The 62,011-nt window shown below is 44.6% G+C and overlaps 3 protein-coding genes across 3 annotated transcripts; 1 reads left to right on the top strand and 2 right to left on the bottom strand.

Moving 5' to 3' along the window:
• The first annotated feature begins 27,623 nt into the window (after positions 1-27,623).
• On the top strand, positions 27,624-41,155 carry LOC138371840 (uncharacterized). The gene is made up of 3 exons (XM_069336866.1): positions 27,624-27,633; positions 35,023-35,213; positions 40,799-41,155. The coding sequence occupies exons 1-3, from the start codon at positions 27,624-27,626 to the stop codon at positions 41,153-41,155; spliced, it is 558 nt and encodes a 185-aa protein (XP_069192967.1).
• Positions 41,156-42,012: 857 nt separating this feature from the next.
• LOC138371839 (chondroitin proteoglycan 1-like) lies at positions 42,013-42,570 on the bottom strand. The gene has a single exon (XM_069336865.1). It carries the CDS (start codon positions 42,568-42,570, stop codon positions 42,013-42,015), a length of 558 nt encoding a protein of 185 aa, XP_069192966.1.
• Positions 42,571-57,961: 15,391 nt separating this feature from the next.
• On the bottom strand, positions 57,962-61,133 carry LOC138371838 (mucin-19-like). The gene is made up of 2 exons (XM_069336864.1): positions 61,128-61,133; positions 57,962-58,390 (listed from the first exon to the last, which is right to left on the bottom strand). The coding sequence occupies exons 1-2, from the start codon at positions 61,131-61,133 to the stop codon at positions 57,962-57,964; spliced, it is 435 nt and encodes a 144-aa protein (XP_069192965.1).
• Between the last annotated feature and the right edge of the window lie 878 nt (positions 61,134-62,011).

Genomic DNA, 62,011 nt, shown 5'->3' with positions numbered 1-62,011 from the left:
TTGGCCCATACGAGGCATCTCCTATCTAAACACAAAGATTAATCCAGTGTAATTGGCCTGTTATGTTGGACATTGTCTTCTGTGTTGGCATCGATATGTTCTTGTCTTGTCCTTACTCTCATGGTGGGTAGAGTAAATAGTTCCGTGATTTGGGTGTTCATGGTAGGTCGCTCTATCCTTATGTGAATTGCCTCAAGAATTTGTAATCTTCTTGAATCTTGGGTTTTGTCTATTATGCAAGTATTCTTGTTTAACATTTCTCTTGTTAGAGTAATGTCATGGGCTTGTCTCATGTGATTCCTAGGGGCACCAGATTGAAGATGGCATGTCAAACGCCTCGTCAGCTTGGTCGACGTCATACCTATGTACTTACATTGAAGGTTACATCCTTCGTGGGGGCAAGTGTACATGTATACAACGCTTGACTGCTGTAGAGGGTTCTCCGTCGGCTTCGGGCTGTTTTTGATAAGGAGTTCGGAAGTCTTCTTGGTTTTGTAGAATATTATCAGGTTTATGTTTTGGTTAGGAGTAGTGCTTTTTACTCCTTTACGGATTATTTCTTTCATTATTCTTTCCTCTTTTATATGTTCACTGTGCATGGTTGATTTGTAATATAATTTTATTGGGGGTGTTGTGGTTTCTGTTCTAGGTTCTGAATTATACCAACGGTCCAAGTGTCTTCTTATAGCAGCGTTTATTTCCGCGTTGCTATATCCGTTGTTCACCAATACCTGAGTTACTCTTTCAAACTCTCTACTCACGTTGCTCCATTCAGAGCAGTGGGTAAGCGCTCGACGATACAAAGCGATTCAAAGATACAAAGCCAGTGTTCTCAATGCTTATATTCGTCGAGCGCTTACCCACTGCTCTGAATGGAGCAACGTGAGTAGAGAGTTTGAAAGAGTAACTCAGGTATTGGTGAACAACGGATATAGCAACGCGGAAATAAACGCTGCTATAAGAAGACACTTGGACCGTTGGTATAATTCAGAACCTAGAACAGAAACCACAACACCCCCAATAAAATTATATTACAAATCAACCATGCACAGTGAACATATAAAAGAGGAAAGAATAATGAAAGAAATAATCCGTAAAGGAGTAAAAAGCACTACTCCTAACCAAAACATAAACCTGATAATATTCTACAAAACCAAGAAGACTTCCGAACTCCTTATCAAAAACAGCCCGAAGCCGACGGAGAACCCTCTACAGCAGTCAAGCGTTGTATACATGTACACTTGCCCCCACGAAGGATGTAACCTTCAATGTAAGTACATAGGTATGACGTCGACCAAGCTGACGAGGCGTTTGACATGCCATCTTCAATCTGGTGCCCCTAGGAATCACATGAGACAAGCCCATGACATTACTCTAACAAGAGAAATGTTAAACAAGAATACTTGCATAATAGACAAAACCCAAGATTCAAGAAGATTACAAATTCTTGAGGCAATTCACATAAGAATAGAGCGACCTACCATGAACACCCAAATCACGGAACTATTTACTCTACCCACCATGAGAGTAAGGACAAGACAAGAACATATCGATGCCAACACAGAAGACAATGTCCAACATAACAGGCCAATTACACTGGATTAATCTTTGTGTTTAGATAGGAGATGCCTCGTATGGGCCAATAAGCCTTCTGCAGCCCCTATGTTTATCCCTTATGTATCCCCCCATGTTCTTCACCTTCATTGTATTATCACCTGACCTAATGCGGGTATAAAATCAACTAGTATTGTAAGATCTGTTCACTTGAGAATGAACCATGGAGGTTCGAAACGTCGTGCAAATTATACAAATAAGTGTAATACACTCTATAGTAAATTACTTCTTTTCTTCACCTTAAAAGTACGAAAATGAGTTTTGGAGAACTCCTATTCCAATTAAGCCCTGATGCTAAGAAAATAGTTAGAGGGATAGAAGCCCTAAACCAGAAAATAATAAACACAGAATATGCGGTCATATTCAATGAAACATGTTTGAAAGAAAACCTGCTGCCAGTATACACCAATATATATATATATATATATATATATATATATATATATATATATATATATATATATATATATATATATATATATATATATATATATATATATATATATATATATATATATATATTTATATACATATCGTCAGTAACAGATTGACAATGGTGCGTTTTGGCCGCTCCCTGGGCAAAGATCAGCATGCTGACGTTGTCTAGCTGAGCATAGTTCAGTATGCTGACTCGTGGCATCCTGGGGAAGAAGATCTATAGCCGCGTCTCCTCTAAATCTCTTTAAGACTTACAGTTTAAAAAGAGAGAGAGAGAGAGAGAGACAAGCTTTATTTGCTGAGAAGTCTAAAGCCATTTTTCTTACATATTCTCTCCGATATGAAGACGACGCCAAGGTTGATGGAGTTGTAGGTTATTTTATCAATAAAGAACTCAAGCTTGCAGAGATGAATCACATCGCCCAGCAGTTATATGTCGAATGGTCTTTATTTAATTAATGGCAACATCAAGGTTTGCTTTAATGTCGAGCTCTGAGCTCACTGGAATGGATACATTAAGAAGTCATTTTTTTTTGTAAACAAAGATTTTAATGATTTGTCAAATTATTAGCAAGAGTTGCAGAATATGGAACAAGACGGTAAAGTCCTTCACGAAATCAAAATCAAATCAAATAAACTTCATTCATAAATGTTATATAGTACGTTTATAACTGAGTCAGTCACATGTGGGAATACAAAATAGAACAAGAGGGCATAGATGGAAGCTTGAGACGAAGATAAGATATTAAAAAGTTTTCTTTTTCTTGAGTATGTTGTAGAAGCAAATGCTATTCATCATTTTTTAAAAAGTAGATATGACAGTGATATAGGTCAGGAGTCACTTCATTAGACTACTGGCATCAAGAAAGTCACGGTCCAAGAGCTAATGCTCGATCCTGCAGGCTTAAATAGACGTGTACAACTAGGTAAGTACATACACACAGTAGGGAGCCGGTGGCCGAGCGGACATCACGCTGCACACGTGATCCTGTGGTCTCTAGTTCGATTCCGGGCGCCGGCGAGAAACGATGGGCAGAGTTTCTTTCACCCCATGCCCCTGTTACCTAGCAGTAAATAGGTACCTGGGAGTTAGTCAGCTATCAAGGACTGTTTCCTGGGGTGTGTGTGTGTGGTGTGGGGAAAAAAAAAACGGGTGAACACACACACACACACACACACACACACACACACACACACACACACACACACACACACACACACACAAAACATCGAATAATTCACACCATTCCGCACTGTTTGTCGTATAGCATAAAATTCCTGAGAAGCGCAACAGCGGGACCCCAAAAACGGCATAACTCATAGAAAAGACAATTTGGCTAAGTAAACAACGCCAGACTCGCCCCAAAAGAGAAGCAACTTTTAAAATATATTCATCGAGGCGATCCCAAAGAATCCCATCTCCCTCTCGTGACGAACCCACCACCACCACCACCGGAGAAATTACCCTGGAGTAGCAATCAGTCTTATCAACAGCCCCTTTGGCTATATATATATATATATATATATATATATATATATATATATATATATATATATATATATATATATATATATATATGATGGGCTAAATAGCCTCGGCTACCATCAGCTTTTGTCCTGTCGTGATGGTCAAGTGGATTAAGGCGTCCTGTACATACCAGTTGCGTTGCTCCTGGCAGTATGGGTTCGAGTCACTTCTGGGGTGTGAGTTTTCAGTTGCGTATAGTCCTGGGGACCATTCAGGCTTGTTCGCATATATATATATATATATATATATATATATATATATATATATATATATATATATATATATATATATATATATATGTACCCTCCTATATATATATATCCTATATATATATAGGAGGGTACCACCACTGGTGCAATTATAGGGACCCACAGCCTCAGAGAAGGGAACACAGAGCATTCAGAGAAAAACTTGCCATTTAACTCTGAATACGTAAGAGTGGTCGCTTCTCCTACCACCCCCCTTTTTTATGGTGTACACTTTATTATGCAAGGTTATACAGTTACATATCTGATTTTACACCAAAAATGAACATTAAGAGGATACAAGAAAAAGTTCGCTTCCTAGAGGTTGTAGATTTCCGCGAACTCCTCCGACGCCAACTAAAAACTATATGCAACTGAAAACTGTTTTTTGGGAGAAATAGTACAAATTTTGTACTCTACTTTATAGCACCTACAAGTACTATCACTTTTGGGTGACAGGCTGAACACACATACATAATACACATACAAAAACAAATATAATACATAATATACATACTATGAATACCTTAACTAGTTTCCGCAGCTGGCTCCGTCATCATACAATATACTCACGATAGCTTGACATTCGACTGACGAAGAAATGCTATACCAATGAGAGTATATCAAATGAGGATATATCAAGGATATATCGTTGCCTCCTTGAATGTGCCCCGCACACGTAAGGGTATATCGTTATATACCCTTAAGTATGCACTTAAGGGTATAACGTTGCCTCTTATCGTTATCGTTGCCCCTTATCGTTATATAAAGGGTAACGAGATGAAAATATAGAAATAAAACTAAATAAGTGAAAACCCAAAATTCAGCACAATGTAATGATAGTTTTCTTGGTCACGTTTTTAACCTACCTTGAGATGGTGTCGGGGCTTAGCGTCCCCGCGGCCCGGTCCTCGACCAGGCCTCCTTAACCACACAGATTATAGATAACGCCGGATTGCCAAGCTTCGAAATGCAAATAAGTTTTGCAACTTATAATTTCCTCACGTCTACAAGTAACAATAAATGCACTTGATAACCGAACATTGCAAAAGATAAGTTGGTACTTTACCGGACTGGATACCGGAAGAGAGGACGGGAACCGACTTGAAGGGGCCAGGAACCTCACCTGTGGAGGAGAGAGAGTAAATGTTAGGAGAGATAAGTTGAGGAGACACTAAGTATGTGTTGAGGAGCTGACTAACTTCGGCCTCTTTGTGATTTAGTCGGAGGTAGAGCAGTAGTTGTTGTTATGTCCGATAGAGGCGTGTGCTTCACCCCCACCTAGCGTCGTTCCAGTGGCGCTGTCGTCCTTGTGTCGTCGTAAGTGCGGCGTCGTCGTCCTTGTGTCGTCGTAAGTGCGGCGTCGTCGTCCTTGTGTCGTCGTAAGTGCAGCGTCGTCGTCCTTGCCGCGCCGTCGTGTTTGTGGTGCTGTCATCCATGTGGCGTCGTCGTCCTTGCCGCGCCGTCGTGTTTGTGGCGCCGTCGTCCGTGTGGCGTCGTCGTCCTTGCAGCGCCGTCGTGTTTGTGGCGCCGTCGTCCGTGTGGCGTCGTCGTCCTTGCCGCGCCCTCGTCCATAATAACCAACGTACGGCCGACCTCTACACCTCACACACAAAAATCATAAGGAAAATCCCCCACTACAACAGAGTACGGGCTCACCATAGCCCGTGCTACATGGACACTTCGTCCTGGGTAGCTAAATCTTTAACAACAACATACAACAGAACAAATCCACAAGGGCCGTGACGAGGATTCGAACCTGCGTCCGGGAGCATCCCAGACACTGCCTTAATCGACTGAGCTACGACAGGGTTAAAAGAGTTGAAACTGAAGTTCTACTAAACCTACTGGATCCCGTAGCCTCTCCGAGGCACAAACCAGGATTTTACACAACTCCCCCCTGCACCCGAGCTATGTCAATAGGCCGTTCTCCCTCTTCGCCCTTACATCATTACACAACCCTACCACGTCTAAAAATGGCCTTGAAACAATTGAATTAGAATATCTTTGAATGTGTATTATATTGAGAGACACGAGGCAGTCAGATCAAGCCAGCAGACGCGCGACGATAACAAATGCCTAGCTATTACTTATCAGCTGTCTGGCGGAGGAAGTATATCATGAGCCGGCAGAGGAGATGGCGTGAAGATCCTGAGCCACACACTGAACATCAAAACAAAACAACTTTTTTGCTGTAGGAAAACAAGATAATAAATATTTGGCCGTTTATGAGCTATTTATCAGAATTTAAACAAAAAAAAACAATTTTGTTATTTTGTCATCATCCGAATGTAATGAGAGCTTGATTATATTAAACAACACAGACGGAGAATTATATCTTGAATAGCTGAGAGAGATATGGGTGAATGTAAGCATAATCCTCACAGCTCAGTGAGTAGTAATTATTAATCATTTTAAACAACAATATTCTGATTCTAACACAATGAAGATGTGTTTTCCGGAACAAACAGGACGGGACTAGCCTTACAAACACCCGCCACCCCAACACCGTACACCCCCTTCCCCCTACCCATACACCCTTCATACCCCCACCCTCCCCTACCCGTACACCCCCTACACACCCACACACCCCAACACCCCCCACACACACACCCACACACCCCAACACCCCCCACACACACACCCACACACCCCAACACCCCCCACACACACACCCACACACCCCAACACCCCCACCACCCACCCAACACCCCCACCACCCACCCCAACACCCCCCACACACACACCCACCCCCACACCCACACACACACCCTCCCCCAACACCCCCACCACCCTCCCAACACCCCCACCACCCACCCCCAACACCCACCCAACACCACCCTGCTGCTGCCTTTGGTATTCCGCGCCTCGCCTCTGATTCCACCGAAGTATATCATTGAGCTCGACTTAAAACTTTACGACAACAAATTTTATCGAGATAGGCGATATCAAGCCTCAGGTTTGGGGATCTGCCGGTTAACTCAATCCTGATCTTACGGATAAGTCGCTCTGAGCTCCGGATACCCGACTAAGTCATCGGATAAGTGCGGTGATCGGACGCTTCAAGCAGGGTGTGATCCGCGTGTGATAACCTTCGCTGGGATATCTAGGTGATAACACCCTTTTCCCACTTCCCCCTTTCCCCCCTCCCTTATAACCCCCATTACGCCAGGCGACGAATAAGCCATTGAGATAATATCCTGTTTTACCTGTTTTATTGTCATTGGTGGATCACAGGTGGATCATCCAGCCTGTGACTACCGGCAAATGGTAACGTTGGTGAGACGGTCGATATGTGCTCGCAGGGGGTCGAGCACCGGCTTCTGAGCACCGTGGTGCAGTAACCCATTGGTTTCCCATCTGAGAGATACTCTCTAAAACGCATTAGCTTAGCTATAGTTACCCCCTTTATATATTTATCATTTTCTACAGAACATTTGAGAAAGTTAGAAGTGTTTCTTCTATCAGGAATGTAAGTCTACATTCCTAGCAGGTGGGTGATGGGAAGAATATTTCGAACAGTGAGTTCCCGCTGATACAGCAACATTTGTCAACAAGAAACCCATAATTTTTCCTTCTCCAAGTGAAGGTCCACACAGTGCCTCACACGAGTGAAGGTCCACACAGCGCCTCACACGAGTGAAGGTCCACACAGGGCCTCACACGAGTGAAGGTCCACACAGGGCCTCACACGAGTGAAGGTCCACACAGGGCCTCACACGAGTGAAGGTCCACACAGGGCCTCACACGAGTGAAGGTCCACACAGCGCCTCACACGAGTGAAGGTCCACACAGCGCCTCACACGAGTGAAGGTCCACACAGCGCCTCACACGAGTGAAGGTCCACACAGCGCCTCACACGAGTGAAGGTCCACACAGCGCCTCACACGAGTGAAGGTCCACACAGCGCCTCACACGAGTGAAGGTCCACACAGCGCCTCACACGAGTGAAGGTCCACACAGTGCCTCACACGAGTGAAGGTCCACACAGGGCCTCACACGAGTGAAGGTCCACACAGGGCCTCACACGAGTGAAGGTCCACACAGCGCCTCACACGAGTGAAGGTCCACACAGCGCCTCACAATCACCCTCACAGAGACTCCTCAGGACGTCACAAGACTCACACCGGCCTGCACATAAATAACATTACCCTCCGCCTACCCATAAAGAGCTGCCCTCCACCTCATAAATAAATGACATTATACAATCCTCAAACTTTTGTGACGTTCTCAAATCCCCCAGAACAAGTTTCGTACATGTCCCAGTCACACCCTCCTCCATAAAAATAGAGATATGGTTTGGAAAATTCAAAAAATCTACTCGAAAATGGCGCCATAAATAAGGTGCTTCACAAAGGCTCCGGCATGACATTATGATTTTTTATTCACTATCGCGATAGGTACCGAAAACACGCTTCGAGTGATGTTTATAGATGGTATGGAAATTCTGGCGTCTGGTGCGATATGTGTGTCGGGAATGGGGAAGGGTGGTGTAGGGGGGGGGTGTGTGAGATGGAGCGTAATAGGGTGGTTGAGGTAATTGTGATCGGTCACTACTACGCTCCTCTTCTACTGTTCAAGGACAGAAAGACACTATATACCGGTTCTCCATACACTGGGCTTTTACACATTTTAGATTTTTACTATACACTTCACACACATTCTAACTCTCCACACTCATTCCCCACCACCTTCCATAACTCCCTTACAACACCCACTGTCGTTCTTCATCCCCCACTGACTACCAAAGCCATAAACACAACCCCCTCGTCACCACCACCACACACACACACACACACACACACACACACACACACACACACACACACACACACACACACACACACACACACACACACACACACACATAGACACACACAGAGTACAGGACAGTACAGGATGAAGGGAAACTACCTTTGATATCTCAGCAATAAGACCTGGGAGTGGATACATAACTTCAAACCAAACACCGGAGGCTCATGTAACTAGCATAACGTCAGCAGCGTAGTGGAACATCATTGAGAAACTTAAATAAGGAGGCATTGAGATCGCTGTACACCACCTACATGAGAGCGGTGTTAGAGTATGCAGCCCCCATCCCAGGGCCCCTATCTAAAAATAAGGAAACTAGAAAAGATTCAGAAGTTTGCAACAAAGCTCGTCCAGGAATTGCGAGGGATGGGGCATGAAGAGACTGAAGGAAATAAACCTGATGACACTAGCAAAAAAAAGAGAGTGTGGAGACATGATAGAGACTTATAAAATACCTAGGATGATTGACAGAATGGAAAAAGAGGAAAGGTTCACAATGTATACCAAAAGAACAAGCGGGCATGGCAATGGAGACTTGACACTCAAGTGAGTTATAGAGATATTAGAAAGTTTTCTTTTACCGTAAGAAAAGTGGGAAAATTAAATGAATTAAAGGCACAAGTTGTAGAACCAAACTCATCCGTAATTTTAAAAGTAGATATGATAGGGAAATCGGTCAGGAATTGGGGTAGAAAAGCTGGGTCCAAGAACAAATGGGAGATACAATAGGCACAAATAGGTCACAACACACACACACACACACACACCGCCCTCTACCACCTTCACTGTCACTATAAATCTATATAAAAAAAAATAATAGATGAATGACACTGCAATAAAACATGTCTCTTGAAAAGTGAAGGACACAGACCATATTACCAATCGTAAAAAAAAAAATTAAAGTATATATATCCTTCCCTTCACATAATACATTTTTCTCCTGAATATTCGCCTCGTCCCAAAAACGAGCGTTCGAACTCCTTAAAAAGTGTTAAGGGGGGGGGGAGGAGGGGGGGGAACAAAGTTTACAAAATAGCCATAAACAACCCAATCACACACTTTAGCGCCCAGAAATATGAAGGTAGTGCCCAGCGAGGCGTGGCACTGGTCTTATTGTCGGCTTTGACACTGTATCATTTTTTTTCTACTCTATTTCTGCTTCCCTTATTACATTTACCAGCCTCTCTTTATTGCCCGTAATGTTGTTTTAGATGAAACATCGCATATTCCACATTCAGAGAAAATATTAATACGTTCTAAAGACGAGAGTCGACAAAGATTGTGGCGGTAATATTTGGTTGATAAGAACTAGGCAGCGCTTCCCAACCAATGACTTTATTTGGATGGCATAGCCAAGTGCGCATGATAACGAGAGGCACGAGGCATTATATATATATATATATATATATATATATATATATATATATATATATATATATATATATATATATATATATATATATAATGAGGTGATTTGATAAAATACCATGCCCAAGATTACCATCAGAGCGCCGGCGGGATGATGTGGAAATAGCCTCGGCTACCATCATCTTTTTGTCCTGTCGTGATGGTCGAGCGGTTAAGGTTTCCTGTACACCAGTTGCATAGTGCTCCTGGCAGTATGGGTTCGAGTTACTTCTGGAATGTGTGTATACTGTCAGCAGGCTTTCCTTTAGACATGTTTCACTGAATATGACTGCATATTCTGTGTTGATTATTTTCTTGTTTAGGGGCTTCTATCCCTCTGACTATCGTACTCTTGCATCTTGGTTTATTTGGAAGAGGATTTACTCCCGAAATCCTGAAACTTGAAAATCTTGTAAATATCCTGTAAATCCTGGAAAAATCTTCATGTTTGAAGACTGAGATTCCCCAAACCAGTGCATAGGTCGGGAGTGGCTGTTACGACGCTGGAAAGGACTGATACATGGCCTGAGAATTGAGAGTGCTGTGTTTCGGACCCTCAGTGATGTTGATCATCTGATGATCAGACACTCCGTAGAGTGAACAGGCAGACACCGTTGTAACGAGCAAATGTTACAAGCGGGTGAAGGTATTACGATTGACGTGACAAGCTATAGGCGCATGCACTGTTTTTTTTTTTTTTGTTGGTTTCCGTAACATTGGTGGACACTTATAACTCTTTGTGTACACTCGTAACTCTTCGCGTACACTCGTAGCTCTTTGCGTACACTCGTAACTCTTCGCGTACACTCACAACTTTTCGCGTACGCTCTCAACTCTTCGCGTACACTCGCAACTCTTTGCGTACGCTCTCAACTCTTCGCGTACACTCGTAACTCTTCGCGTACACTCGTAACTCTTCGCGTACACTCACAACTCTTCACGTATGCTCGCAACTCTTCGCGTACACTCGGAACTCTTAACGTACGCTCGTAACTCTTCGCGTACACTCGTAACTCTTCACGTACGCTAGCAACTTTTCACGTATACTCGGAACTCTTCACGTACGCTCTCAACTCTTCGCATACATTCGCAGCTCTTCGCGTACACTCGTAACTCTTCGCGTACACTCGCAACTCTTCGCGTACACTCGCAACTCTTCGCGTACACTAGTGTAACTTTTCCGATACAATTATACCTTAATGTGTACACTTTTAACTCTTGATAGGAAAGTGCATAGCGGTGGCATCACCAGAGATAAACAATCCTTATAGCTTGAATTGTTTATGATTCATAGGCAGAGTGTTTGCGGTGGCGGGCGGGGGAGGGGGGGGGGGGGGAGTGGCGCGCGCGACCCGAGGCCCACTTTCGGGAACAGTCGCGTCCTACTCAACTTCCGTATGAGTGAGTGTGGACCAGACGGCCGGCATGTCTGTTGCGTGACGGAACATAACTTCACCAGCTGTTAGTGTTGTGGTTGTTGTTGCGTCCTGTTGTTGAGGGGTTGATACATCCTCTCCGTGCTTCCCCTATTAATGCTGTCTTCATGCTGTTGATGTGTGTGTGTGTGTGTGTGTGTGTGTGTGTGTGTGTGTGTGTGTGTGTGTGTGTGTGTGTGTGTGTACTCACCTAGTTGTACTCACCTAGTTGTGTTTGCGGAGGTTGAGCTCTGGCTCTCTGGTCCCGCCTTTCAACCGTCAATCAACAGGTGTACAGATTCCTGAGCCACACACACACATACACACACACACACACATCAACAGCATGAAGACAGCATTAATAGGGGAAGCACGGAGAGGATGTATCAACCCCTCAACAACACACACACACACATCAACAGCACCTGTGTGTGTGTTTACTAGTTGTGTTTTTAGCGGGGGTTGAGCTTTGCTCTTTCGGCCCGCCTCTCAACTGTCAATCAACTGTTTACTAACTACTTTTTTTTTTTCCCCCACACCACACACACACACACACCCCAGGAAGCAGCCCGTGACAGCTGACTAACTCCCAGGTATCTGTTTACTGCTAGGTAACAGGGGCACTTAGGGTGAAAGAAACTTTGCCCATTTGTTTCTGCCTCGTGCGGGAATCGAACCCGCGCCACAGAATTACCAGTCCTGCGCGCTATCCACCAGGCTACGAGGCCCCATGTGTGTGTGTGTGTGTGTGTGTGTGTGTGTGTGTGTGTGTGTGTGTGTGTGTGTGTGTGTGTGTGTGTGTGTGTGTGTGTGTGTGTGTGTGTGTGTGTGAATGTAAAATTCAAATCCATTAAATTGAATTCTAAATTTAAATCCATTAAATTTAGATCCACCAACACTGAAATAATCAAAGCACAGCGCCCCAATAAGAGAGAAGACATAGCAGAAGCACTTCACACCAAACACCTCCCTTCCCCACCTCATTCCTGTAAATATACATACGTCCATACCCCTCCACCCCGCCGCCAGGTGGTGCTCGTGTGAAAAGAAGCCGACAGACGCCATCAGTTCCATGAATCATTGTCAATCGAATGAAAAAATATATATATAGCCAAAATCATGGCCTGAAAAGCTCTTCGTTCGGCAAGTTTGGTGGTACATGATAGAATAAGAGACATAATGCTTGACGTTAAGTCCCGTATTCAGGTGTAATTCTTGTCGACTTGCACACTATAAAACACCTCAAAAGATGTGACTGCAAGCAATAAATTACATCAAATATGTGTAGTGATGCGTAGCACGTGTTCTGTCTGTCTCACTCTCTCTTTTTTTCGTAGAATCTTCGTAAGAGTACAGTTTGAGATTTCTATAGTCGTTGCTCAGAAATATTCACATGGTAGTGTTCTGTTTCTCACGCCTCTCCGGACACCGGGTAAAACACACGACCAACTCCACCGAATCTTCAGTATTCCCGTCACGTATGACAGATATTTGTAGACCGAGTGATTCTCAGTTGTGAGTTACAGCGAGGATATTCCTCAATATTTCCAGCGTTGAGGTGCGGCGGTTGCTGCCTGAACACACAGGGGGAGATCACTGGTTATTATGCAGGGAGATCTGCCCCCCCTTTTTCCCCATCCTTCTTCCCCTCTCTTTTACACACCCCCTTCCCTCACACGCCCCTTCCCCCCCTCACACACCTGTCAGACCCTTAGAGTGCCTCACAGAGGGTCTTGCTGTCTTTATCCACATCCCTTCCCCCTTACTCACATCCCTTTCCCTTTGCCCCATTCCTCCCCCTTAGCCACATCCACGACTTTCGACTCTGAGAAGTTTCTGAACTGCGCACTGTAAAGCGCAACTGTGGGTCCTGTTGTACAGTGGTCTACGTTCTCGAGTCACAATCCAGGATCTCAGGTTCGATCCTCGGGCGGGACAGATAGAGCTATGCACGTTTCCTTTCGCCTGATGCATCTATTGACCGAACAGCAAAATACGTAACCGGAAGTTAGACAACTGCTGCGGGAGACGTCTATGGTTGTTTAAGGCTCTAGGAGCCTTAAAGCTACTTCTGTTGGAGCTTTAAACCTACATCTGTGAGAGCTTTAAACCCATGTCTGTAGGAGCTTTAAACCTCCTTCTGTGGGAGCTTTAAACCTACATCTGTGGGAGCTTTAAACCTACATCTGTAGGAGCTTTAAACCTATGTATGTAGGAGCTTTAAACCTCCTTCTGTGGGAGCTTTAAACCTACATCTGTGGGAGCTTTAAACCTACATCTATGAGAGCTTTAAACCTCCTTCTGTAGGAGCTTTAAACCAACTTCTATGGGAGCTTTAAACCTACATCTATGAGAGCTTTAAACCTCCTTCTGTAGGAGCTTTAAACCAACTTCTATGGGAGCTTTAAACCTACATCTATGAGAGCTTTAAACCTATAACATTGGTAGCCTTCAACCAGCAGGGGGAAGGGGGGGAGGGTGGCCTCTGGAGCAGGTCTGCGGTGTACCTCACCAGAGAACATTAATAAAATCGGTTGAGTGGTTAATTGACATTTTTATCCGAAGAAGCGTACAAAGGGACCACACGAGACATTTATCTCTACGGATAGCCAGTTGGCGAAGCTTGCAGATATCTTAAAGATGGTGACTATGATGAATACGGCGTACGGTCAGATCGTACACAAACATCTCGTATATTGTCCTTTCTATAATGGTTTATCTCGTTCGATTCGTTTTGTGAGGTTAGATTAGGTTTAAGTTGGTTTAGGTGGCGTTAAGTTAGACCGGATTAGGCTATGTAGGTTAGGTTAGGTTAGGTTGGATTAGGATAGGTTATGTTAGGAAAGTTTTAATGTAACACAATTTTTTACTATCCATCTTATTTATGAAAATTACCTTTATCCCAGTACAATCACTCTAAACACTATCAAATTGTCTTAAGTCCCGCTATTCGAACCATCGTTAGTTCAATGCAGTGACTCTTTTTCACTTCATTTTCTTATCATATTTACAATTAAGACACTGTATCGAACTGATTTCGACAATTTCCTCATTTATTTTGTTTCACATATTTACGACTCTTTAAGACTGAACAAGTTCATTCTGGCATCTCTGTGGCTCATAGGTGTTTCCAATTATGTCCTCTCGTCCTACTGTTCCTTGATTTGAACATAGCTTCTATATCTGCTTTGTCAATCCCCCTTAGTAACTTATACGTCTTTATCATGTCTGCCCTATTCCTACTTTCCTCCAAAATTTATATGTTCTAAATGATCGACGAGCCTTCTTTTTTGATCAGAATCTCTAATACCATATAGGGGATTCTTATCAGTGATATCGGTGTGTAATTCAGTGATTCCCATTTCCTCCTTTACAAATGTCAGGAAGTTCCCCAATTTCTAGTGAGGAATTGACGACTAGAGCAACCTGATCAACCAGGCTGTGATTCACACGTCAGGCTGCGAGCAGCCGCGTCCAACAGCCTGGTTGACCAGTCCAACAACGAGGAGGCCTGGTCGAGGACCGGGCCGCCGGGAACGCTAAGCCCTGAAACCACCTCAAGGTAACCTCAAGGTAAGGTACACATAGCCATGCAGCTGCTGCTTTTAGGATACATGGTGTGATCGCGTTAGTGGCCTGTGGTTTTCACCTCCTCCAGCTCCTCTAATTGTTCCTTGACTTCCTTTGAAGTTATTTCTTCTGGTAGTGCCTGCTCCATTAGAAGTCTTAGATCTAAGGGGTAGTTCTGGTATAAACTTTAAAAGTTTCTGAAAGAAAGAGAGAGAGAGAGAGAGAGAGAGAGAGAGAGAGAGAGAGAGAGAGAGAGAGAGAGAGAGAGAGAGAGAGAGAGAGAGAGAGAGAGAGAGAATGTTATAGATTCACGAGTGAAAAATAGTTCAGGAATCAGTACATTAGACAACCCACGGTTAGAAAGACACGAGTCCAAGAGCTAACAGTTTGATCCTACAGGCATGAATAGCAAACACACACACACACACACACACACACACACACACACACGGCCTCGTAGCCTGGTGGATAGCGCGCAGGATTCGTAATTCTGTGGCGCGGGTTCGATTCCCGCACGAGGCAGAAACAAATGGGCAAAGTTTCTTTCACCCTGAATGCCCCTGTTACCTAGCAGTAAATAGGTACCTGGAAGTTAGTCAGCTGTCACGGGCTGCTTCCTGGGGTGTGTGTGTGTGTGGTGTGGGGAAAAAAAAAAAAGTAGTTAGTAAACAGTTGATTGACAGTTGAGAGGCGGGCCGAAAGAGCAAAGCTCAACCCCCGTAAAAACACAACTAGTAAACACACACACACACACACACACACACACACACACACACACACACACACACACACACACACACACACACACACACCGTGAATGTCCTAGCCTCCCGACAATAAACCATGGCCGGACGAAACTCCCTCGTGGCTCGCCCCACCACCACCACCACCGGCTATAAAGGCTCCTCACACCGCCATAGGTTTGCCTATAATGCATGCGTCGTATCCCAGCCGTGATGAGAGGCACGGGATCCACGGCCCGGTATAAACGCCCGTTTTTCCATTGAAGCCAAACACAACCAGATAAATATATAGGCCATTCACAGCGAGAGATCTGTTGTGTCAGTGGTGCGCACGGCGTTCCTCCTTTTGTCGTGTTGTGATCTCCCAAGTCGTGGATTGTGTCTCGATTGTATCTTGATCTTATTGCGATTGTATTTGTGAGGGGTCTGAGGGGGGGAGGGGGATTTTATTGCCGCGCGGAATTGTTAATTGGGCAGGTTTTCACGATTTTTTTTTGTCCACGTAGGCAGATCTTGGAAGGATATGGGTTAAGGTTGAATTTGCAGAGGACATATTGGAAAGGCATTAAAGTGTTCCTTGATGGTAAAATAGATAATGGTTACGGCACGATCTTGTTTGATAGTTATTAGGGTATCTCATTATTAAGGGTAGTTAGTGATAAGTTATTTACGGTTCGTTTCGCAATTATATATATATATATATATATATATATATATATATATATATATATATATATATATATATATATATATATATATATATATGTGTGTGTGTATATCACGAAAATAAACACGTGATTAAGAATGTGACAATGTCAGACCACGGAGGAAAAATGAAACAGGAAATTTCCTGTTTCATTTTTCCTCCGTGGTCTGACATTGTCATATATATACATATATATATATATATATATATATATATATATATATATATATATATATATATATATATATATATATATATATATATATATATATATATATATATACACACACACACAGACACACATACACACACACACACACACACACACACACACACACACACACACACACACACACACACACACACAAATACACACACACATAGTTACGAGGACGAACTAAGCGTTTAACTCATCGTTGCTAGAAACTAGCAAGACCCAGACTACACATGATCACGACGTTAATGATGTTGAGGTTCATGTAAAAAAAAAAAAAGAAAAAAACGACATAATTTTTCCCGTCAAAAGAAAACGAATAGAGGAGCCAAAAACCAAGACCATTCAACAAGTTTTTACTTGTGCCTTGCGAAACCTGTACATCTTTTCTCAATCACTTTGCGGCTTTTGTTTAACATTTATTAAACAGTTTACGAAGTCGAAACTTCCAAATCAAATTGGATTATGATTATAAACAGCCTCCTGGTGCTTCAGAGCTCATTAACGGTTTACTAATTGTAAACAAAGCCGCCAAAGATTGAGACAAGATGTACAGGTTCGTAAGTGCTTGCGTAACTGCTTCGTGACTCCGCCCCCAGGTTGTGTCCGTTGAAAATAAATGGAATAATATGACTTAGGAAGGAACGAGATACAAAGACAATCCAATTATATGTAAATAATTCCTTTCGTAATGAACATGGGATAAACAGGTGATAAGCAAGTACAATTAATAAAGTATGTTTTAATTGTTAATTAATAAATTAATTAATTAATAATTAATTAATTAATAAATTAATTAATTAATTAATTAATTAATAATTAATTAATTAATAAATTAATTAATTAATTAATAAGTTAATTAATAAAGTATAATTTAATTAATAAAAGTATGTTAATTAATAAAGTATGTTTTGTTTTGTTTGAGAGCTAAATACGACCAAGCATTAGGTCCAGAGTATAGGTGCTATACCCTATAGCGTGTGGAGCGCGCACGCACGCACATACGTGCGAATTAGTGCACTTGCGTTCTGAAGCCCACACGAAACATGGGTAAATACAGGTCATTGTCCCGTGTGAGTGGAGGGTGGTACAACTCGCCTCCTAAGGTGTGTATGGCTCTTGATACTGGTAATGGCTCAAAAGGGCCACCACTTACGGGCTATTCATGCCCGTGCCACCTTTTGGGTGGCTTAATCTTCATCAATCTTCATCAATCTTGAGCTTACACACTCGAGCTTTAGCTCCTAGACTCCCAACTTTTTTTTCGGGTGTCGCCATGCATTTAAGCTCGGGGTTCGTAGTTCTAAGGGTCCGGGTTCGATCCCCGGCGGAAGCCGAAACAAATGGGCAGAGTTTCTTTCACATAAACCCTGTCTTTTCCCATGGTTTCTTGATATAATATAATAGTTCTCAAACTACTCTATTACTCTAGAAGTAATAGAGAATTCTAAACAAATCAATTAGCAGTTCTATAAGCTTCATTCAAATCAAATAAATTCCAAAATAAAACATTCCAATAAACTTCGTTCATTATCTCGTTCACACCGGGAAGATAACCTAAAGGAAGGAAGATAGCAGTTCTTCAGTGAGCCCAATCACTTTAAACTATATAATTGTCATCCACACGTACATGGAAATCCACATTCCATTCTCCTGGTTCCAGTTCACTACTTGGACTGGACGGTAGAGCGACGGTCTTCCTTCATGCAGGTCGGCGTTCAATCCCCCGACCGTCCACAAGTGGTTGGGCACCATTCCTTCCCTCTCCCGTCCCATCCCAAATGCTTTATCCTGACCCCCTTCCCAGTGCCATATAGTCGTAATGGCTTGGCGCTTTCCCCCTGAGAATTTTACGGGCTATTCATGCCCGTACCACCTCTTGGGTGGCTTAATCTTCATCAATCAATCATCTGAGAATTCATTCCTTCATTCCTTCATTCAACAATATACCATCAACTCACGAGTCTCACAAGCCACCACATGATATAATCCCTTAATCTATCATACCAACACTCCACATACTCCTTAAGAGTGTGCAGCTCCACACCTGTAATTCCTCTAGTCAGGTGTGTGCGTGACGCCAGCACGAACAGCCGCTACACCAATTACTGACAATTTGGCCTGAAGGATTGTACATCTTGGGCCCACTGAGCTAATCCTTCACTGCCACTATCAACTCTTATTATTATTGGCTTCTTGAGCATTCGATCAATATTTCCTTCAGAAGTTCTTGCTATCATCTAAGTGCATCAATATGTAGACGAAGAGTCACAATACCGTGGCTGAAAAATGTTGACCAGACCACACATTGGAAAGTGAAGGGACGACGACGTTTCGGTCCCTCCTGGACCATTCTCAAGTCGATTGTGCATCAATTTGGTTAGATTTGTTTGTGGAATAAACAAATAAATGATGACAAAACGATCATGTTATGACTTGTTTTGTTTCACCTACTTACAAGAGTCTTAAGTAATGAGGTAAACAAGGCGAGACTAAAGAACAATGGTGTTACATATATTAGTTCATACATATCAAGGTAACTAGGTTGTTATCGTCTCTATAACAACACGGCAATGAAGATAACTATCAAATTATACTGAATAACTTGTGCTATCGTAAATCTACGAACGCAAAAAGTTTGTTGGGAAATTCAAAGAATTTCTTCTACATTCTAAATTTTTTCTAAATTCTAAAAAGACGATTTTGACGTTGGTGAAAACAAGTGCTTCAGAAGCCTGTGAAAATATATAAATATATAATATATAACATATTATATATAGAGTACCACCTCTTCTGCAAGTGTAGGGACCCATAGCCTTGGAGAAGAAAATAAAGAGTACTCAGAGAAGACCTTGTGGATCCTCACTGAACACTTTGATATTGTCTTCTCCTACCACCCCTATTCTTTTAGTATGTGTACACACACACACACACACACATATATATATATATATATATATATATATATATATATATATATATATATATATATATATATATATATATATATATATATATATATATATATACATATACATGTGTTCTGTATATATATCATACATATATATATATATATATATATATATATATATATATATATATATATATATATATATATATATATATATATATATCTATATATATATTTATATATATATATATATTTATATATATATATATATATATATATATATATATATATATATATATATATATATATATATATATACAACATACATATATGAACCTTACATACTTTATGGGTTTGCATGCTGGCATGCAAATTCCAGAGCAACACCACGCCATGGAACATAATAACCAGAAAAGTGCCTATAATGAGAGCAAGAAAATTGCATCTTGCAATGTGAAATATTGCAGATTTACCCAGACTTTAAGATATCGGTATGATATGTAGGCAAGTGTTTCCTAATATAAAATGTATATTTCTAAAGCACTTTTTAAAGTCATTGTGTGGTAACACTTTAAACTATCGTAAGTTATTATTTAGCTTCTGTGTTTCAGATCAGTGAGTCCTTAACTGTGTCCTTGAAGACAACATTTATTGAAGCCCTGGAACATACTCAACACACTGGAGTGTGTGTGTGTGTGTGTGTGTGTGTGTGTGTGTGTGTGTGTGTGTGTGTGTGTGTGTGTGTGTGTGTGTGTGTGTGTAAATCACGAAAATAAACACATGATTAAAATACATCTTCACTCCTTCTGAAGATGTATTAATATACGAAAGTACTTAAGGAAATTCCTGTTTCAATTTTCCTCCGTGGTCTGACACTGTCATATAAATATAAATAAATATATATATATATATATATATATATATATATATATATATATATATATATAGATATGTATATATATAACTGAAAACTCACACCCCAGAAGTGACTCGAACCCATACTGCCAGGAGCACTCTGCAACTGGCGTACAGGACTCCTTATTAACCACTCGACCAACACGACCGGACAAAAGATGATGGTAGCCGAGGCTAATTCCCCATCATCCCGCCGGAACTCTGATGGTAATCTTGGGCATAGTATTTTATCAAATCACCTCATTCTTTGGGTACACGTGAAGAACACAAATGCGAACAAGCCTGAAAAGATTCAGTCTTGTTCGCATTTGTGTTCCTCACGTGTGCCTCATTGTGTATGATCCGTTCTCCTGTCTACAAATACAGAAACGAAGTTTTAACTTTTAAAATATTATAAACCAGAACAGCCATCATTGAGGCATCAAACACAATCCGGCGCACAAAAACATACCAGTAGCCGGTACAACTTCACCAACCTAAGCTCTTCTAAGTCACATGCCGTTTTCCAGAGGGGGTATAAATATTTCCAAGGCCACAGAGCGTCAGCGAGCGTTTACCTCTTAGTTCCAAGGGAAACGGAGCGGTAATTTCTGAGATAAGGGCAGGGAAGATTAGAGGAGTCTCGCCCCCTCACATGTTAATATTACAGGTGGCCGGCTGAGGTGACCCCTGAAGCCTTCACCTTAAATTACTGATGTTGCCTCCACAGTACACAAAATACATACATTACTGGTTGCTTTCCCCCCTCCGTAGCAACACCTCAGTGTTGCTTTTCTTACGTATTTCTCATTCTGCTGTTATTATTGTACTCCTGCTTGTAGTGTTTCTTCTAGTTTACAACTTCTAGTTTTATTTCTGCTGGAGTTCATCTGTTGTTATTGATGTGCCTGGTGACTCACTAGTACTGTGAGTACACTAGTACTCACCAGACTCACTAGTTCTGTGGTTGCAGTGTTGTTCCCGGTGGTTTATGCTGTTTTGTGTTGACCGCGACGCTGTTGATAGCATCGCCGGAGCTGTTTATGCTGGTGTAAATTGCCAGCATTGGAGGTTTTTGCTGCTGCAGGAGTCGAGTGGGTTACTCTGCCGCAGTTACTCCTCCGGCGTCCATTACCGAGACGCGGTGGATGTTAAGACTCGTGTACAACAACGTTTATATGAGGTGTTATTGTTTATACATGACGTTTGGTGGTACAGTTTCACCTCTTGTGTGAATTTAGTGATTTGTTGCACTGTGTGTGTGTGTGTGTGTGTGTGTGTGTGTGTGTGTGTGTGTGTGTGTGTGTGTGTGATCATTCTTGAATAAGTACCTCCTCTATGTCTCCTTTTACTGTGGCTACCCCAGCGGCCAGTTCAATAACCCCAGGCTTAAGCCCATGTCTTTGTACAGCTGCATGATGTGTCGTGTCTGCATGATTTTACCTGGAGTATACCTGGAGAGGGTTTCGGGAGTTCTTCTACTCCCCGAGCCCGGCCTGAGGCCCGCAGGCTCGACTTGTGATAACTTGGTCCAACCGGCTGGCCTACAGGTCCTCCTGGGTACATTCATTTGCATGCCTGCTAGCAAGCCGGACGGCCTTCCTGTGTGGCCAGACCATCCCTTCCATACGTAAGCAAGCAGCCAGCTGGCCGGCTGGCTGGCCAGTCAGCCGAGGAGGACCCACTGACCAGGGGTCGACTCAGATGGAGATCTCATCTGGCGGCTGCATGGTTGCCTACCTACCTACCTGCATTCATGCCTTTCGATCTCTTCTGTCCACTTGCATGCTTGCATGTTTCTTTGTGTGTATGTTTGCATTTCTGCCTTCACGATGGCCTGAATGGGTGTTTAAATGTAGGTTAGATTACATGTTCTCTTTGCCTCTGCCTCTGTCAGTGTCTATAGTTGCCTCTGTCAGTCTCATTATATCTGTCAGTGTCTCGTTGTCTGACAATGACTCGTTGTCTGTGTCTCGTTCTGTCTGTCCAGCCCGTCCTCATCGACAAAGGCCAAATGTTCAATCCACGCAGCCGCTGAACCCTGTTTAAGAATGAAAAAGTCTTTACACACGACTCACGACTGATGATGTTCGAAAATTTATCGAACAGTGCTTCGGTGGCGACCTTTGTGCGCATCGCAACTCAGTAAATGCTTCATCCACCGCAGAACCTAAACACCTAACCTAACATACATCTAAATATACACAGTATGATAATGTATATAATACCCGCCTCACGTCAATTGACTGGCAGTTACAGCCCCGCTCCTGTGTCAGGTAAGTCCACTCCGGGCTCACCATAGCCCGTGTTACTTTGGAACTTTTGTTCTCAGTAGCTGAATCTAAAACAACAGCCAACTGACCCCCGTCCATCGCCAGATCTCTAGTATCGGCTATTGATACAGATAATGGCTCCAAAGAGCCTCCACTTACGGGCTCACCATAGCCCGTGCTACTGGAACTTCTTGTTCTCAGTAGTTGAATCTAAAATAACAACAGCCAATCCCTTGTTAATCCACGTTGCTATTCCTCTCTCACCAAATCACCTAATTTTCTTCTCCTCCTCCTCCTCCTCCTCCTATGCTCCTTGTCTTAGCCTCAACCATCAACTGCTCTTCAATTCACAGTGCTCCAAAAGCTGCTCTCTCTCTCTCTCTCTCTCTCTCTCTCTCTCTCTCTCTCTCTCTCTCTCTCTCTCTCTCTCTCTCTCTCTCTCTCTCTCTCTCTCTCTCTCTCTCTCTTCTTTCTCGTTCGAACTTTGTTCCACCTCGTAACATGGTCTTTGTTCCCTCCCCCCTCATACTTCCCTTCACCTCATACTCCCCTCGCCTTATACTTCCCCTCATCTCACTGCAGCCTCCTTACCTAATATTCCCCCTCTCTAGGCTCATTGTTAAATTAACTTCAAACAATTTCCCTTACCTCAGACGCTATTCTCTGGACATCTCTCACCATGTCCCCTTCATTTCCCCTCTCTCTACTCACACTCTCTCACCTCATACTCTCCTCAACCCTCATACTCCCCCCCTCCCCCTCCCCCTCCCTCCTATCCCCTATTCCCCTCCCCCCCACCCCTCCTCACCTTCCTATCCTCTGACTCTCCCCCAGACGAAGAACTATTCCATTTGATATATAAAAGTATAGCGCGGCGTCTGCGGTCTCCCTCCTATATTTTTCGGGGCCCTTGGCGGCCTTAATCAAGTTTAAAATGGCTTTGTGATTACCGGACCAAACACAGATCTGCTGAAACATCATTGACAATACAGAACCGCATTATTGAGCAGCCCGACCGTAAATGGCTGATGGTTTTCAATTCGGGGGGCAGAGGGAGAGGGGGGGGGGAAATAAATAAAAGAGGAATAAGCGACGCGAAAGTAAGAAATAACTGGTGAGGTGGAAGAGAATTCCGGGATGGAGGGAGGGATGGGAGAGGTGGAAGGGAGGCTTCTATACTCTCTCTCTCTCTCTCTCTCTCTCTCTCTCTCTCTCTCTCTCTCTCTCTCTCTCTCTCTCTCTCTCTCTCTCTCTCTCTCTCTCTCTCTCTCTCTCTCATTCACTCTCAGGGAGAAACTATGGGGAATCGGTGGATATTTTAGAGAATTTCTTGGGCGTGTTTGTGTGTGTTGGTGAGCGTGACACAGTTATTAATGGTGTTATAAGGGGGAGAGGATGGGAAGGTGGGTCCTCATGGAAGGGAAGGAATGTGTGGGAGGGAATAGGAGGAAAAGGGGGAGGGGATGAATAAGGGAGAGGAACGGAGTGTAAGGGATGGCTAAGGATGACGATTTTGTTTTCAATATATATATATATATATATATATATATATATATATATATATATATATAGAGAGAGAGAGAGAGAGAGAGAGAGAGAGAGAGAGAGAGAGAGAGAGAGAGAGAGAGAGAGAGAGAGAGAGAGAGAGAGAGAGAGAGAGAGAGAGAGAGAGAGAGAGAGAGAAAGAGAGAGACAAAGAGAGAGAGAAAGAGAGAGAGAAAGAGAGAGAGAGAAAGAGAGAGAGAGAGAGAGAGAGAGAGAGAGAGAGAGAGAGAGAGAGAGAGAGAGAGAGAGAGAGAGAGAGAGAGAGAGAGAGAGAGAGAGAAAGAGAGAGAGAGAAAGAGAGAGAGAAAGAGAGAGAGAGAGAGAGAGAGAGAGAGAGAGAGAGAGAGAGAGAGAGAGAGAGAGAGAGAGAGAGAGAGAGAGAGAGAGAGAGAGAGAGAGAGAGAAGAAGAGAGAAGATGGTTACAATGATGATCGTAGTTAGGGGTGGTTACAGCGGAAATTATGATTTGTGAAGATAGTTACAGTGATGATGGTCATGTGTAGTGATGAAGTGCGTGGGTACTAGGAGGGAGTACCCAGCAGTGCCCCAGGTATAGTCAGTCTCTATACCCCATGCCTCCCCCCCCCCATCATTTCACCCCTCTCACCACATCCCCCCTTCTTCCATCATCCCCTTTCACCGTTTCCCACTCTCCCAGCCCCTCCCATCTTCCCCTCTTCCCTCTCTACTACCCCATTCCTCCCCACTCTCTCTCTCTCTCCCACCTTCTCCTATCCCTACCCTCCAATCCAGCCTTGAACAGAGGGTTCGAACCTATTTCCTGGGCACCCCCAGGCACACTCTAGACACGACATGGTAAAAAAAGCACTGCAACCTGGAATTAAACTGAACCCTCTAGAGAGAGAGAGAGAGAGAAAGAGAGAGAGAGAAAGAGAGAGAGAAAGAGAGAGAGAGAGAGAGAGAGAGAGAGAGAGAGAGAGAGAGAGAGAGAGAGAGAGAGAGAGAGAGAGAGAGAGAGAGAGAGAGAGAGAGAGAGAGAGAGAGAAGAAGAGAGAAGATGGTTACAATGATGATCGTAGTTAGGGGTGGTTACAGCGGAAATTATGATTTGTGAAGATAGTTACAGTGATGATGGTCATGTGTAGTGATGAAGTGCGTGGGTACTAGGAGGGAGTACCCAGCAGTGCCCCAGGTATAGTCAGTCTCTATACCCCATGCCTCCCCCCCCCCATCATTTCACCCCTCTCACCACATCCCCCCTTCTTCCATCATCCCCTTTCACCGTTTCCCACTCTCCCAGCCCCTCCCATCTTCCCCTCTTCCCTCTCTACTACCCCATTCCTCCCCACTCTCTCTCTCTCTCCCACCTTCTCCTATCCCTACCCTCCAATCCAGCCTTGAACAGAGGGTTCGAACCTATTTCCTGGGCACCCCCAGGCACACTCTAGACACGACATGGTAAAAAAAGCACTGCAACCTGGAATTAAACTGAACCCTCTAGGGTTCCTGAGGCTTCTACTAAAGCCTAATCAGGGGGTTTCACACAATGCCCCCCCCCACCCACCACCATGCACTCTGGCTTGTAGTCTAAGAATTCTACCTCCTACGCCTCTCTTCCTTCTTGCTTTTGGTCATGTCATGGCGTAGTGGTCAAGAGCGTGTCTGGGCGTACACAGTGTACAGAGGTTCGAATCCAGTCTCGTGCTCCTATATATATATATATATATATATATATATATATATATATATATATATATATATATATATATATATATATATATATATATATAGATATATGTGTGTGCTTTTTTACTATCGAGGGCGGCGCAATTCTCCTGACAAGCGATAGGAAATACTCGCCACACATCTAATTGAACTTTTGCTGAGGTGGTCAGCACTATTACCAGAGCGCGGAGAAGCATTTCATATTGATCTCTTTGTCTGGCCTTAACTTCAGCGCGTCTGCGAGAACTTCCAAACTTCTCACTATACTGACGATGAGATATTATATATATATATAAAAAAGGGAAGATCTCCTGCCTGCGTCTCCAGCCTCCGCAGTGTAAATAAAGGGTATTTTAACTACAAGAGGAGAGGTGGTATAGTCCACAAATTGAAGGTTAGTGCCCCATACGTTTCCCCAACACGGAATTATATCACATTGGCAAACGACCTGGAAGAACCCATCGATCCGCGGCTGCAGGCTGAAGTTACCCTTATGGTGCGCCATATTAAGGCCGTTTATATGCGATTTGGATGCTCGGAGCTGTAGTTACATTGCTTATTTGTTTTAATTATACGGGACTTTATGACGCGAGTTTAAACGCACAAGTACAACCATGAGTGAATGCGTCCGCTTCTAATGGCAGCGTTGAGTCTTAAAAATGAGTAAAATTTGCCAAAAACTTGGGTAAAATATTTTACTTGGAAATTATAAATGATGTGGAGCTTGCGTTGTCTGAGCTAACTGAAGCAACAGCTAATGTAAGCATGTGTCTTAACTGGTGAATGCCATCGTCCGAGATCTCCTCATATTACATGGGTAGTTTTTACTCACTCCAGTTACTGGCCAATTACACTGTCGAGTTACCTACCCAGGATCGACATTCTCTACAGAAGTATGTTACCAACATGACAGGATCGACCATCCTAGCATCGACACATTTTCTGAATCAGCGTTAAACGGGTTTCAGGTCGAGGTTAAAACATATATTTTTTTTCTTTTGTAATTAACGTTTCGGCTTCACAGTATCGATCATAGAGTGTCGTGACGTTCCAAAATGCTTCAGATAACGTCTTGAGTTCCGTGTATCTCTCACGAGTCTTCAAAATAGCTAATGTCACCTGCAAAGAAATCAACCCCCCTCGACAGCTCTTCTCAGCTTTAAGCGTCAACGTTGCTTTAAACAATAACTTCAAATGCCTTCAACCAACTGCTTAAAATCCAAGAAAGGAATTGAATCCTCTAACCAACCTTAAAAGTTACGGAAAAGTTAAGTTTCCAAGACGACGACGAGAGAGTGAGAGAAAGAGAAAAAAAAATATATTGAAGCTTAAGTCAAGGAATCTTTGTGGGGATCTTTGTGAGAGAGTTGGTCATGAAATGTGAAGTCATTGCACCCCGAGCTGCTTATTGTTGCTTGTGTTGTTGCAGTTATTGCACGGCTTTATTGCCTTTGTTGAGCTCTCCGCCAGGATTTTGACTTGCATCATGGGAGGTAAAAATAGTGTTATTCTCCCACTGTTGAGTTTCCCCCTTTTCTGACCCTCCAGAAGCTGAGGTCTCTTTCATGTGTGTGTGTGTGTGACACTATGATCTCAGGTGTGTCTGTGTGTGTGTGACACTATGACCTCAGGTGAGTGTGTGTGTGTGACACTATGACCTCAGGTGAGTGTGTGTGTGTGACACTATGACCTCAGGTGTGTGTGTGTGTGTGTGTGTGACACTATGATCTCAGGTGTGTCTGTGTGTGTGTGACACTATGACCTCAGGTGTGTGTGTGTGTGTGTGCCACTATGACCTCAGGTGAGTGTGTGTGTGTGTGTGACACTATGACCTCAGGTGTGTGTGTGTGTGTGTGTGACACTATGATCTCAGGTGTGTGTGTGTGTGTGTGACACTATGACCTCAGGTGTGTGTGTAACACTATGACCTCAGGTGTGTGTGTGACACTATGACCTCAGGTGTGTGTGTGTGTGTGTGTGTGTGTGTATGACACTATGACCTTAGGTGTGTGTGTGACACTATGACCTCAGGTGTGTGTGTGACACTATGACCTCAGGTGTGTGTGACACTATGACCTCAGGTGTGTGTGTGACACTATGACCTCAGGTGTGTGTGTGACACTATGACCTCAGGTGTGTGTGTGACACTATGACCTCAGGTGTGTGTGTGTGTGTGTGTGTGTGGCACTATGACCCCAGGTGTGTGTGTGACACTATGACCTCAGGTGTGTGTGTGACACTATGACCTCAGGTGTGTGTGTGTGTGTGTACTCACCTATTTGTACTCACCTATTTGTGCTTGCGGGGGTTGAGCTTTGGCTCTTTGGTCCCGCCTCTCAACTGTCAATCAACTGGTGTACAGATTCCTGAGCCTACTGGGCTCTATCATATCTACATTTAAAACTGTGTATGGAGTCAGCCTCCACCACATCACTGCCTAATGCATTCCATCCGTTAACTACTCTGACACTAAAAAAGTTCCTTCTAACGTCTCTGTGGCTCATGTGAGTACTCAGTTTCCACCTGTGTCCCCTTGTTCGCGTCCCACCAGTGTTGAATAGTTTATCTTTGTTTACCCGGTCGATTCCTCTGAGGATTTTGTAGGTTGTGATCATGTCTCCCCTTACTCTTCTGTCTTCCAGTGTCGTAAGGTGCATTTCCCGCAGCCTTTCCTCGTAACTCATGCCTCTTAATTCTGGGACTAGTCTAGTGGCATACCTTTGGACTTTTTCCAGCTTCGTCTTGTGCTTGACAAGGTACGGGCTCCATGCTGGGGCCGCATACTCCAGGATTGGTCTTACATATGTGGTGTACAAGATTCTGAATGATTCCTTACACAGGTTCCTGAACGCTGTTCTGATGTTAGCCAGCCTCGCATATGCCGCAGACGTTATTCTTTTTATGTGGGCTTCAGGAGACAGGTTTGGTGTGATATCAACTCCTAGATCTTTCTCTCTGTTCGTTTCATTAAGTACTTCATCTCCTATTCTGTATCCTGTGTTTGGCCTCCTATTTCCACCACCTAGTTTCATTACTTTGCATTTACTCGGGTTGAACTTCAACAGCCATTTGTTGGACCATTCACTCAGTCTGTCTAGGTCATCTTGTAGCCTCCTACTATCGTCCTCAGTTTCAATCCTCCTCATAATTTTTGCATCATCGGCAAACATTGAGAGAAACGATTCTATACCCTCTGGAAGATCATTTACATATATCAGAAACAGTATAGGTCCAAGGACTGACCCCTGCGGTACTCCACTCGTAACGTCTCGCCAATCTGAGACCTCACCCCTCACACTGACTCGTTGTCTCCTGTTACTTAGGTACTCCTGTATCCAACGGAGTACCTTCCCTTTCACTCCAGCCTGCATCTCCAGTTTTTTCACTAACCTCTTGTGTGGCACTGTGTCAAAGGCTTTCTGACAATCCAAAAATATGCAGTCTGCCCACCCTTCTCTTTCTTGCCTTATTTTTGTTGCCTGGTCGTAGAATTCAAGTAACCCTGTGAGGCAGGACCTGCCATCCCTGAATCCATGTTGATGCTGTGTTACAAAGTTCTTTCGCTCCAGATGTTCCACTAGCTTTCTTCGCACAATCTTCTCCATCAACTTGCATGGTATGCAGGTTAGGGACACTGGTCTGTAATTCAGTGCCTCCTGTCTATCCCCTTTCTTGTATATCGGGACTACGTTAGCTGCTTTCCAAATTTCTGGCAGTTCCCCTGTTGCCAGTGATTTGTTATACACCATGGAGAGCGGGAGGCACAGTTCTTCTGCTCCTTCCTTTAGTATCCAAGGGGAGATTCCATCTGGACCTATAGCCTTTGTCACATCCAATTCTAGTAAACACTTCCTTACTTCCCCGCTGGTAATCTCAAACTCTTCCAGTGGTTCCTGGTTAGCTATTCCCTCTCTTATCTCTGGGATTTCTCCTTGCTCCAAGGTGAAGACCTCCTGGAATTTCTTATTCAGTTCCTCACACACTTCCTTGTCGTTTGTAGTGAATCCTTCTGCCCCTAACCTTAATTTCATAACCTGTTCCTTTACTGTTGTTTTTCTCCTGATGTGGCTATGCAGCAATTTAGGCTGAGTCTTTGCCTTGCTTGCGATGTCATTTTCGTATTGTCTTTCTGCCTCTCTTCTCATCCTAACATATTCATTCCTGGCATTCTGGTATCTTTCTCTGCTCTCCAGTGTCCTGTTATTCCTATAGTTTCTCCATGCCCTTTTACTTTGCTGCTTAGCTAGCCTACATCTCTGATTAAACCATGGGTTTCTCATCTTCATTTCACTGTTTTCCTTTTGGACTGGGACAAACTTGTTTGCTGCATCCTTGCATTTTTGCGTGATGTATTCCATCATATCTTGGGCCGTCTTTTCCCTGAGCTCTGTTTCCCATGCTATATCTGCTAGGCATTTTCTTATCTCCTCATAGTTTCCCTTTCGGTATGCTAACCTTTTGGTTTCGGTATCCCTTCTCGAGTTCAATAACCCTTCTTCAATCAGGTACTCAAACACCAATACACTGTGGTCGCTCATCGCTGTGTGTGTGTGTGTGTGTGTGTGTGTGTGTGTGTGTGTGACACTATGACCTTAGGTGTGTGTGTGACACTATGACCTCAGGTGTGTGTGTGACACTATGACCTCAGGTGTGTGTGACACTATGACCTCAGGTGTGTGTGTGACACTATGACCTCAGGTGTGTGTGTGACACTATGACCTCAGGTGTGTGTGTGACACTATGACCTCAGGTGTGTGTGTGTGTGTGTGTGTGTGACACTATGACCTCAGGTGTGTGTGTGTGTGTGTGACACTATGACCTCAGGTGTGTGTGTGTGTGTGTGACACTATGACCTCAGGTGTGTGTGTGACACTATGACCTCAGGTGTGTGTGTGACACTATGACCTCAGGTGTGTGTGTGTGTGTGTGTGACACTATGACCTCAGGTGTGTGTGTGACACTATGACCTCAGGTGTGTGTGTGTGTGTGTGTGTGTGTGTGTGTGTGTGTGTGTGTGTGTGTGTGTGTGTGTGTGTGTGTGTGTGTGTGTGTGTGTGTGTGTGTGACACTATGACCTTAGGTGTGTGTGTGACACTATGACCTCAGGTGTGTGTGTGACACTATGACCTCAGGTGTGTGTGTGACACTATGACCTCAGGTGTGTGTGACACTATGACCTCAGGTGTGTGTGTGACACTATGACCTCAGGTGTGTGTGTGTATGGCACTATGACCTCAGGTGTGTGTGTGTGTGTGGCACTATGACCTCAGGTGTGTGTGTGACACTATGACCTCAGGTGTGTGTGTGTGACACTATGACCTCAGGTGTGTGTGTGTGATACCCCTGACCTCAGGTGTGTGTGACTTATATACATGATTAGATACAGAATTAAATTCACTCAATTACATGACTTCCTACATAACAGGACCACTCAGGCGAACCTCTTGTGATTCCTCAAGATCTGATTTTCGAATGTCGAGCAGAATTCTTCCCACACATGAGGTTAGGGTGCCTGGTCGACGACCGGGCCGCGGGGTCACTAATCCCCGAAATCATCTCAAGGTTAAATCAAAAGTTAAAGTCAAGGTTGAGGTCAAATTACCTCGAGGTTAATCACCTGAAGGTAAATCCCCTCAAGGTAAATCACCTCAAGGTAAATCCCCTCATGGTAAATCACCTCAAGGTAAATCACCTCAAGGTAAATCCCCGCAAGGTAAATCCCCTCAAATTAAATCCCCTCAAGGTAAATTCCCCTCAAGATAAATCCCCTCAAGGTAAATCCCCTCAAAGTAAATCATCTCAAGCTAAATCCCCCTCAAAGTAAATCACCTCAAGGTAAATCCCCTCAAGGTAAATTCCCTCAAAGTAAATCACCTCAAGGTAAATCCCCTCAAGGTAAATCCCCTCCAGGTAAATTCCCTCTAGGTAAATCACCTCAAGGTAAATCACCTCAAGGTAAATCACCTCAAGATAAATTACCTCAAGGTAAATCACCTCAAGGTAAATCACCTCAAGGTAAATCACCTCAAGGTAAATCCCCTCAAAGTAAATCACCTCAAGGTAAATCCCCTCCAGGTAAATCCCCTCCAGGTAAATCACCTCAAGGTAAATCCCCTCCAGGTAAATCCCCTCAAGGAAAATCCCCTCAAGGTAAATTTCCTCTAGGTAAATCACCTCAAGATAAATCACCTCAAGGTAAGTCACCTCAAGGTAAATCACCTCAAGGTAAATCACCTCAAGGTAAATCCGCTCAAGGTAAATCACCTCAAGTTAAATCCCCTCCAGGTAAATCCCCCTCAAGGTAAATCCCATCAAGTGAAATACCCTCAAGGTAAATCCCCTCAAGGTAAATCCCCTCAAGGTAAATCCCCTCAAGGTAAATCACCTCATGGTAAATCCCCTCAAGGTAAATCACCTCAAGGTAAATCACCTCATGGTAAATCCCCTCAAGGTAAATCCCCTCAAGGTAAATCCCCTCAAGGTAAATCCCCTCAAGGTAAATCCCCTCAAGGTACAGATTAACCCCCAACTGAGCAGTGGAGGTTGAAGCAGGCGAGAATCACAGGGGCTGGAGATGGGATAACTCCCCAACTGGGGCACTAGAGTGGGATCCTAGATCACCCTCGGTCCCTTAAACGATGATAGACAGTCTTTGTTGCCCAGGGAATTGAAGGCACTGAGGAGCGCCCCCTTGGTGCTGGACAGTGAAGGGTTGCTCCTTTACAATAACAAACGGTCAAGCAGGGGCTACTGGGTGCCACTGGGTGCCACTGGGTGCCACTGGGTGTCACTGGGTGCCACTGGGTGCCACTGGGTGTCACTGGGTGCCACTGGGTGCCACTGGGGGCCACTGGGTGCCACTGGGTGCCACTGGGTGCCACCGGGTGCCACTGGGTGCCACTGGGGGCCACTGGGTGCCACTGGGTGCCACTGGGTGCCACTGGGTGCTACTGGGTGCCACTGGGTGCCACTGGGTGCCACTGGGGGCCACTGGGTGCCACTGGGTGCCACTGTGGGCCACTGGGTGCCACTGGGGGCCACTGGGTGCCACTGGGTGCCACTGGGTGCCACTGGGTGCCACTGGGTGTTAAGAGTCGCTGTTCCCAACATCTCGTGGCATAAAAAGAGGGGAAAAAAAAGAGTTACGTTATGATAAACGAGTGTTTGTAGAGTTTTATCTTGTTTGAGTCGGCGAGTGGAGGGAGTCGGTCGGCCGAGCGGACAGCACGCTGGACTTGTGATCCTGTGGTCCCGGGTTCGATCCCAGGCGCCGGCGAGAAACAATGGGCAGAGTTTTTTTCACCTTATGCCCCTGTTACCTAGCAGTAAAATAGGTACCTGGGTGTTAGTCAGCTGTCACGGGCTGCTTCCTGGGGGTGGAGGCCTGGTCGAGGACCGGGCCGCGGGGACACTAAAAACCCCGAAATCATCTCAAGATAACCTCAAGATAACAGTTTACCATGCACGGGTCCGTGGAGTGTAAACCCGTTTGTTGACTTCCATTGTCTACAAATCACACAAATAGTAAATACACCCTCACGAACCCCCCCCCCCCCCCCACCGCCACACTAACCAGCTTAACGTACGCCACAAATTCGTTATAAATTATAACAAAGGGAACACCTGAAGCTCCACTCTCCTCAGCCTACACATCATCTTTAGCGAATCACCGCTCCCCTTAGACTCGCCCGATGGCAGGATGACTCTAGTATTAATATGCTCCAGGCTCTTGGCTCTGGTTAATGTATTTATAGTCTTCAGTGGACAATAACAGTTCTGGGACAATGTTATATTGCTGTGGGGATGGAGAGGGGTGGGGGCTGAATCCTCTCTAGGAGGTATGTAGCCTGTGCACCATCTATAGGATGGCATGGGCTCGCCATAGCCCGTGCTGGTTGGAACTTTTTGTTCCAGGTAGCGAATCTTAGTGCCTCGCAGATATCTAGTCGCCTGCTATCTGCGAGGCACTACACATTAAGAAGTCGACACCAGCAATCAACAGCCAATTAATGCACAACTATATTCTACCCACTTCAAGACTCCGCACCAATATAGAAGCATCAAGAAATATGGGCCAATAGGCCCTTTGCAGTTACTTCCATTCCTCCCTTTAACTTACAAAATATTATACCCATTGTTTCGTGTTCTGTCTTGTGTTGAAAGTTTGTTTTCACCTCATCCAAAACTGTTGTAACATATCACCTCACCCAAATGCAGGTATAAAATCGAATATGTTTAAGCTCTGTTCAGTTATAGTTGTGTGTGTGTAAACTAAAGTCTTTGAAAATGTAATAAGTTTTACGAAACGCGCTCAAGTGTCGCGTCAGACTAGAAATAAAAATGAATTTTGGAGAATTGATTTTTCAGTTACCATCAACAGTGAAAAAAATATAAGAAACATTGAGAAAATTCGTGTTAGAATTATTAATCTTACTTTTTCGGCCATATTTAATAATATATGTCTACAGGAAAGACTGCTACCAAAATATACTAATATATATATATATATATATATATATATATATATATATATATATATATATATATATATATATATATATATATATATGTCTATATTTCGACCCGTCAGGCCTTAATCAGAGCTAGCAGAGGTGAAGCAGAGAGAGAGAGAAGAGCACTGGTCGTGAGGTCACCTGACCCACAGTTAGCACGCCCTCAAGAGAAACGGGTTTCAACAGACCACAACAGTCAAGATGAACCATTCCTATCTCGTAGGGAAAGAAGGAAGAAAGTTAAAATATTTTAACATTAAAGTTGGAGTGGGTTAAGTTAGGTTAAGTTGGGCTTGTTTATAGAGTAGTGATGATGAGAAGGGCCCATTTCTCAAATGTTTGACCCTCCTCGATAAAACAAGCCAAGCTAGGAGAAAGCTTGTGAGTCGACTTTCAATACACAAATCTACAATCAGGGCGCTAGTCGACGCTTGCATCTGCCAAGCATAACTGCTGGAAGGTGATTCCGTGCGTTAGTCTCATACATAAAGAGGTATGCGTGTGCAGATTCCCGTGCGAGCGTGGACTTCGCTGTCAATACTCTGGAAGATCGTGGCGCTACTAATGCCTTCAAATGTGACGTCTTCAAACCTCTCATCTTTTGCTCCATTCGGTGGGATAATACATCTTCTTTCCTATACGGAACACAGGGAGCAACACTGCGTGACACTCTGCCTTATGGAGCACCTTGCACGTTGGTCAGCTATACGGAACACAGGGAGGCTTAGTTTACATTTAATAAACAGGCTATGAGCTCCGAAGCACTACGAAAATGATTCAAACACTAATAACTTTGGGTTGAAAAGTAGCAATGCTACAGGCCTATTTATTGCCTGCATCTACTTCCTCATCACAATCGACTTGAGAATGATCCAGGACGGACCGAAACGTCGTCGTCCCTTCACCTTCTAGTGTGGTCTGGTCAACTAGCAATACTAGTAAACAGTTAAATAAAACCACACAAAGTCGCTATGATTGAGGAAAGATGTATAGGCTTCGTAAATGTAAATGTAAATGCACGTAAAGCATGTAAATCTTCGATGAATCCTGGCCCAAGCCAGCAGTGGTTGGGGAGTTTATAAGAGGCCACCAACATTCCTTATGGTCTTCTCTGAGTACTCTTTATTTTCATCTCCGAGGCTATGGGTCCCTACACTTGCACCAGAGGTGGTAATTAAGATGAAATGGCCTCCGGGAGGCGACCTAGTGACGAGCTAGTGGTACCTATTAGCAATTTGCCACGCGACATGAAAAGGATAGTGTACCAGGGTGGTTAGACTGGTTCAACGACATCAAGGCCAATTGCTGCGTGGTCGTTAGCCGTTCAACGCCATTCATGAGCAGTACAGCGAGGTCGTTAGCCGTTCAACGCCATTCATGAGCGGTACAGCGAGGTCGTTAGCCGTTCAACGCCATTCATGAGCGGTACAGCGAGGTCGTTAGCCGTTCAACGCCATTCATGAGCGGTACAGCGAGGTCGTTAGCCGTTCAACGCCATTCATGAGCGGTACAGCGAGGTCGTTAGCGGTCGTTGTGCAGACGTCAAAGGCGTGTTGTTAAGGGCTACACGCCATGAGACAACAACAAAGCCCAAAAAGAGTTGGATTAATCGACAACAACAAGCGATCAGGACAAACACCATCACATAACACCGAAAACAAATGCTGCCCATTCATAGTGATGGGAGGGAGAGAGAGAGAGAGAGAGAGAGAGAGAGAGAGAGAGAGAGAGAGAGAGAGAGAGAGAGAGAGAGAGAGAGAGAGAGAGAGAGAGAGAGAGAGAGATTATAATAACCCTAGGCTAGGCTAGGAATTATAATAACCCTAGGCTAGGCTAGGAATTATAATAACCCTAGGCTAGGCTAGGAAATAACCCCTAGCAGTCTAGGAAATATTCCTAGCAGTCTAGGAAAAATCCTTATTAATCTCGGAAATTATCCTAGGAGAGAGAGAGAGAGAGAGAGAGAGAGAGAGAGAGAGAGAGAGAGAGAGAGAGAGAGAGAGAGAGAGAGAGAAGAGAGAGAGAGAGAGAGAGAGGAACGTAGAAAAACTAATTTACATAGGTCTGATTGCAGTGAAGATACTGTTCCTATTCACTGTCACACAGGGCAGAGGATCATGTATACGACAATAGGTGTATACAGTAGATTTGAACAATTATATCTTGTTCACGATAATACAGCCTACTTCCTCAGATATTATACGTGACATCATGCAAAACGTATATAAAATCAATTTCTATATATCAATCAATCAATATATATATCAATTTCATTTGAATAGTGCTTGGAAGAGCCATTATTGTTTTTAAGTATTTGCAACAAAAAGTAGTATTAAGTTGGATTATTCTCTCATAAATAAGAGGATAGTCTTAGTCCCTTTCTCATGTTAACAATTCTGCCAGTTCTAGAACAACCTACATGTTTGTACTACCTGTAGGCCTGTTAATTGTTTAGGAGAAAAATGAACACGATTTAAAGTATGATAATCAACTACAGATCGTACGAAAGCAATACGAGGGAGCAACGACGAGCATATATTATGTTAATGCCAAATCCTTTATCCTCAAGAGTTTTGAGAGGTGTAAGCCTCTCGAGAGGATTTTTGTGAAGGTTACTGATACGATTTGCATTATTGACTTCCACTTTAAGATATTTATAGAACTTCATGAATATTATAGTTATAAGGATGAAGAAAACGAGGAGCCTTAGATTTAACAACAAATAATTAGACTGAGTTCCTCTATTTTTTTACAGATTAGTAAATTTTGCAGTGTATCTTACTTTGTACCATAATGTTAGCAACGAGACACATTACAGTTTTAGAGATACATAACTACAGGAAGAAACATTCAGCCAATCAGACAGTAGAGAGACAATACAGTCAGGGAATACAGAGCAGGGGAGTGTGTGTGTGTTTGTTTGGAGGGAGAGAGAGAGAAAGTGGAGTCAAAAAACAAATGGATTGATTTACACCATTTGCAGTAAAACTCCTGCCTTGCCCTGTATCTTGGATCACCTTGCTTGGGCAGTCCAAGAGTGCTTAGAGAGCTGGGAAGAGGTGTAGGGTAAGGCCGAACCACAGCACCCACGCTGTCTCTCAGTCCCGGAGACATTATCTCTATAAGCACCAACTAATGAATTAATTTTCCTGTGAACTGCGGAGGCGGAGTCTCTGGTCCCAGTTGTTAAGATCTAATTGTCACGGAGTCCCGCACGGAGCCAAGAGAAAGTTGACTCCAAGACGCACATACACACTGTAACATACACGCACATACATGGGCAGGGCGAGACAGCTAGGTGCGTCTCCTTGCACCCGTTGCCTCTGTTCACCTAGCAGTAATTAGGAACTTGGTTGTTAGTCGACCGTTGTGGGTCACTTTCTGAGGAATGGTCAAATACCGTTCATATTCGAGAAAACTTCGAATTTCCCACAAAACATGGAACCTTAATAGGTGAGTACACGCACACGTTAACGCACATATACCGACATACACATACGCATCTGAAGTACCACTAGAGCTAAAAGCCCTAAGTGAATGGATACTCCCATAGGAAACCTCCAATAAAGTGACTGTCACACCAGACGAACGAAGCGACTACAGGTTCTAGTTCCTGTAGTGGGCTTCCAACTACATATCGATTCGTTGTCGACATCAAATCGATATGTTGTGTAGTCAATATATCGCCTTGGATACTAAAGGAGGTGGCGGAAGCACTGTCTAGTCCCCTTCCAATAGTAATTTAATTCCTCTCTGGAAGCGAGAGAACATTCAAGTCTGCTGAAAAAAAATATGTGAAATGGTGCCAATCTAAAGGAAAGTGAAAAGCAGAAACATTTACAACTTCAGACTGGTATTCTTAACAAGTATCCAATACAAGTCACTGATCCGAAGCAGGGGCTAGATTCACGAAGCAGTTACGCAAACACTTACGAACCTGTACATCTTTTCTCAATCTTTGGCGGCTTTGTTTACAATTATTAAACGGTTAATGAGCTCCGAAGCACCAGGAGGCTGTTTATAACAATAACAACAGTTGATTGGCAAGTTTTCATGCTTGTAAACTGATTAATAAATGTAACCAAAGCCGTCAAAGATTCAGGAAAGATGTACACGTTCGTAAGTACTTGCGTAACTGCTTCGTGAATCTGGCCCCAGGATAGAAGAACACTCTAAACAGCTAATTTTGTCCCCAGACACCCAGCATCGATTTAGAATAGGGGGAAAACCCCTACTTGACAAACTTGCTGGAATGCTATGATAAGAGGACACAAATCAAACGAGAGAGAGAGAGAAGGATGAAGAGACTGCATATTCCTTGGGGACACCCCCCCCCTCCCTACCCCCCACCCCCCATCCTCCCCTCCATCCTCTCAACACAAGTCCCAGGAACCATCATCCTCTCACTCTCTCATTTTCCTCATTGGCTCCTACGAGCCTATTAACTAGTTACATGTGTTTAATACCAGGGTTAATAAAGGTCAACGGCCCTGAAGAGCTTCCTGCTATTAATCGCTATTCATTTGCGACGTAGCATGCACCTGCTAGTTCTCATGGTTAGGGAGCATCCGCGCCGCGACACACACACACACCAGCCTCGACCGGTGATTTTGTGGCGTGATAAGCAAAATCCTTCGTCAGGGGTAGATGCTGTCGGAGCGTCCACAGGGGTCCACGACCTGTCCACCACGCCCTGGGACTGCTATGCCGGCCCGGTTGTCTTCCTGGGGTGTAATGATCCGGGTGTAATGATATCGATGTAATTATCCAAATGTAGTTAAATAAGTGCGTCGGTTGTGTGGTGTCTTCTCTTGACTGTTGACTATAAAGGGTTTGAAGCTTTACATCGGTTTGGTATCCACAACAGAGCTGTGCTTGCGGAGGGGGGGGGGGGTTGAGCTTTGGCTCTTTGGTCCCGCCTCTCAACTGGTAATTAACCGGTGTGTAGATTCCTGAGCCTATTAGGCTGTGTGTGTGTGTGTGTGTGTGTGTGTGTGTATGTGTGTGTGGTGTGTGTGATGTGTGTGTGTGGTGTGTGTGTGATGTGTGTGTGTGTGTGTGTGTGTGTGTGTGTGTGGTGTGTGTGTGGTGTGTGTGTGATGTGTGTGTGTGTGTGGTGTGTGTGTGATGTGTGTGTGTGTGTGTGTGTGTGTGTGTGTGTGTGTGTGTGTGTGTGTGTGTGTGTGTGTGTGTGTGTGTGTGTGTGTGTGTGTGTGTGTATGTGTGTGTGTGTGTGCTTGTGTGTGTCCAAAATTTGTCAGTGCAGGCTACTGAACATATGGCCTTGTGTGACTAACCATCCTGCGAGATGGGGACTTGTATTACCACTGCTGCCTTACTCACTCTTGTGTTGATGATATCCTCACAATGCTCCCAGAGTCTGCCAGTGCAGACTACTGATCACATGTCTCTGTATGACTAACCATCCTGTGTGATGGGGATTTCTTAGCATCACCAAGTTATCTTTTTTTTCACATACTGTACTCCACTTCATATAGTCAAAGGCAGCTGCACAAATGCAGATGTACCTAATGTATTAATAAAAAAAAGGTGAATTTTATGAAATTATATGAGAGAGAGAGAGAGAGAGAGAGAGAGAGAGAGAGAGAGAGAGAGAGAGAGAGAGAGAGAGAGAGAGAGAGAGAGAGAGAGAGAGAGAGATTATTAAAGTGGTACCTAATATTCACCGTATAAGTACCTCTAACTGAAAAATAATCCCTCGTTGTCAAGAAAATAACCCTAGAACAACAAATAATCAGTTAGGCTAATTATAATAACCCTAGGCTAGGCTAGGAAATAACCCTAGCGGTCTAGGAAATATTCCTAGCAGTCTAGGAAAAAACCTTATTAATCTCGGGAATTACCCTAGCAGTCTGAGCCATACCCATCGTAATTTGGAAAACATACTTCGAAATATAAGAAATACGCCCCCATAATCTCGGAAACGCCCACCGTAATCTAGGAAATCATTTGGAAAATCCGATTTTTTGCATATATTTAACACACGAACGCGGGAAATTGGCGCCACATATATATGCGTTGACGGTTCGTGTGACGAGGCACCAACGAATGTTTATTTTTACACGTCACAAGATTACCCTTCTCGCCCTCGGCTTGATCACAAGTTATCGTGTATATTAGTTCAATTGCCTGAAGTTATCTTGGGATCCACACCAATATGACTCTCCAGATGTCGCGTGATCCACAGAGAAAGCTTCGATGAAAAAATATATGTGGGATTTTCCCCACATTTTGTCATTAGACTGGAGACTAGATTCCATAGGTTGATGTGGAGAGTCTGTCAGGCAGCAGTGAAGTGGAGAGTCTGTCAGGCAGCAGTGATGTGGGGAGTCCGTCAGGCAGCAGTGATGTGGAGAGTCTGTCAGGCAGCAGTGATGTGGAGAGTCCGTCATACAGCAGTGATGTGGAGAGTCTGTCAGGCAGCAGTGATGTGGAGAGTCCGTCATACAGCAGTGATGTGGAGAGTCTGTCAGGCAGCAGTGATGTGGAGAGTCCGTCATACAGCAGTGATGTGGAGAGTCTGTCAGGCAGCAGTGATGTGGAGAGTCCGTCATACAGCAGTGATGTGGAGAGTCTGTCAGGCAGCAGTGATGTGGGAGAGTCCGTCATACAGCAGTGATGTGGAGAGTCTGTCAGGCAGCAGTGATGTGAAGAGTCCGTCAGGCAGCAGTGATGTGGAGAGTCTGTCAGGCAGCAGTGATGTGGGAGAGTCCGTCATGCAGCAGTGATGTGGAGAGTCTGTCAGGCAGCAGTGATGTGGGAGAGTCCGTCATGCAGCAGTGATGTGAAGAGTCTGTCAGGCAGCAGTGATGTGAAGAGTCCGTCAGGCAGCAGTGATGTGAAGAGTCCGTCAGGCAGCAGTGATGTGGAGAGTCTGTCAGGCAGCAGTGATGTGAAGAGTCCGTCAGGTAGCAGTGATGTGGAGAGTCTGTCAGGCAGCAGTGATGTGGGAGAGTCCGTCATGCAGCAGTGATGTGGAGAGTCCGTCATGCAGCAGTGATGTGGAGAGTCCGTCAGGCAGCAGTGATGTGAAGAGTCCGTCAGGCAGCAGTGATGTGGAGAGTCCGTCAGGCAGCAGTCATGTCTGTCATTCACCCGTTCACTAGTTCAGTAACACTGCTGAAGCTCAGATATCTAAACATGTTCTAACAGCTTCAATTTCATAACCAATTTAATCTCGCTGTTGAAGTGCAGGAAAACACAGGAGCAAACATTATTTCCCCTTCAAGATCTGCTTGCTGCTGTACAGGACAAACTACAACAAGGACACTGGAGTGTGTACTTGTGGAGTACAAGTACACACGGCGTGTACACACTGTGAATCACCGAGACGGTCGTGTAGTGGGGAAGGGGGTGTGGGGGGGAGTCTTCTTTCACACTGGCAGTTTTCCAGGCCAGGCCCAAGTCTTATCTAGGTGACAGTTGCATGTTTCTAAGATTCACCCTTGTGGGTGTTCAGGAACCTTGGTGGTAGAACTAGTCTTCAGCTTTCGTGGTACTTCGTGGTACTTCGTGGTACTTCGTGGTACTTCGCGGTACTTCGTGGTACTTCGCGGTACTTCGTGGTACTTCGCGGTACTTCGTGGTACTTCGTAGTACTTCGTAGTACTTCGTGGTACTTCGTGGTACTTCGTGGTACTTCGCGGTACTTCGTGGTACTTCGCGGTACTTCGTGGTACTTCGTGGTACTTCGTAGTACTTCGTAGTACTTCGTGGTACTTCGTGGTACTTCGCGGTACTTCGTGGTACTTCGCGGTACTTCGTGGTACTTCGCGGTACTTCGTGGTACTTCGTAGTACTTCGTGGTACTTCGTGGTACTTCGTGGTACTTCGCGGTACTTCGCGGTACTTCGTGGAACTTCGCGGTACTTCGCGGTACTTCGTGGTACTTCGTGGTACTTCGCGGTACTTCGTGGAACTTCGCGGTACTTCGCGGTACTTCGTGGTACTTCGCGGTACTTCGCGGTACTTCGTGGTACTTCGTAGTACTTCGTAGTACTTCGCGGTACTTCGTGGTACTTCCCTGATCTTCATAATCCTCCAGGGCTTATAATGCTCCTCAATTGAAGAAACACAGATAAAGCAAATATCCAAAATGCTTAATCATTTTTCGTGTGACAGTGAATACCAGCATTATCCTCACTTTAATAAGACTAAACTGAAATCCTCAGATTAGGCAAAATTGTAATTAATTTTGTCAATAAAGATGTTAATAATAATAATAATCATTTTCCGAACAATGAGAGCTCCTGTGAATTCAGATAATGGGGGATCAGATGCCATGATAAGAGTGCAGAGCAATATGATAAAGCAATAGAAACGCCTAATAACAATCAAAATTATCTTGTTAGCAATTGCCGAATCACGGAATGTGGCAGTTTGGAATCCGGACCAATGCAGCTTTTTAATTCTGTTCGGTGGCAATGTACTCACCTTGCACTAACGACTTACGAACTGCACTTTGTTGTTCAAAATTTCCTCTCCCCTTGTTGGGAGACGGGGGACGGGAAGGTTTTGTGACGAGTGAAATAGTGAGGGCTTGGAGGAATGGGGTTTTGAAAGCACAAAAACTTTCCCTCAAAAAGAGGGGAAAGGTTTAAGGGTGTAGATAGTAGATAGGGGTGTAGGTATACCAGGAGTATACCAGGAGTTCGTTCGATACTCCCAACGAACTCGTTGGTAGGTGTACGCGAAGTCCGCCTGACATCATTCCTTCCCCTCGTCCCAAATCCTTATCCTGACCCCTTCTAAGTGCTATATAGTCGTAATGGCTTGGCACTTTCCCCCCCTGATAATTCGCTTCCCTTACCCTCGGTTAACAACGCTTGTCTCTTGGTTCAAGAACTTCGATTTGGAAAGCGTTAACAAGCGAGTATATAGTTATGTTAGTAAGTTTAACTAGCGAAAAACTGTACGCAGTGTAGTAACATCAACGGTTCAATCCCATATGATATCACCAGCTACTGTACACCCTTGTGATATCACCAGCTGTTGTACACCCATGCGATGACATCCAAACCAGTATCCAACATGATAACGCCAACGGAAGCATCCAATAGGATAACACCAACGGTTGTACACCACGTGATATCACCAATAGCAGCACCCCAATGTATGTGCCCCCACAATGCTGCATTCATAGGTGTTTATAGCGACGTCCATCCTCACTTTTATGAGGTGTGAGTTCATTCGCAATTTATGAGGCGTACCTGTTTAATGCTGTCAGTAGTTAAGTTTCAACAAGCAGCAGGTGATGACTTAGTGCTTGTAATGATTACTTAAGTTTCCTGTGGAAGATATAAATTTGACTCCCAAAGGTGAGCGCTGTGCAAGTCGTTGTTAGATAGCCCAAGCACCAGTTGTTAGATAGGCCAAGCACCCGTTGTTAGATAGCCCAAGCACCCGTTGTTAGATAGCCCAAGCACCCGTTGTTAGATAGCCCAAGCACCCGTTGTTAGATAGCCCAAGCACCCGTTGTTAGATAGGCCAAGCACCCGTTGTTAGATGACCCAAGCACCCGTTGTTAGATAGCCCAAGCACCCGTTGTTAGATAGCCCAAGCACCCGTTGTTAGATGACCCAAGCACCCGTTGTTAGATAGCCCAAGCACCCGTTGTTAGATAGCCCAAGCACCCGTTGTTAGATAGCCCAAGCACCCGTTGTTAGATAGCCCAAGCACCCGTTGTTAGATAGCCCAAGCACCCGTTGTTAGATAGCCCAAGCACCCGTTGTTAGATAGCCCAAGCACCCGTTGTTAGATAGCCCAAGCACCCGTTGTTAGATAGCCCAAGCACCCGTTGTTAGATGACCCAAGCACCCGTTGTTAGATAGCCCAAGCACCCGTTGTTAGATGGCCCAAGCACCCGTTGTTAGATAGCCCAAGCACCCGTTGTTAGATAGCCCAAGCACCCGTTGTTAGATAGCCCAAGCACCCGTTGTTAGATAGCCCAAGCACCCGTTGTTAGATAACCCAAGCACCCGTTGTTAGATAGCCCAAGCACCCGTTGTTAGATAGCCCAAGCACCCGTTGTTAGATAGCCCAAGCACCCGTTGTTAGATAACCCAAACACTTGTTGATAGATTGTGGTGCACAACCTCATACAAAATAAATTGTCCAGTTGTGTTTACACTGACGAGACAACAATGTTAGAGACTGAACTAATCATTCCATAATTTGTTAATGAATTTCGCCTGAGTCTTCAAGACACTGGCTTACTATATATATATATATATATATATATATATATATATATATATATATATATATATATATGCGAACAAGCCAGAATGGTCCCCTGGACAATATATATATATATATATATATATATATATATATATATATATATATATATATATATATATATATATATATATATATTCTTCTGTCCTGCATACAGTAGACAGTGTTAGATAGCTGCTCAACTACATACTACGAGTGAGCACTGAAACTCGTCCTCTCCCCCCAGCCCCCCAAGCCCCACCAAGGGGGGAGGTCCCCTCCCCCCCCAGCCCCACCAGGGGAAGGAGGTAAATAAAAAAAAAAGTAGTCATGAGCTCCAAGCACTACGAAGTATGTCCGGCTGCATCCCTGACAGCACCACACCCGTCGTTCCGACAGCGTAGCGACGCCCCACACCTACCCCCTCCACACACACCCTCCCCCCCCCCCCCTACACACACAGGAAGCACTGCAGAAGAACTCGACGCTGCAGGTGTGGACTGACCGTTTACCAGAATCCACTTTTTCTTGAATTTTTTTTTGTTCTCCTAGTATCAGCTTCTCAACGACTTGCTGCCTCTTAATTGCCACGGGTGGATTGCCTATTTACTTACCCACACACACACACACACACACACACACACACACACACACACACACACACACACACACACACACACACACACACACACACACACACACATATACACATATCCCTGTTGTTCGTATTCTGTGTGTTTACAGTACATCAATCTGGTTTCTAATGAGTGAAATTACATTTTGGCTACAATGGTACGTGATATTTTGGATTTAATTGTTGTTTAACTAAATCCTAACAGAATCTGTCTATCATCTTACCTCCCCACCAGGAGGTCAGCATCTTACCCCTCCCTATCTACCCATCAGATTAGCATGTTGCACCTCATCATCTCGAATCTAACAAACAATTACTTCCTAAGTTCCTACCTACAACTTAGTGAACACAAACATAAAGTTTGAACACTGCCTGACATGTAACAACCTAAGAACTTGGCTGCTAAATGTTTCTATAAATTTGAACAGCGGTGCAACTTATCTTACTCCAATCAAATCACTTAGTGAATTGCCTTATAATCTCCATCAATAACGTCTAGGCTGATTCCAATCTTCCAGAATAAGTCATGACATAATTACCCACCTTTGTTTAATATGAATTCCCCTGCCTTAATGGCGCAGGAAACGGATACGTCGAATCAATTCACACATCTTTAAACAAGCATTATTTACCAGGGGACCACCCTGGTACTTGTCAATCTTGTTTCCACGCCAGGTACCTGCCGTGGTACCTTCCTATATCAGTCCAGTTTATAACCGGCTCACCAGGTACCTTCCAATCTACGTTCTGTTACCAGCCAGCGTCCACTCGGATGGCTTTGGTACCTGTAACAGGTCAGAAAGTACCAGGCTGATTTACCTCGACTTCTTAAAACACACACTGAGGAGAAACTTGACTACGTCTCATGGTACGTGTTTTAGTGTGGTATTGGCCCTTATTCCAGGCCCACATACATTATTGATTATTGTTATAGCAGTAGGCATCCATCAGTCTCAGGAGACTATAGAGTTGCGCTCTGTTTGTCGGTCTGGAGTGGCCTCACCAGGGCGCAAAGCATAATATAGAATTGTTATACAATATTATATATTGTATTATATATTGTATTATATATTGTATTATATATTGTATTATATATTGTATTATATATTGTATTATATATTGTATTATATATTGTATTATATATTGTATTATATATTGAATGTTACTGATAGACGTTATACATTCCAAGCCACATTCGAATCCACATTCCAGATCATAGTCCAGGCCATATTCTATGTCTAGGTGATAAAAAGTAATTTTAATCATCTAAAATTAAAGATCAAGATTAGTTTATGTGTGTGTGTATTCACCTAGTTGTATTCACCTAGATGTGCTTGCGCGGGTTGAGCTCTGCTCTTTCGGCCCGCCTCTCAACTGTCAATCAACTGTTACTAACTACTATTTTTTTCCCCACACCACACACACCCCAGGAAGCAGCCCGTGACAGCTGACTAACTCCCAGGCACCTATTTACTGCTAGGTAACAGGGGAATTAGGGTGAAAGAAACTCTGCCCATTGTTTCTCGCCGGCGCCCGGAATCGAACCCGGGAACCACAGGATCACGCGCCCAGCGTGCTGTCCGCTCAGCCATCGGCCCCTATGTGTGTGTGTATGTGTGTACTCACCTATTTGTGCTTGCGGGGGTTGAGCTTTGGCTCTTTGGTAACGCCTCTCAACCGTCAATCAACTGGTGTACAGATTCCTGAGCCTACTGGGCTCAGTATCTACATTTCAAACATACATCATATCACTACATCATATCTACATTTGAAACTGTGTGTGTGTGTGTGTGTGTGTGTGTGTGTGTGTGTGTGTGTGTGTGTGTGTGTGTGTGTGTGTGTGTGTGTGTGTGTGTGTGTGTGTGTGTTTACTAGTTGTGTTTACTAGTTGTGTTTTTACGGGGGTTGAGCTTTGCTCTTTCGGCCCGCCTCTCAACTGTCAATCAACTGTTTACTATTTTTTTTTCCACACCACACACACCCCCCAGGAAGCAGTCCGTGACAGCTGACTAACTCCCAGGTACCTATTTACTGCTAGGTAACAGGGGCACTTAGGGTGAAAGAAACTTTGCCCATTTGTTTCTGCCTCGTGCGGGAATCGAACCCGCGCCACAGAATTACGAGTCCTGCGCGCTATCCACCAGGCTACGAGGCCCCTGTGTGTGTGTGTGTGTGTGTGTGTACTCACCTATTTGTACTCACCTATTTGTGCTTGCGGGGGTTGAGCTTTGGCTCTTTGGTCCCGCCTCTCAACTGAGGCGTGTGTGTGTGTGTGTGTTTGCAGGCCGAGCCGTGTTTGTCAACAGCCGTGTATCATCTAGTGGCTGGAGCCTGCGGGTTGTTTGTCTTGCTTAGCCTCCAGGGCGAGCTATCGTGCATATCAACACCCACGTCAACACAGGGGGGGCTAACACGTCGACACAACCACTCTCACACCAACATAAGTGACCCTACGTCAACTTAACTACCCTTTCCCCCCCCTCCCACGTCAATGTAACTAACTCCCCCCTCCCACGTCAATGTAACTAACTCCCCCCCTCCCACGTCAACTCAACTACTCACCCACGATAACACAACCCCCTTTTCCTCCTTTGCAACTTACTCCTGTACAACTAATAGACTATTATTTTCGTTGCAATAAAAAACACACACACACACACACACACACACACACACACACACACACACACACACACACACACACACACACACACACACACACACACACACACAAACTGAGGACGATAGTAGATTGAAACTGAGGACGATAGTAGGAGGCTACAAGATGACCTAGACAGACTGAGTGAATGGTCCAACAAATGGCTGTTGAAGTTCAACCCGAGTAAATGCAAAGTAATGAAACTAGGCAGTGAAAATCGGAGGCCAAACACAGGATACAGAATAGGAGATGAAGTACTTAATGAAACGAACAGAGAGAAAGATCTAGGAGTTGATATCACACCAAACCTGTCTCCTGAAGCCCACATAAAAAGAATAACGTCTGCGGCATATGCGAGGCTGGCTAACATCAGAACAGCGTTCAGGAACCTGTGTAAGGAATCATTCAGAATCTTGTACACCACATATGTAAGACCAATCCTGGAGTATGCGGCCCCAGCATGGAGCCCGTACCTTGTCAAGCACAAGACGAAGCTGGAAAAAGTACAAAGGTATGCCACTAGACTAGTCCCAGAACTAAGAGGCATGAGTTACGAGGAAAGGCTGCGGGAAATGCACCTTACGACACTGGAAGACAGAAGAGTAAGGGGAGACATGATCACAACCTACCAAATCCTCAGAGGAATCGACCGGGTAAACAAGGATAAACTATTCAACACTGGTGGGACGCGAACAAGGGGACACAGGTGGAAACTGAGTACCCACATGAGCCACAGAGACGTTAGAAGGAACTTTTTCAGTGTCAGAGTAGTTAACGGATGGAATACATTAGGCAGTGATGTGGTGGAGGCTGACTCCATACACAGTTTTAAATGTAGATATGATAGAGCCCAGTAGGCTCAGGAATCTGTACACCAGTTGATTGACAGTTGAGAGGCGGGACCAAAGAGCCAAAGCTCAACCCCCGCAAGCACAAATAGGTGAGTACACACACACAAAATATTTGAAAGTATATTAAACTAAACTATTTTGACTTATCGCATAATTTTTAATTTATGTTTATTTTCGAACGCACGATGGAAGAGAGAAAATGTTGATAAGGATGAAGAGAAACCCCAAGATAAGAGGAGAGACTGTACTTGATTATTTGGTCTGTAAGAGTAAGGAACAGCCCGTAAGAAGTGGAGTTACATAGGACTAATAAGAGCGGTGAAAATGGAGAGATGAGAGACATGAGGTCAGTGAGGAAGAGGTGAGGGACATGAGGTCAGTGAGGAAGAGGTGTGAGAGACACCAGTTTAATGTGATGAAGGTGAGAAACATGACCGATTAATCATTAAAAATTCACACATATATATATATATATATATATATATATATATATATATATATATATATATATATATATATATATATATATATATATATATATATGTATGTATATATATATATATATATATATATATATATATATATATATATATATATATATATATATATATATGAAGAACCCATTCAAGTTAACAAGAGTTACAGCAATGTTGAAATTTCTTGAACTCCTACAACCCCGTACTCAATAATACAATAATGTAAAATACAACACCTGTTCCTTTATCTCGGAGCTTCAAACAATAACCACTACAATAGTAGCGCATCTTGGATTACTGAGCATTGCATTCAACTCGACAGGATTGTTGCCTAGTTGCAGACACAATCACCTCAAATACTTCACGAATATCCCTCTGAATGGCTCACAATCACCCCCCAGAACTGGTACAGGATGTACCTGTTTCGTTTAAGCTCTAAATACGTATTTGCAAACTTTTACTGTACAGAACTGTGACTTTGCAAAATTATTTGTACATTGTTTTGAGTCTGGAGAGACAAAGAGCAGTGTATTATAGGTTAAGTGTTTTGCTGATGATGAAATAAAATTCCCTCGACACCTGATAATTATTAGTTTCATTATCCAGGATGTGTGTGTAAAATTTCCAACTGGAAAATTATACAAATTATACAAGAAAGTGTAACAATTCTCAGGAAGTATAATTGTAGGCGTCAAGTCTGGGAGAACTGAGAGAGAAGGCCATGTAGTCTTATATATGTGAGTCTTATTTTCCAGTAACTCAATTACACTACAGTGAGGGGAAGTGTTCTGTAATTTCTTTGTCAGTAACCTCTTATTCTCTCGAGTGCCGGAATTAAGGCGTTTCACCATCGGATTTAGTTGAAAACATTTTCTTGCAAGTTACTACAGAGGTCTCACATCCTAGCCCTGAGAAAACACAATGACTATAGAGATGAAGATACGAGACAAAAATGTGGTAGTGAAGGCTACTCAGGCACGACTCACCATCCTGCGAGATGGGGATTTTCACTATTACACAGCTATAGTCTAGTCTAAGGCAGCTGTATATATGTCCAGGTACCTTAGTATCACACACCTGGCTCTTGACACACACTGTGTAACCCTTCATATAGTCTAGGGCAGCTGTATAAATGTCCAGGTACCTTAGTATCACACACCTGGCTCTTGACACACACAGTGTAACCCTTCATATAGTCTAGGGCAGCTGTATAAATGTCCAGGTACCTTAGTATCACACACCTGGCTCTTGACACACACTGTGTAACCCTTCATATAGTCTAGGGCAGCTGTATAAATGTCCAGGTACCTTAGTATCACACACCTGGCTCTTGACACACACTGTGTAACCCTTCATATAAGCTAGGGCAGCTGTATAAATGTCCAGGTACCTTAGTATCACACACCTGGCTCTTGACACACACAGTGTAACCCTTCATATAGTCTAGGGCAGCTGTATAAATGTCCAGGTACCTTAGTATCACACACCTGGCTCTTGACACACACTGTGTAACCCTTCATATAAGCTAGGGCAGCTGTATAAATGTCCAGGTACCTTAGTATCACACACCTGGCTCTTGACACACACTGTGTAACCCTTCATATAGTCTAGGGCAGCTGTATAAATGTCCAGGTACCTTAGTATCACACAGCTGGCTCTTGACACACACTGTGTAACCCTTCATATAGTCTAGGGCAGCTGTATAAATGTCCAGGTACCTTAGTATCACACACCTGGCTCTTGACACACACTGTGTAACCCTTCATATAAGCTAGGGCAGCTGTATAAATGTCCAGGTACCTTAGTATCACACACCTGGCTCTTGACACACACTGTGTAACCCTTCATATAGTCTAGGGCAGCTGAATAAATGTCCAGGTACCTTAGTATCACACAGCTGGCTCTTGACACAAACTGTGTAACCCTTCATATAGTCTAGGGCAGCTGTATAAATGTCCAGGTACCTTAGTATCACACACCTGGCTCTTGACACACACTGTGTAACCCTTCATATAGTCTAGGGTAGCTGTATAAATGTCCAGGTACCTTAGTATCACACACCTGGCTCTTGACACACACTGTGTAACCCTTCATATAAGCTAGGGCAGCTGTATAAATGTCCAGGTACCTTAGTATCACACACCTGGCTCTTGACACACACTGTGTAACCCCTCATATAGTCTAGGGCAGCTGTATAAATATCAAGGTACCTTAGTATCACACACCTGGCTCTTGACACACACTGTGTAACCCTTCATATAGTCTAGGGCAGCTGTATAAATGTCCAGGTACCTTAGTATCACACACCTGGCTCTTGACACACACTGTGTAACCCTTCATATAGTCTAGGGCAGCTGTATAAATGTCCAGGTACCTTAGTATCACACAGCTGGCTCTTGACACACACTATGTAACCCTTCATATAGTCTAGGGCAGCTGTATAAATGTCCAGGTACCTTAGTATCACACAGCTGGCTCTTGGCACACACAGTGTAACCCTTCATATAGTCTCGGGCAGCTGTATATATGTCCAGGTACCTTAGTATCACACACCTGGCTCTTGACACACACTGTGTAACCCTTCATATAATCTAGGGCAGCTGCATAAATGTCCAGGTATCTTAGTATCACACAGCTGGCTCTTGACACACACTGTGTAACCCTTCATATAGTCTAGGGCAGCTGCATAAATGTCCAGGTACCTTAGTATCACACACCTGGCTCTTGACACACACTGTGTAACCCTTCATATAGTCTAGGGCAGCTGTATAAATGTCCAGGTACCTTAGTATCACACAGCTGGCTCTTGACGCACACAGTGTAACCCTTCATATAGTCTAGGGCAGCTGTATAAATGTCCAGGTACCTTAGTATCACACACCTGGCTCTTGACACACACTGTGTAACCCTTCATATAGTCTAGGGCAGCTGTATAAATGTCCAGGTACCTTAGTATCACACACCTGGCTCTTGACACACACTGTGTAACCCTTCATATAGTCTAGGGCAGCTGTATAAATGTCCAGGTACCTTAGTATCACACACCTGGCTCTTGACACACACTGTGTAACCCTTCATATAGTCTAGGGCAGCTGTATAAATGTCCAGGTACCTTAGTATCACACACCTGGCTCTTGACACACACTGTGTAACCCTTCATATAGTCTAGGGCAGCTGTATAAATGTCCAGGTACCTTAGTATCACACACCTGGCTCTTGACACACACTGTGTAACCCTTCATATAGTCTAGGGCAGCTGTATAAATGTCCAGGTACCTTAGTATCACACACCTGGCTCTTGACACACACTGTGTAACCCTTCATATAGTCTAGGGCAGCTGTATAAATGTCCAGGTACCTTAGTATCACACACCTGGCTCTTGACACACACTGTGTAACCCCTCATATAGTCTAGGGCAGCGGTATAAATGTCCAGGTACCTTAGTATCACACACCTGGCTCTTGACACACACTGTGTAACCCTTCATATAGTCTAGGGCAGCTGTATAAATGTCCAGGTACCTTAGTATCACACACCTGGCTCTTGACACACACTGTGTAACCCTTCATATAGTCTAGGGCAGCTGTATAAATGTCCAGGTACCTTAGTATCACACACCTGGCTCTTGACACACACTGTGTAACCCTTCATATAGTCTAGGGCAGCTGTATAAATGTCCAGGTACCTTAGTATCACACACCTGGCTCTTGACACACACTGTGTAACCCTTCATATACTCTAGGGCAGCTGTATAAATGTCCAGGTACCTTAGTATCACACACCTGGCTCTTGACACACACTGTGTAACCCTTCATATAGTCTAGGGCAGCTGCATAAATGTCCAGGTACCTTAGTATCACACACCTGGCTCTTGACACACACTGTGTAACCCTTCATATAGTCTAGGGCAGCTGTATAAATGTCCAGATACCTAAATATATCCTCTCCTATGAGCAAAGATATTACTTCCCATTGTTGAAGGTCATATGCAATCATTTCGAAAATCTATATTAAAAAAAAATAGGATACGGTATGTCAAATCTGAGGAAAACAAGAATATTGGATTACAGAACACTAATACAAAAAAAATACATTTTCTGAGGCGGGAGAAAGGCATGTGTTGTTTACAATTGTCTGCCAAGTTGTGGCAGTCAACGAGCTTGCATGATGTCACTGTTGACACAGTTTGTCAACAAGTCCTGCAAGTGCATAGAGCAACAAAGCTTCAGACTGGGAGATACTGGAATGTTAGGCTCTGGTAACTGGGACACTTGTGTGTGTCGGGTGTTGTGTGTGTGTGTGTGTGTGTGTGTGTGTGTGTGTGTGTGTGTGTGTGTGTGTGTGTGTGTGTATGTGTGTGTGTGTGTGTGTGTGTGTGTGTGTGTGTGTGTGTGGTTGTTGTATGGTTAATGTGGTGGTTATATGTCGTATGCGTGCACTGCATATTTATACCACACATAATATGTGCTTGTCCCATGTCCTATGGGTAATTACCTAAGTGTAGTTACAGGGATGAGAGCTCCGCTCGTGGTGTCCCGTCTTCCCAGCACTCTTTGTCGCATAACGCTTTGAAGCTACTGACGGTTTTGGCTTCCACCACTTTCTTGGTGGTGGAGGACATTAATCCTCTACAGAACCTGTGTACCCTAGTTAGACCGCTGCAGTCTCGTGACCCTAATGAGGTGGAATGGCCACTCACTCTGCAATGAGGAACCTCCTTTTGATTATCAGTTGCTTGAGAAACATTAGAATATGAGAAACTGCAGAAGGCCTGTTTGCCCATGCGTGGTAGTTCGTATTTTGAGACACAGTATAGCGATTAGTCAGCAGATCTCTCTCTCTCACTTAGAAGCAACATCAATGTACCCCCATCAGAAGATGATCTAAATCTTCCCCCACCACGACCACCCGATCGCCGACGAAGATCGCCGGTGTTCCCCAGCCCGAACACCGACCAGACTCTGGCCGTGGCCGTCTCCATCGTCTAATTAACAAAGGAAGATCCTTGATTTAGAGAAGACTGACGCTCTCCGCCCTCTCCAGAAACATTAGATCACTCGCCGTTCTCCTCACACACTCAACACACCAATCGCTGCTTCAAGAGTTGCCTCTGGCCGTGCGTCTCCGCTCATTAGCACGTGCGAACGCTTAAAGACGTAATGTCTCAGTGAACGCCGCATCAAGCAGGTCTAAGACAGGTTGGAAAGGGACGTCAAGCCTTCGAGGAAGCTGACTCAAGAACCAGAGGTTTGGCAACGTGGGGTTCATTTAAGGAACTGCCGTTAGCCGTCAAGCTACAATGGGATCAATAGTTTGGGGGTTTGTTGGGGGTGGGGGGAGGGGGGGGGGAGGGCAGTTAATCTGCTTGTTGACTGCCGACAGCCAGTTGGTGCCGCCAAGCCTTGCCACAATACTCGTTATCTAGGTGAGGCCTTAATGCTTGCACGTTGCTTGTGTGTGTGTGTGTGTGTGTGTGTGTGTGTGTGTGTGTGTGTGTGTGTGTGTGTGTGTGTGTGTGTGTGTGTGTGCGTGCGTGTGTGCGTGCGTGTGTGTGTGTGTGTGTGTGTGTGTGTGTGTGTGTGTGTGTGTGTGTGTGTGTGTGTGTGTGTGTGTGTGTGTGTGTGTGTGTGTGTGTGTGTGTGTGTGTGTGTGTGTGTGTGTTTACGTGTTCCACTGCTATTTGCTGTTTGTGGGTGAGTGTGTTTGTTTGTATGTGTGTGTATACTCACTTAGTTGTGCTTGCGGGGGTTGAGCTCTGGCTCTTTGGTCCCGCCTCTCAACTGTCAATCAACTGGTGTACAGGTTCCTGAGCCTACTGGGCTCTATCATATCTACACTTGAAGCTGTGTATGGAGTCAGCCTCCACCACATCACTGCCTAATGCACTCTATCTGTTAACTACTCTGACACTGAAAAAAAAATTCTAATGACCCTGTGGCTCACTTGGGTACTAAGTTTCCACTTGTGTCCCCTTGTTCGTGTTCCACCGGTGCTAAAAAGTTTGTCTTTGTCTACCACTGTCAATTACTGTGAGAATTTTGTAGGTGGTGATCATGTGTGTGTGTGTTGTACAAACCTGAGCCCGTACGCGTGGAAGCAAACACACAATCAGTTGACTGACAGTTGAGAGGCGGGACCAAGGAGCCAAAGCACAACCTTCCGTAAGCACAACTAGGTGAGTAGGTATACACACACTCCATATGAACTGCCTTTAGAGACTTGCGTAAGGAATCGTTCAAGACTTTGTATATCACTTATGTCAGACCAATCCCGGAGTATGCAGCACCAGCCTGGAGTCCATACCTAGCTAAACATAAGACTACACTGAAAACAGAGAAGATTTCTTAAACACTGAATAGTGAAGATTCAGACATATGCACCTGGACTAGTCCCAGAACTGAGAGGTATGAGCTACGAGGAAAGGCTACGGTTGATAAACCTCACGTCCCTGGAGGGACGTGAGAAAAGAAAGAGGAGACATGATCACCGCCTACAAAATTCGCAGGGGAATTGACAGGGTGGACAAAGACAACCTATTTAGCTGGGTGGAACACGGACAAGAGGACATAGGTGGAAAGTATGTACCCAAATGAGCCACAGGGACGTTAGAAAGATTTTTTTCAGTGTCAGAGTAGTTAACAGATGGAATGCATTAGGAAGTGATGTGGTGGAGGCTGACTCCGTACACAGTTTCAAATGTAGATATGATAAGAGCCCAGTAGGCTCAGGAATCTGTACTCCAGTTGATTGACAGTTGAGAGGCGGGACCAAAGAGCCAAAGCTCAACCCCCCCCCCCCGCGCAAGCACAACTAGGCTAGTACACACACACACACACACACACACACACACACACACACACACACACACACACACACACACACACACACACACACACACACACACACAAAGCGCTGACGTAACCCATAACCAATGAGAGCATCTAAGCAACAAATCGATTTTCCATGTAGTAAAGACATCTTTGTGCCAACGAAAACAAATAAAACTTCGCGGCCAAGGGTGGTGTCGGCCGGGCCAACCTAAGCCACAACGAGGCGGCCTGACTCGGCCCGCATTATTAACCCCCCCCCCCCTCTGGTGTTATTGTCAGCCTCGACCTACGATAATAACTCGACCCGTGCACGAGAAGACGGGCGACTCGACCGCAACACCCCCCCCCCCCCATCAAAACACTAAATAAACAAATATGACAGCCTGTGAGGTGCTTCCCAAGTTGCATCTTGCCTTTATGCAAACCATAAAGGATCCCTCGGCCGCTGTTTGTTCCTTTGGCACAAGCTTGACGCATGTGGCGCGTCTGGGAACCTCTTGGACGTAGGTTCGAACGCTCATCACGGCCCTTGTGGATTTGTTCATTTGATGCATCATGTTATTGTGGTTTCTGTGTGTAATGTGTGTTGTTACACGAGGCGGCGGCTGGTCACTCCTACAGGACAGACAGGTAAGTTTTGAGGGGTATACAAATCGTCCTCATCCCCTCTACTCATGTTATTTCAGACCCATTTTCGTACAGTCTGGCTCCTTCCGTCCTGGCATCCTGCTCCCCCCCCCTACCCCCCTACCCCCACACGCGCCGTAAATCGAATCAAATTAACAAAAGGACGAAGGTATCTGGTACGTTTGGTTAACACATATTAGGACAAGTTGGGTTTTGTGCCAAAATCAATGTTGCGATGAGAGCCGTTTGCAAGGCCAGCAGTTTGCCGCGCTCGTTTGCAACCCGGGACGCGAACCCGGCCAGCGAGAGAGAGGGGGAACCCGACACACACACACACACACCCCTGCACACCCCGGGTCCCGCCTCTTTTCTCCTCTTACTCTTTCCTTCTCCTCCTCCTTCTCTGCCTCTTGTATACGTTCTTCATCCAGCATCTTGTCTTCCCTCTCCGGTCAACTCAGCCGACTGTCTCTCTTCCTTCCCCCTCCTACAAGGAGGAAGAGGAGGAAGATCACAGGCAGTTTTATACCACCACTGATGCCATCTCTTTTACAACTGCCAACACTGCCACCACCTCAGCTCTCTTTTACTGCCACCACAGACACCTCTCAACCACCTTCCCCCCTGCCGGTCGGCCGGGCGGACAGCACACTGGACTTGTGATCCTGTGGTCCTGGGTTCGATCCCAGGCGCCGGCGAGAAACAATGGGCAGAGTTTCTTTCACCCTATGCCCCTGTTACCTAGCAGTAAAATAGGTACCTGGGTGTTAATCAGCTGTCACGAGCTGCTTCCTGGGGGTGGAGGCCTTGGTGAGGACAGGGCCGCGGGGGACACTAAAGCCCCGAAATCATCTCAAGATAACCTGCCACCTCCGAACAGCAAGTGCCATCTTCCTTTCCCTGCCAACAGTGATGCCTCACTTGATGCTGCCACCACGACTGAGGCTCTGGCTCTCAAGTGCTACTGTCACTTATTATGTGCTCTTGACACTTGTCACACCTTCAGTGACAACATCACTACTTCTCTCACTGACACTTTTTTTACGTTATTATATATTATACTTCTACCTATCGTGTTTCTATATCATATACGTCGTTTGCGGGATGCTGAAGGATGCCTACCTCAGCTCTAATATGCTGTAAGGTTGCCAATCACAGCTCTTGTATGCTGTAGGATGCCAATCACAGCTCTTGTATGCTGCAGGATGCCAATCACAGCTGTTATATGCTGCAGGATGTCAACCACAGCTGTTGTATGCTGTAGGATGCCAATCACAGCTGTTGTATGCTGTAGGATGCCAATCACAGCTGCTGTATGCTGCAGGATGCCAATCACAGCTGCTGTATGCTGTAGGATGCCAATCACAGCTGCTGTATGCTGCAGGTTGCCAATCACAGCTGCTGTATGCTGTAGGATGCCAATCACAGCTGCTGTATGCTGTAGGATGCCAATTACAGCTGTTGTATGCTGTAGGATGCCAATCACAGCTGCTGTATGCTGCAGGTTGCCAATCACAGCTGCTGTATGCTGTAGGATGCCAATCACAGCTCTTGTATGCTGCAGGACGAATGATTGACAATACCCTCGCAAATCTCTAATGATTGCCAATCAGATACTGATGCACTAAAGAAGTCATTGCAGCCAAATACAATTCACCAATCAGAGTATTCGTCCAACAGGACGTCCAATGGGAGGCGTCCAGAATGACTCAAGCGCCCCGTCACGCCAATATCTGAGGACTCTTCAAGGGGGACGTCTTGGAATCTGGACCCAACAACGCCTCAGCGTAGGACACGAAAGTTACCCCTCAAAATAAGAATGAACTACACGAAGGGGCCAGAGAGAGAGAGAGAGAGAGATATCTGAGAGAATTTTTCGTCGTCTCGATATCAGTATTTAATCGTGAATTGTTATAGAGCGGGTCTGGTGCAATATAGATGCTCAGGGGATAAAGTTTTGGTCTTGATAATCATCATTTGGCTGTTTGCCTACAGAACTGGAGACCGAGGGGGGGGGGGGGGAGGAGGGGGGCGGCGCCCCGCCCTGGCGACCAGCACCGCTCCGCTGGGCCCCACAGTGTGTTTTTGGCTCTGTTCGTACACATTAAAGCACCCATTTTGTCCTTGGTGTATCTTGTGTGTGTTATTTTTGCGCTCTTAAATCTTAGGACACATGTGTACGGGTTGGCGTTCGAGGGTTATATCTTGAGATGATTTCGGGGCTTTAGTGTCCCCCGCGGCCCGGTCTTCGACCAGGCCTCCACCCCCAGGAAGCAGCCCGCGACAGCTGACTAACACCCAGGCACCTATTTTACTGCTAGGTAACAGGGGGCATAGGGTGAAAGAAACTCTGCCCATTGTTTCTCGCCGGCGCCTGGGATCGAACCTAGGATCACAGGATCACAAGTCCAGTGTGCTGTCCGCTCGGCCGACCGGCTCCCTAATCGAACCCTAAAAGGTTCAACGAATCACAAGACGAACGGGTTCGCCTTTGGGGGGAAGAATTTGACTTTTGTTCGTATTCTTCGTTTTAATCGTTAAGAAAAGCAAATTGGGCGATTTAAGACAGAAGAATAACTTGTGTTTGGAATCTGACTAGGAGCATTCCTTAATTTCTTTCACCTGACTCCCTGAGGGGATAATTTTGCCCCAGGGAATAACTGTATACCTATCTTGAGGTTATCTTATCTTGAGATGATTTCAGGGCTATAGTGTCTCCGCGGCTCGGTCCTCGACCAGGCCTCCACCCCCAGGAAGCAGCCCGTAGCAGCTGTCTAACTCCCAGGTACCTATTTACTGCTAGGTAACAGGGGCATCAGGGGTGAAAGAAACATTTTGCCCATTTGTCTCCGACTCTACCGGGTATCGAACCCGGAACCTCAGGACTACGAATCCGAAGCGCTGTCTACCCAGCTGTCAGGCGCCCTCGAGGAATACCTCCAAATAGTGTCCTCCCAAACCCGTCTTTATGCTGCAGACAGTCATTTCTGTCTCAACAGACCCGTCCTTATTTATACAATCCTGTGCTACTGAAGTACCGGATAAAACACGTGTATAAGGGATGCTGAAGACACTATGTGGATACGGGCTCGCCATAGCCCGTGCTACTTGGAACTTTGTTCCAGGTAGCGAATCTTTAACAACAACAACAACACTATATGGAGTCAAAGGGTAGACAATGCTCTCAGCTCCTGGGCACAGATTTCTAGAATTCGCTGTTTATAGGTGCAAAAATATTCCCCTCCTCCTCCTCCTTCCCCTTGCGACTACCCTTAAAGCACATAAACAAACAAACAAACAAAAAACGGCAGCACAAAAACCTCAATGAGGGTTGAGGTGCCACAACCCTTTTAACCCTGTCGTAGCTCAGTTGATTAAGGCAGTATCTGGGATGCTCCCGGACGCAGGTTCGAATCCTCGTTACGGCCCTTGTGGATTTGTTCAAGGAGGGGTTGACTGCCACCGCTCAGAGCCCTGTTAACCTGTCTTGTTTGCCTCTAGTCACATCTTTATCTTTTTTCTTGTTCCTCCATTTCTCTTTCTCTCTCTCTCTCTTTCAACATCTGGCTATTCTGTACACACTCCCAGAGCCCCCTTGAAGTAGCACAGTCAGACCCCCCCACCCCCCCCTCTCGACACAGTCAGACACACTCCCCCCCCCCCTCTCGACACAGTCAGACACAGTTATCGTGAATTTAGGACTCAAAATATCCACTGAATAATCAGACGCCATTTACTATGCAAGATTCGACACGCAAATTCGCCTCACAATCCTAAATGAATAACTAACCTCAAGTGACAAGACTGCCAAGGTTAGTTAGACTGCTCAGCAGGGGCCAGATTCACGAAAGCACTTACGAACCTGTACAGCTTTTCTCAATCTTTGGCGGCTTTGTTTCCAATTATTAAACAATTAATGAGCTCCGAAGCACCAGGAGGCTGTTTATAACAATAACAACAGTTGAATGGGAAGTTTTCATGCTTGTAAACTGTTTAATAAATGTAACCAAAGCCGTCAAAGATTGAGGAAAGATGTACACGTTCGTAAGTACTTGCGTAACTGCTTCGTGAATCTGGCGCCAGGTTGTCTATGCAATCATCTGGTAACTAGACGTTATAACCTGCTGGACCCGGGTGTAAGTTGTTTTTGGTTAACAAACTTAGCTACATGTGTATTTATGCAGCTATCTTAGACTATATGAAGCGTTACGTGATTAAAAAAAAATGTCCCCATCTCACCGGATGGTTAGTCATACAGGGCCATGTGATCAGTAGCCTGCTCTTCCAAACTTTACATCCATTATGACAATATCCACAATAACACAAGAGTGAACAAAGTAATTGCAACGCTCCAGGTACCTTCCCACTACCAGGGAGCCGGTCGGCCGAGCGGACAGCACGCTGGACTTGTGATCCTGTGGTCCTGGGTTCGATCCCAGGCGCCGGCGAGAAACAATGGGCAGAGTTTCTTTCACCCTATCCCCCTGTTACCTAGCAGTAAAATAAGTACCTGGGTGTTAGTCAGCTGTCACGGGCTGCTTCCTGGGGGTGGAAGCCTGGTCGAGGACCGGGCCGCGGGGACACTAAAGCTCCGAAATCATCTCAAGATAACCTCATACCGACAGGTCTGAAGGGGTCTAATGACTGGTCATTACAAAAATGTAGTGGGATGATATGTGGGAGGTCATGACCCAGTTCCTGCTCGCAGAATCTGCACCTCGAGTTCTCCAGATAGGGAGATACGCCACCTACAGCCACCTGTCTCAGGTAACTGGGACCCCAACCTAATCCTGGTCACCACTATGTTGCATAGTATCCGTACAAAAAGAGATTTTTAAGCACTGAAAAACTGCTAAAACTTTGTGGGAAAACACATCCCAGATTTCAGTCTTCATGAAAATCACAAGGAGTCCCTATAGATACCGATATTTCTTCAAGCGTGGCACTGAGGGGGGTCCATTCCAACTGGCCTATGACACTCGTATACCCCCCATGTATCATCTTGGAAAGTTGGGCGAGTCTAGTCCGAAAAGTCTGGTCTCCTACTTTGGACAAATAGAGCAAACAGGAGTTAGAAGTCATCTCTCCCTGTAACCACTAGTGTTTAAAAATAAAACAATGCAGGATGCAACTTATAAAAGCCCACAAGTTTTTGCAAAAGCTCCCAAACAAGCTTCAG

Source organism: Procambarus clarkii, chromosome 37 (genome assembly GCF_040958095.1).
Source record: "Procambarus clarkii isolate CNS0578487 chromosome 37, FALCON_Pclarkii_2.0, whole genome shotgun sequence".
Classification (NCBI taxonomy): domain Eukaryota; kingdom Metazoa; phylum Arthropoda; class Malacostraca; order Decapoda; family Cambaridae; genus Procambarus; species Procambarus clarkii.
The sequence above is the reverse complement of the archived record's forward strand: the minus strand, read 5'-3'. Positions and strand labels throughout refer to the sequence as shown.

Excerpts from the sequence above, each read along its gene's own strand:
- LOC138371840 (XM_069336866.1), top strand. Across the intron at positions 35,214-40,798 it reads ATGGAGCACCTTGCACGTTG|GTTGATGTGGAGAGTCTGTC; the intron begins GTCAGCTATACG and ends TAGATTCCATAG.
- LOC138371839 (XM_069336865.1), bottom strand. The coding sequence starts at position 42,570 with ATGAAGATCAGGGAAGTACCACGAAGTACCGCGAAGTACTACGAAGTA.